The 61,654-nt window shown below is 30.4% G+C and overlaps 9 protein-coding genes across 10 annotated transcripts; 4 read left to right on the top strand and 5 right to left on the bottom strand.

The window, feature by feature from the left end:
• Nucleotides 1-3,172: 3,172 nt before the first annotated feature.
• LOC114187592 (G-type lectin S-receptor-like serine/threonine-protein kinase At1g11330) lies at nt 3,173-6,918 on the bottom strand. Of its 2 annotated transcripts, none has more exons than XM_028075870.1 (8): nt 6,841-6,918; nt 5,084-6,332; nt 4,864-4,971; nt 4,494-4,696; nt 4,210-4,420; nt 3,869-4,106; nt 3,630-3,780; nt 3,173-3,546 (listed from the first exon to the last, which is right to left on the bottom strand). In XM_028075870.1, exons 2-8 carry the CDS (start codon nt 6,327-6,329, stop codon nt 3,238-3,240), a joined length of 2,466 nt encoding a protein of 821 aa, XP_027931671.1. In that variant the 5' UTR covers nt 6,330-6,332; nt 6,841-6,918; the 3' UTR covers nt 3,173-3,237. The 2 variants fall into 2 exon arrangements, with proteins under 2 accessions (XP_027931671.1, XP_027931672.1); XM_028075871.1 differs by having other exon boundaries at nt 4,494-4,693.
• A 585-nt stretch (nt 6,919-7,503) lies between these two features.
• LOC114188749 (NDR1/HIN1-like protein 10) lies at nt 7,504-8,617 on the bottom strand. Its single transcript, XM_028077380.1, has one exon. It carries the CDS (start codon nt 8,443-8,445, stop codon nt 7,840-7,842), a length of 606 nt encoding a protein of 201 aa, XP_027933181.1. The 5' UTR covers nt 8,446-8,617; the 3' UTR covers nt 7,504-7,839.
• Nucleotides 8,618-10,778: 2,161 nt separating this feature from the next.
• LOC114188748 (G-type lectin S-receptor-like serine/threonine-protein kinase At1g11330) lies at nt 10,779-14,160 on the bottom strand. Its single transcript, XM_028077379.1, has 7 exons — nt 12,819-14,160; nt 12,546-12,695; nt 12,187-12,335; nt 11,898-12,108; nt 11,555-11,789; nt 11,320-11,470; nt 10,779-11,235 (listed from the first exon to the last, which is right to left on the bottom strand). Exons 1-7 carry the CDS (start codon nt 14,101-14,103, stop codon nt 10,927-10,929), a joined length of 2,490 nt encoding a protein of 829 aa, XP_027933180.1. The 5' UTR covers nt 14,104-14,160; the 3' UTR covers nt 10,779-10,926.
• A 1,986-nt stretch (nt 14,161-16,146) lies between these two features.
• On the bottom strand, nt 16,147-22,787 carry LOC114187457 (beta-amyrin synthase-like). Its single transcript, XM_028075718.1, has 16 exons — nt 22,507-22,787; nt 20,429-20,614; nt 20,172-20,261; nt 19,901-20,089; nt 19,719-19,803; nt 19,459-19,625; nt 19,141-19,332; nt 18,934-19,047; nt 18,680-18,799; nt 18,328-18,450; nt 18,109-18,207; nt 17,956-18,012; nt 17,479-17,847; nt 17,314-17,394; nt 16,981-17,064; nt 16,147-16,556 (listed from the first exon to the last, which is right to left on the bottom strand). Exons 1-16 carry the CDS (start codon nt 22,774-22,776, stop codon nt 16,419-16,421), a joined length of 2,364 nt encoding a protein of 787 aa, XP_027931519.1. The 5' UTR covers nt 22,777-22,787; the 3' UTR covers nt 16,147-16,418.
• Nucleotides 22,788-34,457: 11,670 nt separating this feature from the next.
• LOC114188969 (calcium-binding protein KRP1-like) lies at nt 34,458-35,501 on the top strand. The gene has a single exon (XM_028077656.1). It carries the CDS (start codon nt 34,772-34,774, stop codon nt 35,114-35,116), a length of 345 nt encoding a protein of 114 aa, XP_027933457.1. The 5' UTR covers nt 34,458-34,771; the 3' UTR covers nt 35,117-35,501.
• A 1,275-nt stretch (nt 35,502-36,776) lies between these two features.
• LOC114188968 (ubiquitin thioesterase otubain-like) lies at nt 36,777-40,915 on the bottom strand. Its single transcript, XM_028077655.1, has 10 exons — nt 40,746-40,915; nt 40,610-40,653; nt 40,103-40,352; nt 39,744-39,809; nt 39,566-39,649; nt 39,306-39,428; nt 37,798-37,850; nt 37,583-37,632; nt 37,407-37,507; nt 36,777-37,272 (listed from the first exon to the last, which is right to left on the bottom strand). Exons 3-10 carry the CDS (start codon nt 40,268-40,270, stop codon nt 37,009-37,011), a joined length of 909 nt encoding a protein of 302 aa, XP_027933456.1. The 5' UTR covers nt 40,271-40,352; nt 40,610-40,653; nt 40,746-40,915; the 3' UTR covers nt 36,777-37,008.
• A 6,198-nt stretch (nt 40,916-47,113) lies between these two features.
• On the top strand, nt 47,114-48,049 carry LOC114188834 (B-box domain protein 31-like). The gene has a single exon (XM_028077489.1). It carries the CDS (start codon nt 47,339-47,341, stop codon nt 47,810-47,812), a length of 474 nt encoding a protein of 157 aa, XP_027933290.1. The 5' UTR covers nt 47,114-47,338; the 3' UTR covers nt 47,813-48,049.
• A 3,844-nt stretch (nt 48,050-51,893) lies between these two features.
• On the top strand, nt 51,894-55,091 carry LOC114188263 (E3 ubiquitin-protein ligase CSU1). The gene is made up of 2 exons (XM_028076847.1): nt 51,894-52,299; nt 54,070-55,091. Exons 1-2 carry the CDS (start codon nt 52,061-52,063, stop codon nt 54,743-54,745), a joined length of 915 nt encoding a protein of 304 aa, XP_027932648.1. The 5' UTR covers nt 51,894-52,060; the 3' UTR covers nt 54,746-55,091.
• Nucleotides 55,092-57,579: 2,488 nt separating this feature from the next.
• Nucleotides 57,580-59,989, top strand: LOC114186690. Its single transcript, XM_028074666.1, has 5 exons — nt 57,580-58,118; nt 58,800-58,863; nt 59,035-59,199; nt 59,317-59,382; nt 59,472-59,989. The coding sequence occupies exons 1-5, from the start codon at nt 57,859-57,861 to the stop codon at nt 59,664-59,666; spliced, it is 750 nt and encodes a 249-aa protein (XP_027930467.1). The 5' UTR covers nt 57,580-57,858; the 3' UTR covers nt 59,667-59,989.
• Nucleotides 59,990-61,654: the final 1,665 nt, after the last annotated feature.

Here is a 61,654-nt window from a genome sequence, read left to right as displayed (position 1 = left end):
TACCCATCTGTTGGAATACAAGCTAATTGATCAAATATACTGAATTTAGAAAATAATGGTAAAGTTCATTACAAAAATTGTGTGGTAAGACAATAACAGACAAGTAGTAAAGTATGTAACCAATATCTTTATCATATTAGAATATAGAATATTTATTAATGACTAATATCACTATAAACAAGTTTTGATAATGGCTTGAGAATCTTTCCATTCAACTAGGTTTCTTCATAATCTGAAATTCAATAACTTATTTAAACAAACTAAGACTATATTTACTGGCACCAATAAATTATTGCCTGCTCAAAATTGGTGCTGCAACTTGCTTATTTCACAATTCACACATTTTATAATCACTTTCTTATTTTCTTCGTAGATGAGTGATAAAAAAGTTTGACATCCAAGGTTGAATTGTCACGGGTATGGTTCGAGTTCTGTCCATGACAGAAGTATTTATTTGGAAAATATTTAATTGTCTTTAATAAACCTTGAGTTTCGTGTGTATCATGTTTATGGATAAAATATATATATATATATATATATATATATGTAAGCTCCATTTTTTTTATTTCTAAAATGTTTTGGGTCTCGCCTTTTCGTGGACCTAAGGTCAGTTTTGAGGATTCCAATATTCCTTTTTAGTCCTCTAATTCTCATTTTATGTCTCATTTCTATATACAACTCTCTTTTTTCCTCTACTTCCTTAAGCAAGAGTTCTGCAAGGTTTCACTCACGTTCCTCTATGAGCTAGCCAAACTCATTTTACTTTCAAGTAAGTTGAGTCTTTAAACTCCCTTTTCGTTTCTTATCCTTTTTACCGTTTGGGGTACGTTGGTTCGGGTTAGGGTTCATCCTCATGCCCTGTATTTGTTTTTGTATCACGTCTGTGTTTGATTTCTGGAGCTGCGGTGTTTCTCTGTTAAGTGTTTTCTATCATTTTCGAGCATTATCCAGGTAAGGGAAGCTAGAGTTTCACGTTATTTCTATTTTATGTGATTAATGTTTTGTGAAATATGAGACAAGATTGGAGAAAACATTAATTTTTGGTGTATTTCCAAGTTAGGGGTTCAAATATTCATGAAACTGTGATATTTGACGTTACTTTTCGTATTCTGAAGTGTCGGGTGGTCATTGAGCGAGTGTCCTAGGTCGCTGGGCAACTATGTCATTTTTCTGATATGCGCAGTTTTAGTAAAATTGACGTCTCGACTCATTAACTGTTGGATTGAGCTCAAATTTGGACATTTGGTTCATAACATGCTATTTTGTGGTTTGACCGGTTGGATCGTCGATTAGATGTCTTTAGCTTGAGCAATGAATCACGCATTACTGCACTGGTTTTGGTTTTGTAATAATAAATTTTCTTAAAAATTTTGGTGTAAGAATTATGATTGTGTGTTGTGCTTGATTGTATGGAATTACAAGTACTTAAATGTTGGCACTCACTTATTTAGGATAAATACTATTTTGTGATATATGTATGTCATGGTATACATTTATAAAGTATGAGATTAAATAAAATCTTGTTCTGTTGAGTATGAAATGGAAAACATGACTCGTTTGATTGGTGGTGGTTTGACATGAGAATTGAATGTTTGATATGGCATGTGGATTCTGTTGGTAAAAGAGTTTCAAGGGAAACTCTTGGTGATGGTGGTTAGTGTATAGATAGAGGAGATGTCTAGATAAAGGAAGGTATCTTGAACTCTAAAAATCATTCACGCTGACATAGAGTAGAATAATTTATGTGGTGAGAGTAGCAGGAGGTCCTAGTCTTTGGACATATTGGGCCCAAGGTATTAGAGGATTAACCCTGTGTGATTGGGTGATAACTCCTTGCATCTAGACTTTGTAGAGTTTAGAAACCAGCACATGTGCATACTTCCTCTTTAGAATTCTATATCAAGAGTATGATTCAGATATATAGTTAGATGGTCCTTTAATTGTTTGCTTTCACATGTTTTGGCTGCTTACTACTTTGCTTGCCTATAACCTGTTTTATAATCTACTTGCTCAATAACATGTTAAATATTTTACTCTAGCTTACCCTTTCTCTTTGTGTCTGTTCTCTTCTTTAGCTTTTTTCCTTTTGCGATGATCACCAAATCCTTGGTGAGAGCAGATGTGGAGACTCTTGGTGATCGTGATGTTGGTGGGGAGACTGCTATGTAGTTAGACTTCCTAGATCCTTTATTGCTCATTGTTGAACATTTCTTCTTATGTACTGTTATCTTGTAGTTTCTTGCTCTTTGAGCAAATTTCCAATTTAATCTAATATGTGTTTAAATTCTTTTCATGGCATTGTGTTGTGTCTTTGGACTTCCTTTCCAGTATAATTTATTATAACGGTAAAAGGTTAATTCTAATATACTTTATGTCAGTACTCTATTTTATACTATAAACATGAGACGTTCTATAGATTAGAATTATTCTACTAATTTGAGACGTTACATTTTATATATATATATATATATATATATATATATATATATATATATATATATATATATATATATATATATATATATATACCATGGCTAATTGCACTAAGTTTATTTTTGAATTAATTCCATTTATTTTTCACTTTCGTGGTTAGAATTATTTTTGGAAAAATTAAGTTTTTATTCTCTAAATTACTGAGGTTTTTTATTTTATTACAATAATTTATAAAAACTGAGAGATTTACATTTAGAATTTATAGTGAGAATCAATTTTGAAAAGAAAAAGGGATGAGTTGCGGTTGAAGAAAAAGGTGTCTGAGGAAGCATTGGGGATATATTTTTATGGCTTAAATCGAAAGACTTAAGATTGTACGATGTTTCTAAATACAAAAGGGAATGTGGATTCTACAAAAGGTGATTGGGATCCAACTAAACACCCACTTTTGGGTGAACAGTGACGTTATCCGTTATCTAATAATACCTATTACTAACGATTGTTCGATTCGACCTAAATAAATCAAGTTGTGTGTTCATACTCATGGCTTAATGAATTAGCATTCAGCATACATATATACAGTTCAATGACCACTTTGAACTTAATTAATCTTTTTTACAAACAATTCCTTTTCAACTAGCCTCTTTTTGATATGTAAATTAGATATCAATATTTTTTTAAAATTAAAAATAGCTTATATCAGCATCTGTGGAAAGATATAATTTATTATGAAGTTTAATTTTATAAAAAGAAGCATTCATCAATAAACTTATATACAAGGTGTTAACGTTGTTCAACCATCATCTATCTGCCTTGCAAGTTTGTGACAGTGACAGTGTTGATGGAATTTGATTCGTGACTCCGCTGAGACGATTCTCCTTTTAACTCGGTGTGTCTTTGGATGAACGCTGGTTGTTGCGGAGGAGGAAAATTAACAATCTCACTATTTAGCATTGACAACACAGTGGCCATAGCAGGCCTCTCCTTAGCTAGTTCTTGCACACAAAGAAGTCCAATGTGTATGCATCTCAATATGTGTTCAACATACTCTGGATTCAATATTTCTGGATCAATCAGAGATTCAATCTCATCTTCATTCCATACTTTCCATGCCTTAACAAACAAAAACACAAATAAATTCTACCATTGTTTTTTGTTCTAAATTGTACCCAAAGAAAGAACCAAACAAAGCTTACATATCCTAAGAGGCTCAGTGCCTCCTCTTGGTTTCCAAAACTTGAATTTTTTCTGCCACTGATGATCTCTAACAGCAAAACTCCAAAACTGAACACATCTGATTTCTCTGAAAATAGTCCTTGCATTGCATATTCAGGAGACATGTAGCCACTGTATTTTAATTTCAAAATGAAGTTAGCGGTTATTAATGGCCCTTAACGTGAAAATATGACTTTGTATGAAAAGAAGGAACACTCACTATGTTCCAACAACCCTTCTAGTATTGGCCTCATCTTCGCTGCCCCCAAAGATTTTTGCCATACCAAAATCTGATATTTTGGGATTCAGTGCTCCATCCAACAGGATATTACTTGGCTTCAGGTCTCTGTGTATTATCCTTAGTCTAGAATCTCTATGGAGATAAAGCAAACCTCTCGAGACTCCTTCAATTATATTAAATCTTTTCTGCCAATCTAAAACTGACTTTTTGGCTGGATCTGAAGAAACAATGGAAAGTGAGGTAATCTTCAGGAAGCAATATGAATATGAATTTTTTTCATATTTGTCCTCAGCATAGGTAAGAAATAAAGGTGGACTAACCAAACAGATAAAAGTCCAAACTCTTATTCGGCATGTACTCGAATATCAGCATTCTCTCCCCTCCTTCAATACAGCAACCTAGGAGTCTTACAAGATTACGGTGTTGAAGTTTTGAAATTACTGTCACTTCGTTCATAAATTCTTCTGTCCCCTGCCTAGATGCTTTTGAAAGTCTTTTTACTGCTACTTCTTGCCCATTTTTTAATTCTCCCTAGAACAAAATTTTAAGGAAAACTTCAGACTGCACATAGTATTGATAGAATCAAACTTCACATGACAGTTACCTTGTACACCGCACCAAAACCACCTTGGCCAAGCTTATTAGCTAAATTGAAGTGATTTGTTGAAGCTGCAATGTTTTCAAAATTAAATACTGGCACGTCCTGGATTTTAACTTGTTGCAGCTCTCCACTGAGACCTGCAATTTGGCTTTCTGGATGGGTTTCCCTTATGCTCAGCACCAATGATGGTGATCTTTCCGTTCCTGCTGATATCATGGACACGAACCAAAATCAACACAATGAATTGACGGAGAAAAAAGAAGGAGATTTAACTACATTAAGTTTGTCAGCTAAAAAACCGACAGTCTACAAAGTATTAGAACCAAGATTCTTAAAAGCATCAAAGGGATAATAACTGAACAAGCAAACATACCAGAACGCTTAGAAGTCCATCTCCATAAAAAATATGCACATATAGCGAAAAGAAGGGCTCCTACTATCACTGTAGCTACAATGATTGATGTCATGTTTCTCCCCCCATCTGTATTGTGTAGCGATTAACACATTCACAATAGAATCTGGACATTAGACTAAAGTATTTATGAAGTTCTGATTTTAAACAAATTAGAGAAACAAAAGTTGTATGTACTTACTGAGTTCTGAAGGAGGTTGGCGAATGTAAAGATCAAGTCCTCCACTTGAGAACCTTACTATGTCAATTAACTCGCCCCTCCAAGACATGCAGCCAATGCCAGCATCATATGCATATGCTGTACATGAGCATTTATTGAGGCACTCTGTTCTGCATGTATCAACAGAAACAGATGATTGGAGTGCAAAATCTGGCACCTTAGACATCTGCAATTTCTCAAACCCATCTCCTGTGCTGGCTTCACTACTCTCACACTTGAGTGCTTCCCTTCTCACACATCCACTTGTCCAGTTTTGCCTATCCCATTCCTCGCGGTTTTTCGGCTCAAAACCACTCAAACAGTTGCATATTGGCACCTTATTGGGATCACAACTTCCATAAGCACCGCAGAAGCCATAAATATCACAGTTACTGTAGTAAATCATTCGCTTCCCAACTTGATGTCTGTTCATCCAAGAGCTGTAAACTAGTCTGCCTTCTGAAGTCAAGGAAATGGTCCCAAAGAAAGAATGATTTGGCAAAGTATAGATTATACTGACAGTTCCGTCATCTTCCCTTGTAACACTGAATCCATTCAGATACGCAGAAGTATACATCCTTGGCAAACCAATAAAACCCTGACCATTCCATGGACCTGAGCGCCAATACGGTTGTGTTTGATTCCAGACAAACACTTCAGGAACACTTAGACGGTCGAGGCTGCCCGAGAAGATTCCAACGGCTGGATCAGAAGGGTTTTTCCATGAAGTCACTTTGTCTTTCTTCCCCGTCACTTGGTTGTTGCTAATTATCATATTTGGGAGGAATGCGTGTGAGGGTTGTCTGAAGCTCTCCCAAATTGTCTTGCCTGTGAGGCTATCCAGCAAGACAAGGTTTCCAGTATTTTGAAGTTGCACAGTGCAATTGGACTCAATGTTTGAGACATTTGATGACCAAACAACTTGCTTTTTCCCATTTAATACTACAAGGTTTCTGTCATTAGATATGGTGACAACCCCTGAAGAATCCTCTAGCGGTCGGTCTCTGTTGGCCACCCATATGACATTGGATTCAGTGAGATACCAAACCCCTACATACCGGTTTGTTGAGTTTGTAGGGCTGAAGAATCCTAGCTTGAATGCGCCGTCATTAGAGGTCACGGTTTCAGGGTCTGACACTGTAAGGGTGTCCATGGCGGCGCCAAAAATCATGTACAAGTTCGACAACAGAATGAGAAAAACAGGTAACATGTTTCTAATGAATCGCATAACCTGTACCAATTGCCAGTGTATCATGCACTCTTCATATTGATGTAGGTAGAACAGCATTTGTGAATAAATTTAGATAAGACTTAAACTTGTAAGATAATTAAAATTAACTGACTTTAAATATAGATAAGACTTAAACCTGTAAGACAATTAGAGTTAACTAACTTTTACATATACAATATTTTTCATTTATTTTATTTTTTTTATAAACTATTCAAAATAATTTTTCTTAAATAGAACTTGTGATGAAATTTAAGTCAAAATTTACATTTAAATTTATGGATCATTTCTCATTATATGTTCTTTAACTTTTTTATTTACAATTAATATGAAACTTAAATTCCATAAAATTCTTATGACAAGAGAATTTTTGTCAGAAAAGTAACCTATATACTTACAAAAGTTTTAATTGTAAATATTGTATTTAAAACGTAATTAAACTCTAAAAATTAACAATTATTTATATTTTTTAGGAAAAAAGTAAAAAGAAATTCACGTAGTTGGTGTTTACCTGGAATTTGGGTAATAGAAAGGCACTCCGAATGTGTATATGATTTTGGTGTGATGATTGATGGATCTAAATTGTTTTGAAGAAAAGTAAGTTTGGAGTTGGAATATATAGACGACGAAGTCGTCCCTCAACACTCTGACTCACTGCTTACATTTATTGCTTCACTCACACGCCTATCATCATCATACAGATTCAGACTCTCTCTCTGCGCATAAACATTGATATAATATTTGTGTGCGTATATTATAGTCTCATCTTAACTTACTTCATTCATTTGTAAGGTTGCATTCTTCTGTTTTACAACTTTATTCATAAGTTAAAAGAGATTAAAAAGAAAAATGAGTTAATAAGCTAATTAAAAATGAAAAGATACAAATATATTAAAAACTTGGATTAATTTACCAGTCAAACACTGTATTTGAATTTTTCCCCACGGAAAAGCAAACCTCACCATAGGAGGATCAATTTCTCCACTAAAGCTTAGTAACATATGCATTGACCTAAAGTTAATGGGAGCATTATCCCAAAGAAAAAGCAAACCTCGCCATAGGAGGATCTACTTCTCCACTAATCTTACTAACATAACCATTGACCAAAAGTTAATCTAATTTGGATTAAAAAAAAACAAAGAATGAAAATGAAAATCGAAATATAGACTTGACAAAAACAGAAATCCAATGTGGTCAAAGTCTCATTTGGCACTACGCCATTAATAATAGAATATAACTTTGAAGGACGACACAGCCAATGCTCACAAGTTACAACATTTGCATCCATTGGATGAATTACAGCCAATTTTCCCTTTTTTCGTGTATACACACAACCATTTCTTCAACATACAGGAAAACCAAAACCAATTAACAAGCCAATACAAAAAAAAAAAAAAAAATTAGAAAAACAACTGACAAAGAATCATAACATGAATTAGCGATGACAAAGTAAGAAGGACCGAAAAACTACAAAAACAAATAATAAATAGATTGAGAAGGGTTTGGTTGTTTAGAGCTCTACTTCACAAGGGACCCTTTGGAAACTCTTGGCTTTAGAGAAATGCACCAAGACAGGGGAACAAAATATCCTCAAAACCCGATGCTTCGATTTCCACGACCCAACCTTGAACCGTATCCTTGCCCTCACCAACACATCTAACTCGATATCCCCTGAGGATTTCTCAAGCTTAAGGTCCTTTGGCACGGACTCATACAGGGCCACGGTTTGGGCCGTGAGGCCCACGTGAAGCCTGGTCACATTTTTATGTGCCTGAAAGAATGGCTGAACAGCATTGGTGGCAAGAGTTTGGTCCTCGTAACGCACTGACACCTCAACAGTGTCGTAGTATATGGAGACTCTAGAATTTGGATTGTATGATCTTATAGTGAAATCGAAGTTTGCATAGAGGTGGTTTGCGTCCGTCAAGTTGAAGTTGTGGATTGCAGCATTCTCCACACTGTACTCCAACGTTTTAGGCTTCACAACCAACCAAACTATGATCACAGCTATACCCACGACAATGATCAACGCCAGTATTACCATCGCAAGGTAACGGAGAAGGTTTGAACCTTTTCGCTTGCTTCCTTCTCCGGTCTGTGAGGTAGGATGAGCCATTTCGAAAACTCTTCGATGAAGGTATGGTGTTTGATGAAAGAAGCCTATGAAATGGTGCGGCTTATATATTGCTGTCAACTAACGAAGGATAACATTGGACCTACCTATTTCTGAAACTTTTATTTAATCTCTACTTTTATCACTTTCAGAATTTCGTGCATGAAACTCAAGACATCTATGGATTCTTCGTCCAATGATTTTGTTCCTTTCTTGAGATTCAAGTGTCGAGTTACAAATAGTAACATACAATCGCAAGTAATGTAGCTGTCGGTATAAAGTGTCGCTTATACAAAATTTTACATTAAAACATCGTTCACAATGCTTTATTTAAAGAAAGGCATTATTCAACACGAAAAATTATGTTCAGGAATAAATTTTTTTAGTCATCGAATACATTTAATTTGTGTGCTTGAAAAATACATTTAATTACCACCTAAAAAACACACAATTATGCATAGGAGTTAATTCTAAATCCTTAATAAATATAGTTTATAAATAAAGAGAAAAAATTTCACCAGACAATCCATTGTCTATTCTACTACACTGATGAGAATTTGTGAAATAGGTCCTTAAACTGTTTTATTGGTTCTTAATCTTGCTGACAAATTTGGAATTACCAACGCTTTGTACGAACAACCGGCTTAGAGCAGCTGGGCCAGTAAACACGCCAGTGTCCATATAATACCAGGCCAATTCGAGTATCCTGATTTTATTTGGGCCTTTTCAATTGGACCATATGCAAATAGTACTAGGCCTTTACTTTCAACTCGCATCTTAACTTTTATGTATGCAAATTCTAATATTCATTTGTTTCTAAATAAATTTGTGATATATTCTTTTTAACTTGTTTCGTTAACTTCTGAAAACATTAAAAATGTCTGTATAAAATATTAAAAAACGAATAATAATAATAATAATATTTGTGAACATATATTTTAATTTATAAACATCAAACAAACAAAAAATGAAAATGTTACCCTAATGAGAGAGGATTCCTTGACTTAAATTGTGGTCTTTATTCTGTATTGTGAATATGTCCGTTGTAAAGGTTTCTTATGGTTCAGCTTAGCCACCACGGTATAATGGATGCTTTCCTTCTTTACCTTGCTTTCCTTTGCTTACGCGGCTAAGCACCAACATCTATTATTTTAATAATAATAATATTATTATTATATTATTATTACTGCATTGTAAATAGTACAAATATACAATCTCATTATATGGTTGTCATGAATGAATAGAGTTATCAAAACGAGTAATTCAACCCGACCCAACTTGATTTACCACGGGTTGATGATTTACTGAGCCAATTCAAACCGGTTCACTTTTTAGCGAATAAAAAAAATTTGAATTCAACCCGGTCCATCACAGGTTGACGGGTTAAATGGGTTGGCTCACGAGTTCACTTAATTAAAAAAAAAATATTATTTTTTCATTTTTTTCAGTCAAAACTAAATTGTAATTCTAATTAAAATCTAAATAAACTTTAATACAATCCAAATACAAAAAAAATAAAAAAAAATACAAATTATTTATGTGTCGGATAAAAAAACAATTTAACATGACACAAATATAAAGTCCAACTTAATAAAAAATAAATAAAAATACTTATGTGACCCTTTGATAGCTCGTAGGTTCCAACCCATTTTGACAACTCTAATCATGAGTCTATATTAGTGATCATATATATATATATATATATATATATATATATATATATATATATATATATATATATATATATATATATATATAAAGGAAAAAGCTACATGTTTAAATAAAGATTTTTTGCTTTAATATCATTGCAGCATGCTAGCACTAAACAATAGATGCAACTTGCTATTCTCTAATCCAATTCATGTTTTATCATCCCAATCTCTATCCATTCTCTAGATACACTTGTGAAGGCTCTTAACAATTTTGTAGCTCTAATATTAAAGGCATAATTTAGACAACAAGCCTTATAATGGGCAAAGAGAGAGAAAAAATGACTCGGAAGGCAACAAGCAGCATAAAGAAAAGAGAAAACAGCATAAAAGAATATGATTACTAGTCCTGTTAAGATTGTAAAGCAATAGACTCAATCAATTATTCAGGTGAAAAAGGGAATGTTTTCAGTCAAGGTTGGAAATATGTTAAAAATTTAGCAGTTTTGGTTTCTGACTTTTCATCTTATATTGAACCGCAAATATTGATTACTTACTTTATTTTCCATAATTTCAGGTCTGATTCATTGTCATTTATCCTTTCCAAAGGCTTCTATTATAAAATGATTTTTATTCTAGACTTTTCATCACCCCTTTCATCCGTAATTAAGCACCAGTGCCAGATAGTTTATCAAAGGCCATCATTAAAGGATTACTGTTATATTGAATGTTTCTGATTATCTAGAAAATAAGACTGCTAGTGGATAAACATAACTGAATAATCATCAGCATATAGCATGGCAGCAATTTTCACAGCGAAAATGATTCTATATTGTTATCTTCCTTGGATATCAGTAAGAGTTACATGGTTGTTGGAGTTACAATTATTTTCTTGAGAAGAAGACTCTAAACTTGATGAACTTTGCTTCTGAACAAATGCAACTTGCCTAGGAGGAGGTAGATGGGAAATCTCACTGTTAAGCATTGAGAGCACAGTAGTCATTGTTGGTCTAGTTTTTGCAACTTCTTGCACACAAAGAAATGCTATGTGGATGCACCTCAAAATATGATTCTCAGATCCTGAAGCTGATATCTCTGGATCAACCAAAAAGCTAATGTTGTCTTCGTTCCATAGATTCCACGCCTAAGTAAAAATGAATTGAAATATTAGCAAGCATACAAAGGCTACATGCAAATAAGAAGGCTTTGAGGTGGGGAAGAGACTTACATATCCTATAAGGCTGAGAGACTGGTCATCATTTCGAAAACTAGTGTTTCTTTTTCCACTGATAATCTCTAATAGCAAAACTCCAAAGCTATACACATCTGATTTCTCAGAAAACAATCCTTCCATAGCATATTCAGGGGACATGTAGCCACTGTTTATTTATTCACATCACACAAAAGTTAATTCTCAAAGCAAATTTTCTGTTAATAATACAAGTACAGTAAAGCATACTTACTATGTTCCAACAACCCTCTTAGTATTAACTTCATCCTCGCCTTTGTATATTCTAGCCAAACCAAAGTCTGATATTTTGGGATTCAGATCTGCATCTAGTAAGATATTGCTTGCCTTCAGATCTCTATGTATAATTTTTAATCTAGAATCCCTATGGAGATAGAGTAAGCCCCGAGCAACTCCTTCAACTATAGTAAAACGTTTTGTCCAGTCTAGAAGTTTCCGCCGGAGTGGATCTGAAAATGAAAAAGAAATTTAGCCAAAGTAGGTTAGCAGGAACTGAATAAATTGTCCATATTTCACTTGAGCTGAATGTTTGGAAGGTGAAGTATATATGAACTAACCAAAGATGAATGCATCCAAACTTTTATTTGGCATGAATTCATAGATGAGCATCTTTTCGTCTCCTTCAATGCAGCAGCCAAGAAGTTTTACAAGATTGCGATGTTGAAGTTTAGAAATCACCATCACTTCATTCATAAATTCTTCTACACCTTGCCCAGATGCTCTTGAGAGTCTTTTCACTGCAATTTCCTGACCATCTGGCAGTAGTCCCTATTAGGAGAAATTGACCAAAATTAAAATGGAAGTTTTAGAAATAAGTGATATGAATGTCACTAGTCAAAATATTACCTTGTACACTGGACCAAAACCACCCTTTCCAAGCGTATTAGCTAAGTGAAAACTGTTTGTAGCATTTGCAACGACTTCAAATTCAAATAACGGTAGCTCATCCAGTTTTGCTGGTTTCTGGACCGCAGTCAATTTGTGACTCTCACTTCCTGTACATGTTCCAAATGTATTAGATTTTGTACATGTTCAAGAATCTACAATCTTGGAGCTTCCGAATTCAGAGCTATGGTAAATTGTTTTGTATCAAATGGTTGACAGCACAGATAGAAGCATATATAACAAAAGGAAGTACAACTTATTCTTCTTCAATGTTAGTTTTCCTAGTTCTATTTAGTTGTTTGTGTTTAAGGCTTGATTACCCGAATCTTCGGCAGTTCCCTTAAGCGACTGAAATCTGCGAATGGCTAGATAAGCACAGATGGCAAAGATGATTGTTCCAGCAGTTGCCGCTGTAACTCCGATGATTAATTCCTTGCCTCTTCTTTTATTAGCATGCTCTTGTGCATTACCTACAGAAGTTTAAAGAAAACACATTCAGAATCAGACAGACATGAACAATAAATTGGAATAATAGATTCTATGACTTGTTAAGACTAAACATGAATAAACAAAGAACAATAAAAATATCATACTGGATTGAAATTCTGAATGGGCGAGACGAATGTAGAGATCAATGCCTGCAGTTTGGAATTTTTGCAAGTCAATTAAGTCTCTAGTCCAATACAAGCATCCAATGCCAGCATCATACGCATACGCCAAACAAGAGCAATTCTTCAAGCACTGTGTTCCACACTGACCTTCCTCCACATCTAATCTCTCAGCAAAATCTGGTACTTTCATTGTTTCAAGTTTCAAAAATCTATCTTCTTGCACAGCTTCACTCCCATTGTCCAACCTCTCACACTGGAGTGGCACCTTTCTGACACACCCACTAGTCCAATTTTTCCTTATCCACTCCTCTTGATTCCTGGCCTCAAATCCACTCAAACAGCTACATATTGGTGAACTCTGCCCATTACAGCTTCCGAATGCCCCACATGTGCCATAAACGTCGCAATCAGAAATTCCCAGATCCAAAGTCAACCCTTTCTTATTGTTATAATACCTTACCAATTTAATCTTTCCTTCTGGAGAAAGGGTAAGGATTCCAAAGGAAGATGGGTCAGCAAAACTGTAAGTCAGATAAACAATATCATTTCCTTCATATCCTACACTCCATCCATAAAGATACCCAGTTGACATCAATGGTGTCCCAATGAAGATTCTACCATTCCATGGGCCAGTCCTCCAATAAGGCCGAGTCCCATTAATCCATAGAAACACCTCTGGAGCATGCAAACGCTCAAGGGAAGCAGAGAAATAGCCAGTAGAAGGATCGGAAGCACTTTTCCTTGACACAAACTGTATTTTCTCACCCGTGACTTTGTTAGCACTTATCTTCATGGTTGGCACTGCTGCATCACAAGGATGCTCGAAACTCTCCCATACGGTCTGTCCCGTGGAGTCATCTTTCAGCACTAGTTTCCCGTAACGGGAAATTTGAGCAGTGCAGTACCTTGTTGCAGTGTTTGACACATTGGACGACCAAATAACATGGTTTTTTCCATCAACTAGAACCAGGTTACCATCTTTGGAGATTTTCAAAACCCCAGAAGAATCAAGGAGCGGTTGGTCTCTATTAGCTATCCATATGACGTTGGCATCAGAGAGGTACCAGATTCCTACATAGCGGTGCGTTGAATTCTGAGGGCTGAAGAAACCAAGTACGAAGACACTGTCGTTCGAGGTTACTATCTCTGAATCTCTTATGGATTGAGAATGTGTAAGGGTGTTCCTGGCAGAGGCCAAACCCAGGAAAATGATGCAAAAGGCTATGAACAAAGCATTTAGCAAACAAGTGTGACTTGGGAAAACCATAATATCAGTGCTCAATAATTGGTATGCACAACTGTGAATTTAATGAATTTAATGCTTGTACAATCCTTTGATGTTTCGTTAAACCGTGGTACTGTGCAGTTAACAAGGTTTAAGCCCACTCCGTGATTCAATAGAAAATGCTGTTTGACTTTGTATTTCGGTGAGTTGTCTTTTCAAAAGAGGACTGAATTAGTGAGGTAACCATATGATATTACAATTACCATCATGACTTGGAATTTTGATTCATAAGGAGTCAAAATATTTTTGCACCTTTTGTTAACATAAAAATGAAAACTATACCACAAATCATAATAGTATATATCAATCTATATGGAGTTGTTTCATATTAACTAATAATATGGAGTTGAAGTCTTCATTAAGTAGTGGGGTTAAACGGTCCAAGGAGAAGTGTCTCCAATTCTATAATGAGCCTTGTATAAGTATTATTATTATATTTGTTTGTCGAGTTATGATATGTTAACAAAGTATTTTTAACAAAGTTTTGACAAACTTTCCTATTTAGGTAAAAAACTATTATTTTATTATTTTTAAAAAATAAAAAATTAATCAACTTTAATTCTATTTTTAGAAACTTTGTTAACTTTGTCAAAAAATAATTTCCCTGGTTTGTCATACTCAGCATTTAGTTGACTCACAGTGCTCCATTCAGCTGATGAAATGCTACTTCCCTTTTTCTATTAATTTTGTCGAGGAGTTGCCCCAGCTCTTGAAACGGTGGAAAGTGATGTCACATCAATACGTTTTAATGAAAATATTTTATGATACTTAGATTCAAACTTATGATCTTAAGTATAGTTTTTGAAATAAAAATGTGTTAAAGTTTTTCTGAGATTCTATTCAGTAAATAATCACATAAAAAGATGATAACATGATCTTTTTCTTGATCTTTGTTGATTGTGTTTTCTTTTCGTGGACCGCACATGAATTGGTGGTACTATATCATTTCAGGGTCTAAACAGATTAATGATTTACTGGTAATGAGAGACAGTTTTAATCTAGAATACCGTTTTTCAAAAAAAAACAACAAAACGCGTCCTGCGAGTAGAATATCAAATTTTAGAGAAGCCGCAGTTGTTGACTGAGGTTAGAATCAAACCGCACTGTTCACCATTGAATGTTTGTATAGCAAATTTCAGGAACCTAAAGGTGAAGTAACATGATACACCTTGAGTATACCATTTTATTCCTTTGTTTTATAATTTTATATCAGTAATAATGTGTTCAAGAAAAGCCGATGGTGATTGTTGAAATAAAACCTTATTTAAGATATTATAATCAAATCTTGTTCAAAATAAAGCAATAATAATATGGGCCGAGATTGATGCAGGTTTGAAATGATAATTTTTTTTAAGGGTAATATTTTAAGAATATGATTTAAAATAAAAGGGATAAATATATCTTTTGTTCCTCAATTTTCATTGAAAATTGGGATTAATTATTTTTTAAAATTTTGATCTAATTTAGTCTCCAAATTTTAGAACTTCATGAATTTAATATTTTAACCCAATTTTGTTAAGTGTATTTAACATTCAAATGCATCTCATGATAGCATTTGAGGTGTTTATATTGTTTGACACACTTTTATTTCAATGTTAGCTAAAAAACTATCATGAAACGCATCTGAAACATAAAATAAACTTAATAAAAAAATTTAAAGGACTAAAATTGGATAATTTTAAAATTACATGACTAAATTGGACCAAAATTTTAAAATTTAATTTCAATTTTCACATAAAAAGACAAAAACATATTTAACGTTAAAGTATATCATTTCGCTTGCAAACATTAATAATTAACAATGTTGATTAATATATATATATATATATATAATGAATGGTTATTGTTTAATAATTTATTACTTATTTTTACAGTGTAAATCTACATATGATAATTTAATATTTTGTTTACTATGATTTTGTATCAGTTTGTTAATTAATATTTTATATTAAAAATTGTCTTTAATTATTTCAAATTTATTATTGTTTAACTATGCTTTGTTCCAGACGAACACTGTGTAAACCATTAAAACAACCCACAAAGAACTTTTATTGGTCTTAAACAAATGACATCTCAGCAAAGAGTAATGGAGGGCAGACAACTTCTTTCACCTTCACAATTTCATCTGGATCCCCATAAATTTTTGTATTTTAGTGTAATTCAAAATATAAATTTTACATTCATATAATTTGAAATGTATTTTTTATTTTGCATTTCAGATTATATAACTTTAGAAAATAAAAATAATTTATTTTAAGTTATAGATTTGAAAATAAAAAAAGTTATAGAGAATGAAATTATGATGATGAAGGAAGAAGCTGGCCAGAAGGTAATAGAACATTTGTACGATATTCAGCCAAAGCCCACATTGGGAAAACATTTCTATAAAAAGGGTAATGAACCAAGCAATTCCTCAAGTATACTCCAAGGGTTTCCTGCCATAAAAATCACAACCAAATATTAAAAATTAAACATCATCCTCATTTATCGATTTCAAAACAAATACAAAACTGGACAATGTTATTTCCATGCAATTTTTCTTTTAAATCATTATTCTTTTTCTTTATTTATTTTCACTCACCACCACCTAAAATATTAATCCAAGTAAAATACACCTCTTTCAAGTTTGATTTTTCTTAATTGTTAAATATATATTTTTTGTTTCCAAATTATTAAAAAAAATTATGATAGTAAAATATTTTATCTAATAAAAAACAAGCAGAGGTTATATTATATAGTTTAATATGGAATTCCATTTGACACATGAAAAATACTTTATACTAATAATTCTTATCACTATTGCCTAAGCATATATATCGATACTATATGAAATTGAAAGAATTGAGATTTGAAATATACTTGTTGGGGCCAATCACCATCTTCTAACTGAGAATTGATTAGTAACTTTGCTGCACGATGAAGCGGAGTTGGGTCTCTTTCAGCCTACATATACAAAATTTTGAAAATGAAAATGAAAAAACGGGCATTATTTAATATAGAGAAGGGGAGAACAAACATCAATGACATCAATAAATGACCTGAATCTAACCACATAAGATATTGATACTACTCTCAACCCAAAACCTTAACACAATAAATTTATGGATCTTTATTTTTATATATTACTCTACTTTCTCATTTCTAACCAATGTGAGACTTAGACTCACACTTGAATTTCTAAAGATCCCATACCTGGTGAGAAAGAATTAGAGCCATGAGAGCCCAAGATGTTTGCACAAGATTTGATCGACCTCCTTCAAGAGGTACATACTCCTTAATCATATATAAACATTGTTAGAAACTTAATTAGTAGCATTATTTATAATTATGATAAATGATGATTCAATCAACACAAACCTTCCTTGGGCAAGAAAGGTAACTCTCTCCCCATCCACCATCTTCATTTTGTATTCTAAGCAGAAACTCCACACCTTTACGAATAGCAACACAGTCTTTGTAACTTTTTCCAGCAGCAACTAAACCTCCCAGTGCAAACCAGGAACAGTAAGTGAAGCAAACTGCCCAATTCCCATACCAAGAACCATCCTCTAATTGTGATTTTTCAATGAATGCTGCTGCTTTACCAATGAAACTCTCAATCTCTTCCTTCCTATGCTCTGGATAAAGCTTTTTGAACAACACCAGAACTTCAATTGATGATGCAGTGCATTCAACATACTCATGCTCAACTACTATGTCAGCAAAGAACTCCGTCGGATTCAGCAGCTGGTAAGTAATCACAAACTTACTAATTAATCCATTATTAAAAATGATTAACAAAACTTTTTTTTTGTTAATATTGAATTTATAGACATTAATTAATATAACACTTACTTCTAACCATTCCTGAGCTCTTGCTGGCTCCCATGCAGCCATACCTCCATTCGCACTCTATATAGTAATTAAAGTAATAAAATGAATACAAAAACAAAATATTACATATTTTAAAGTTATAGAGAAAAATATGTATAATTGAATAATACTCACCTGCAGTGACAGTATAAGACTGACTGAATCATATAACTTTTGAGGTTCCATTTTTTCCCCCACAATCTCTTCTGGCAACACTGATAAAAGTAGACAACACTGAAACATAGGATAATTAATGAATTCGTTACGTTAATATGTGTGCTTGTTTTGTACACGAAACTTTTTAACAAAACAAAACTAAAAATTATGTGACCTTAAATAAGTACTATTAATTACCTTTAAACATTCTGCAGTAGTATCAGAAACTTGCCATGCTTGGTCTCTATCTGCCAGGGCCCATGACCCCTTACAGATATAACGATACATACTCTTAAAATCTCCCGAAGGATTTTCCGTTACCTATAAAATTAGAATGTTTTGAAATTAACTACAATTTTTTATTAGTTATATATAATATATAATTGCTTGCACCAAGAAATTATTTTCGTTATTTAATTTCCCAGTCATGATTTCAATTAAACCTATGGGTCTAAAATAATTTGTTATTAGGTGAATTGTACATTAATTCTAGATGAAGTTATGAGCGTTTTCTTCCTCAACTTATATTGTGATATACGTAATTTGTAACCTGAGATTTCTTGATGAAATCGTGTGCTTTTGCAAGTGTGGGACCTAAATCATCTACTAGGTTAGTGGCTAGTAGAGCTTGAACAATGAAACCAGCGTCCCATGACTGGGTTCCAATACCCTGCATTATATAATATAAACAAATGGATTAATTACTATATCATACATTTTTTTTTACCATTAGCAACTATAGTATTTTTATTCAAATTAATGTGACAACACCTTTACTAATAAAATTGGTAATCCAATATTTACCTGCATGGTCATTCCATCTTCTGAAATCCATAAACAATCTGGGATCCTTGCAAGATGCTTTTTGAAAGCATCTCCATTTGGAACTTCTACCCAACAAGCAAGCATGCACAAAACCTAGAAAATACAAAGCATGACTGTTTTAATGAATTCCAGAGAAAAACTAAAAACTTTATTTATACCAGCATATCGAAAATGATGCTGTTTTACCTTTTCAACACATCCAATAGCAATATATCGACTATTTTCATCTTCATAGTGGATATGCTTCATTGTTACTTCAAGTGCTTTTTCTCTTACCAACTTGTTCAAAGGCCATCGATTTAGAAGGGGTTCGGTGAATACATATAAACTATCCCATATTAGATCTTGTATCCAATGATGAGGATAGTAAAGATCTTCCTGTAATTCATAAAAATTTGTCCATGTGTATTAAATTAGAGTTCATTCCTTAATTAATAAATAGTTTTGTTTTTATTTTCCTAAATATAAAATTATCTACACAATAAATAATTGAGTATCTCTTACTTTTGCACATTTATGACGTGCTTTCCTCCAGGTATTTTCATCGTACGGTTCAACAAAAAGCTCTTCTCTCAACTTTGCTGTCAATGGCGTAATTGGAGCCATGAATTTCTTCCCATATAAATACGACATGGGCATGTATACCAATCGACAGTAACACCACATTTTACCTGTATTAATGAGATAAAATTTAACAATGGGATATTTTATATATATTCCAAAAAAAAAATAGTTAGAAATAAAAATGGATTAATTAATTTAACCCGGATGCATAGGAAGAAAAGAAGGAAGGATCCAAAATTCTGGAGGCATTGGGTTGCTTCCACCCCAGTCAACTACACCAAGTACCTATATATAAGTATCAGATTTTTGTTTAACATTCATGCATTTTTGCATATATATATATTTACGTATTAATTTAAATGTGAGAGAAAAATATTCGTACTGAAAGCCAGAATTTGCCCCATGAAGGTATATGCGTTACACCACCATGATCCCGAATCCACTTTCTTGCTGTAACACAAGCATTGTTATTGGGTCCTTCTCCGAGAATTCGCAAACATATATAATTGAGCGCAGTGCAAAACATGGTGCTGTGACTTTCTATGTGCAGTCCCCAACCTCCATCTTCGTTCTTCAAATGTTTGCCAGTTAATTTTCAGAAAAATAACCTTTTAGTCCTTAAATTACTCCACAATTTTAAATTAAACATATACCTGGTGACAATATGTGTAGCGGAGAATTTCTTTACGATGTTCTTCTGAAAATACAGAATCAAGATGTCCTGTAATGTATAAACAAATCACCTGCAATATTGTTATACAGAGAAACTTGTAAGGACCCAATTTCACAGAATAGTTCTTTGAATAATTTCAATTGATTAATTTTATGATTACACATATATATGTTTTGATATAGAAAGTGATTTGAAATAAAAAAATTAAATAGAAAAATTAGAATAAGTTGAACTTACCAATGCAGGAGTAAAGAAGAGGGAACCTGCGAGGTGAGCAGGCCAATGGCCATCACTGGTTTGTAGTGCGGAAAGGTAAGAAGCAGCCCTCTTCACTGTGCTTGTAGTTTTCTCCAAACTTACTTTTTCACCATCTTCAATCTTCACTTTCGCTATCCTTTCTTTGAACTTATTCTCTCTCAAAATCTGTAACAACATATTTTTCTCTTCTCATTAACCAACCTATTCAAAAACAAAACCTTAAGTTTCTTTACATTTTTTTTTAATTATTTTTACCTTTTATCTCCCCTCATAGTCAACCACTCCTAGAATTAATTCACACCTTTATATATATATATATATATATATATATATATATATATATATATATATATTGATAAATTTCATCCTCCAATCTACTTTTGAAAAATGATATTATTACTCCTATTTTTTTATTCTCATCCTTTATTTCTAACGTGATTTAGTATGAATCATTGATTAATGTATCATTATGTACTATACCCAAGCAAATTCAGACAACCACCCTATCTAAACCGCCTACGTATAGTCCTATTATAAAAATAGTAGACGGATAGTCAACCAAACAAGATAGCACACATGACGGCTCAGGCCACCTACTATAAAAGATACAGTATAATGAAGAGATGCTAACTCCAAAACTTAGGGAATTACATGTGAGGCCCCTCACAAAGACTCGAGACTTGGGCTTAGTCCAGACCCATCTAGAATCTGAATATTGGCCCAAAGTGGCTAAAGGGTGCCCAACCCACAAGAAGGGGCGGACACAATTAATGACTTTATAAATACATATGGACCCCAACAATTAAGAGCTACGCTTTCATTGATTCACTAATTTGAGATTTGATTTTTTGAGAGTCCTCGTTGACTTGATCGTAGAAGTCCTTTCCGCAGGTAGTCCTCAAGGGTCCAGACCGTCAACATTAGGAGAAGACGCATTCAAGTCAAGGAAAAATCATTCCAAGAAGTCAATGATTGGGGTTCTGCTCCCTAGCATTCTATTATTGTTTCCGCAAGAACACATTGTCTTCTCTTTTAAAAAAATCAATAATTTACACTAACTCACGTCAGATGATAATAAATGAAAGTCGACAAAATGGAAATCATAGTATATTTTCCTTTACTTTTTTAAGAGTTTTTTTTTTTTCCAAGTTACCTTTTTATTTTTCATTTTTAATATTTATTTATTTTTAATTTATTTTTCTTTTTTTCTGAAATAGCAGACGATCGAGAATATTGATTTAACTACTTCCTTACTGATAACGTCACTCCTTAAAATTGCAAATAAAATTTAGCAATCGTAAACGAATACCGTAATGATAAATTTTAAATGATTTCAACAGTTTAAGATCATCACATGATTAAGAATCAATTAGTTATTAACTTCGTATCTAAAATTATAGTGATCGGTTAGATTGATTTTTAAAATTAATAAAACTGTAAAATAATTTCTAGAGTCTTAAACAATCAATCAATTCAATCCTTAAAATTGAATTAAACTATTTTTCAAAATTGAAATAAATAATAATAATAATAATAATAATAATAATCTTTGAAATTAAAAATTATTGATCATTAATCCATTTACGTTATTCGCTGGTGTTTTGGTATGATAAACATAATTGTCATGTCAAAAGCCACTGTTAACTATAGTAAGTTATTTTTCTTTCTTCCATTAGTTTTGTATTAATTTTATCCGTTTTATTATATAGAGTAGAATGAACAAACCAATCGACCTTTAATGAGATAGAGATATTTGAACTAGTACAAAAGCAACGATAACTACTTCTCATCTAAGGATTGTTGTGAATGTAATGACTCCGAGGACAAAAATCAATTTTGTTTTATCTACAGGTTCTGAATTAAAGACTCTTAATCTACTAAAATTAAATTTTGAAAAGAAAAAAAATGATGTTTAGATCCAACATTCGTGGGAGTTTTGGCATTAAAGTGATTCAACAAGATGATCTAATTCAAAGAAACCATTAATTGTGACCTTAGTAAAACTCGAAGCACAATACATTACAATAAAAAATGAGTGTTTGGTTAATTAATGTTACCTGAAAACGCCAAAGTCGATCAGCACAAGCCTTGGTGTGGAAACGATTTTGATAGAAGTTTTGACGAGCAAGCTGAACTTGGTTTGTCTCCTCAGCAGTGGCTGCTTCGGAATCAAACTCCCATGTTTGTCTTCCCACAAAATTATTTGTGCTAAACAGATATGGATCATTTCCTCCATCTCCTATCTTCAACCTCCACATTTTCTTTTCTTTTCTTTTTTCTGTGCACAACTCAAACAACCACTCTTCTTTATAGATTTCCTCTCTCATTTTCTACTTCCTTTATTCCTTAGGGCTGCATGTGGCTTTCTTAATGTGGTAGAATTAAATGTCATCAATATGTGTGTCCAAATTAATATCACTGAGACACGTGTTTTTATTAGAATCTCACCGTACACAAAATAAAATTGTGGCACTGAAAATGAAAGCATATATAAAATATGATTGTATAGAGTAAAATAATAAAAAATAAATAAAAACCTTCTGATGATGTTGAAAGTTGAAAGTTGAAAGTCCAAATATGCAGAAAGGAAGGTATTATTATTGCAACCAACCTTCTGGTTTTTTAAGATTGAAAACTATGTTGTTCTGATAAGACTGGGTCCTATATTTATGTGGTGAAATGAGTGCGGGTATGGAAGGCATTCCATGTGATTCACCCTTTCCTCACTGTAACTGTCCAGACAATTGCCTACCACATTTCTTTAACCAATGGAACTATCATCATTTTTCTCTTTTTCTTCAACTCCAACTCCCATATATTTTAGTACAAAAATATTTTTTTAATAATTTTGTTGTGTTATTTTTTAAATGATTTTTTATTTTTTATTTTAAAATTAGAAGATGTGATCTTAAATTGTGAAAATAATTTTTTAAAATTTAATTGTCTTTTTTAATATTTTCTGTAATCTCATATTTGTACGGCATTTTATTCTCTTATAAGTTTATGATGATTTCTTTTAGGAGATAGTTTATTTTACATTTTTATTACTATTTGACAACTTTTTATAAAAGAGTAAAATTATTTTAGAAAATTTAAATTTTTGTATTTAAAAAAAACTAGAAAAATAATAATAAATAGTAGTGTTATATGAAAGTAAAAAATTCATGTGTCAAAGTACCACCGTTTTCGTTTTTTCTTTCATCAATGCTTGATGTTCACAAAAGCAGGTTTTGTTTCTATTGCCAAATTCTATTCCAAGTCTAAGTATCATATTATTATTAAATAAAAACTAACTTTAATCCATAAATGCGTTATATATTAGGCGTTTAAAAATTGAATGACTTATTGAATATTTTATTAATAGATTGATTAATTCAAACAAAAAATAATAAAATTTAGAAAGTAATTAAACCCTTATATATATAATAAAAAAATTTATTTAATATATTTTAATTTAATTTTGGAACATTATTTTATCATAATAGTACAGTCCATCATTTAATTTTATTTATTCTTGAAAAAATTATCTTAAGAAAATAAATAAATATTTTAATGAATTAATTTTTTATAGAAAATTTCTTATACATTTGTTCTCTTTCATTCTATTTATTCCTTTCACATTTATAAAGGCATTAATTATATAATTCTACAAATAGAAAATTAAAATTATAAAAAACATTAAGGGAGAGGACCTGTTTTGTTGTACTATTAAATGTATCAAATCCTCAACCATATATCTGCTGGCCGATTCAGGGAAAACACACAGACGTGTAACACTTTTCAATGGTCATAAAATTTGCTGTTTGTTTGCATTTTTTATTTATAATATTTTATAAGATTTTCTTTTAAAATTATATTATAAGATAAATATACTATAACTACTCTACATTTTAACAATTCCTCCCAAATCAAAGAATTTTTTAATATAAGATTGGTAAAATGATTACATAAGTTAGTTAAAAAAATTTCTTCTATCTATTATTAAATATGAATGACAATATATTAGTAGATAATAATAGTTTTATATTATTAAGTTAATATATAAAATAAATTTATATTTTTTACAAATAAAGTGAAATTAATAGAAAAATTAATTATTGATGAATAAAAAAAATATTATAGAAAATAGGTAAAAATAATCGTTAATTTTAAAAAAATTAATAAATAATTATATTATAAAGGGTAGAATTGGTATTATGAAATATGAACACAAAGTAGGGAATTCCCTTTATATATTGTTATAGATTATTCAAAATGATACAATTTTTAAACAAAAAATATTACAAAATAATAAACATTATAAATAACTAATAAGTTTTTCTATTAAAATATATAAGGCTTCTATTCTAGTAATCTCATAATTATTAGATTGTTTTTATTTTATAGTGTCCCAAAGTGATGTTCTAATGAATTTAACTCAATTTATTAAATTCAATAAATATAATTTTCAATTTATACTCACCACAAATTAAAGTTCACATCAATATGTTTGTATTTTTTATGTAATTAATTTATTTTTGTTAACAATTTGACTGTGGAATTGTCACAAAAACATTATAGTCTTGCTTGAATTGTACTTCTTCAATAATTTTTCTCAACCTGACGTGGCAAGTATATTTTTAGTTACAACAAATTCAACTACACTATTAAATAAAATAACAATGGGTTACTCTTTAACCCCATGAAATATCATATATTTTAAACACGAAAACAAAATTATAGGTTCATTTTCTATTGTTTAGATCATATGCTTATGTAAATCAAATCAAATCACCCATTTACCTTCTTGTAATATATATTTCAATGTTATGAGTTCTTGGTAAATAACAAAGAATTCTTTCAACAGTCAACAGATAATTGGATTTTTTTTATGTATATGTGATGTCTACTTTAGTTGCATTAAGATGCATTAAGTTGTCATGTGATTTTTAAGTTTACTTAAATTTTATAAAATCAACTTATAAAGACAAATTTTGCACCTAAATTTATATTATTTTTAGTTTATGTGAAATTCCAAACACAATAAAATCACATTACTTGATTAACGAAAAAAAAAATTATAGAAATTCAATTAAAAGATATTAAATTTCTAAATGTCCAATAGACAAAAAAAATTAATAGAAACTTAATTAAAAATACAAAAATTATTAAAGAATTAAAACTTAAGCCAATTATATATATATATATATATATATAATTAAGATTTATTTTTCACTTAATTGGTTATGAACCCATAATTTGTGACTTCTAATAAATGAATTTAGATTAGTCTCAAATATTTATTAAAAATAATATTAAATTAAGATTATAATGATAAAAAATCATAAAATAAATGGAATAGGTATTTTTTTTCTTGTCTTGCTAGTATTAAATGTTATTAACTCCTCCCCCATCTCCCAACTTCCTGGACAAAACACACACCAACATTTCATTGTACACTTATTAATGCTCATAAAGTTTGGAGCATGTAGTTGGTTTGCACTTTTCTATTTGTAATATTTTATTATATTTTCTTTTAAAAGTATATTATAAGACAAATATACTAAAATCAATTTCAACTATTAGTCGGTCAGTCGTGTGTATATACATATATATAATTTCTTTGTTTTTAGTAATTTTTTCTCAATTGTTTACCTTATTCTATATTCATAAATTTAATCAGATTTTTAAGTTATTTTTTCTTTTATCATAATTTTAATTACACATTGTTTTCTTTGTGTATAATTATGTTTAAAATAAATGGTTTTAATTTCATTAAATCAAATAATTTTTGAATCACATAATTGATCATCTCTATTCTTTTTAAATTTTTATTTATTATTTATTTTTGTTACAATGTTTGACTCAACGTTAATTATTCAAGTGTATATTTTTTTATTGATTGAGTGATATAAAAAATTTATCATTTTTTTTCTTTAATCCTTAGTTGTTTTTTTTTTGTTTTTTTTTTTTTCATTTGAAGAATCTTTGTCTTGTTAAACAATATTCATTATGTTTTAATAGCTTCGACAAGTCTTTTCAGATTTTCAATTATTTTTCCTTTTAAAATACATTTAATTACATTTAAATTAATGTAAATTTATGTATTTTTTATTTTTATTTTAGTTTATTCAAAATAGTATTTTTTTAATTAAATTATTTTTATTTGGTAAAATTTAATTGTAATTATAATTTTATAATACTTTATTTTAATTTAAATTTGTTTTAATTCTAATTTAATTCAAAAACACCCATATTTAGATAATTTACGGCAATTGCAAAAATATTCTCCCAAATGTTAATTAAATTATTGTTATTAATTAATTTAGATCCAAATTGTTTTATATTTTAAAATTAAGATATTATTTATTAATATTGGATAAGTGTTAAGTAAAAAATTGAGTGTTTATATATGGGTCACCCTAATATGAAATTCCACATATAGGCTGAAGTTAAAGAGGTTGAAGTTAAAATAACAATCACATCAAGATTGAATACAACTTTGTGTGCATTTCTAAATTCTAATTAATTATAAATGCACATCTTAAAGTGGCAAAGTTGGTCATAGTTGGTGTTGGCGTATCAAGGACGGAACAACCTACTTGTTTAGTTTTTCTATAAAAGTTTAAATATGTATTTAAATTTTAATGAAAATAAAAAATAGTCGAATTTTATGTAGTATATAAATTACTTATATCGATAGTTATTTTACTGAGAAATATGTTTAAAATGTGAAATAATTTTAATAAAATTTAATTAAAATTATTAAATTTACTTAATATTTAAATATATGAGATTACATTGATTTAAAATTTTGAAAAATGATTAATTTTAATTTTCATTAAAAGTTAAAAAATAAAATATATTTAACTCTTTTTAAATTAAAAATTAAAAAAATAATTTTTTTATGGTACATTTCTTCAATGATACAGATATATAATATTATAATTAACCGTTTCTATTTAAATTTTAGTTATCAATTACAATAAAATAATTTAATATCTAAATATAGTAATTATTTTAATTTATTTAATTAAAAATATTAATTAATTATTAAAAATATTTATATATAATTAAACATGCTTTTAATATAGTCCATTTTATTACGGGCTAAAATGAGTCGGATTATCCATTTTACCATGTTATTCACATCCTCCTTCAACACATGCCTTTCTTTTAAGACAATTTCTTTATGAACTTCAAATTTTCTTCTTGCACTCCACACGTTTTTCTAAAAGTTCCATTATACCCTATCGAAACTATAGTTTCGAATTGTAGATATTTCAGATAACTTAATAATCTGGAATTCAAAATTCTTAATTTTATATACTTTGGATTACACAATCCTTTTTTTAATGCCTTTGGGATTTTAGGTTCCATAATTCTACAATCCTTTCACATTAAAACTTGTCGCTATGTGATAGCACCCTTTGACCTACACCAATATATGTTTGTCATACAAGTATATGCACTATTGAGTTAAAATAGCCTTCGATAATCAATCACCACAATGAAAATAGATTCTGAGAAGTGATTCTCAATAATAGATTTTCCTATTTGGTGTTTAAGTGTTTCCTGAACTTGTGAGCAGTAGTTTAGTGTTTCATGTAGCGGTTAGGGTTTAGATTAGGATTTTTATTATTTTTTAATTAAGAGTAATTTGGTCACTTTAATATGAGTATGGGGTGGAGGAAGAAATTATGGGGATGCAAGAAAAAATGGCTTTCTTTTAATGCAACTCTCCAACTTAAAAAATTAGCCCGTTAAGAAAGCAACCCTATTTGCTATCTGCACTCCCACTTTTTTCTGTTCTGGAACTAAACTACTCAATCATTCATTACAGGTTGATTCACTTTTTTTTTAATATACATTTGATTCCTATTTTTGTTATTTTTATTCAATTTGGTCTTTATTTTCTTTTTGTGTTTAATTAGATCCTTATTTTTGTCAAATTGTGATTAATTTGGTCATTTTCACTAATGGTGTTTAAATAGTTAATGTTTTTGAACTATACATGTTACGTGTCAGCTTCTGGTTTTTTTGATTTTTTTTTAATTTTTTTAATTTTTTTTATTTCAAAAAATTTGTCCACATATCAAGTCATGCCACGTGTCAGTTTGTAATAGTATTATTTTTTTTGTTCAATTTAGTTTCTATATTCGTTATTTTTATTCAATTTAGTCCAAATTTTTGTTAAAACAAATCAATTCTATCCTTTTTAAATTGACACTAAATTTAATATCTTTTATATAAATTATATTAATATTTTTCAAAATTGACATTTGAATTTATTATTTTTTAAATTCAATTATAAATTATTAAATTTAATTATAAATCGAATAAATTTTTATATTTAATTGCTAAATAGAATATAATTATTTAAAATATTATAAGAATATAGTTATTAATTTTTTTTTTCTAATATTTATATTCTAAAATACTTTTAAAATTGATATATAAAAATATTTTAAATATTCAAATATTTTAGAAAAGTAAACTAATATTTATAAAATTAACATTTGAATATAAAATATTTTAGATTTTAATATCTAAAATGCAATAAAAATATTAAATATTTTTAATTTAAATCTGAATTTTACAAATGTTAATATATATCTTTTAAATTTTAATAATTATATTTTAATAATATTTAAATAATTATATTCTATTTAACAATTGAATCTAAGAATTATATTCAATTTATAATTAAATATTATAATTTATAATTGAATTTAAAAAATAACTAATAGTAATGTCAAATTTAAAAATTAAATAGTTTTATTGTAACAAAATTTGGGACTAAATTTAAAAGAAAATAACGAATATAGAGATTGAATTGAACAAAAATAACAAATATCGGGACTAACTTGAATAAAAAAAATACAATTATAAACTAACACGTGGCACTAGCATTGACATGTGGCACAATTGTGACTTGACATGTGGACATATTTTTTGAAATAAAAAAAAATAAAAAAACCAAGATCTGACACGTGGATGTACTGTTCAAAAACGTTATATATGTTGTCTAGAGGCCTCATAAGTCTCAATAGACTTATGACACGTGGAAAAAGGACCACATTAACCACAATTTGAAGAAAATTAGGACCTAATTAAACACAAAATAAAAATATGGACCAAATTGAATAAAAACAACAAAAATAGGAACCAAATGTATATTTAAATTTTTTTCTTTTTTATACTTAAACAAGCTTACCGTGAACATGCTACGCATAAAATAATTTCATCAAAATATTATCATTATTTACATAAATGCATTGCTCAGATACATTGCAAATACAAAATTAATATAACTTATTTAAAGTAAATAATAACTAATAACTAATAACAAATAACAATAATATAATTTATTTTCGGTCCGAAAAAAAAATTAATACTGAAAAGGTCAATCAATTTTTTAAAAAATGGCTAAATATGCAATTAAATTTCGAATGAAATATCCGATAAAATAATAACATCAATGTGATGGTGCCAATACGCAGACAATCTAATTAATAAAGATTAAATTATAACTTTACAAGCTCAATTTTCCTTTGTATCTAAGGTATTTTAGTAATAAATTATTTATAAACAGTTTTTAACATTAATATGTTTCGATGTTACTGGAATTTTATGTCTAAAAGTGAGTAATAATGGTAGCAGCTACCAAGGACTACCAAGGACTATAAAATAGAACCCGATGACTCATGCTGACCTATGTGCTTACGTGGCAACACATAAAAATATGACAAAAGAAGGATATGTTAGAGAATATTTGTTTTTTTTTTTCAATTCTCCTGTATAATATTTTCCGATTATAATGATAACATTATATGATTTTTTTCCCTCTCTTATAAATTTATTTTAAGTACAAAGTAGAACAAAATAACAAATAAAGACAATTATTTCTGGTAGAAGTAAGTGAGAGACTATTTGAAGTCTCATTTACATTTTTCCATTTTTTTCCTCTCCCTTTTATTCTATATATTTGGTTGTTCTGTTAATTTTTGTGTATATCAATAATATTTTTTTTTTTACTTTACTTCTATGTTTTCTCCATTTATTTTACTTTTTCTAGTTCTTTGTGATTAAATAACTCTTTTTACATATGATTTTATGTGATATAGTACAAAACTCCATAATAACCTGCAACTATTGGTTATCATCATCTGCCAAAAAAAATCTATTTTAACTTAGCTTTGCATTTCAAGTTTATTATCAAATATTTGCTTGAAAATGAAAGTACAATGTAATGATTGCTCAATTTCTTTTCAAGTTAATATTGGCCGCACACTGGGACTAGCTTATTCACTACAGAATTCCATTTTTCTCAATTCTTCTATAGGAATTAATTAGTCCATTAACGTACTCTTATTTAAATAAACATTTTTCTTCTCTAATATTAAGGAAAATATGTATCAGGTATTTAATTTATACTTACCAGCAATGAAACACGGTTCGCTAAAATTAATAATAAATATATAATTTTTAAAATAGTTATTAAATATAAAATTAAAAAAATTATATATAAAAAAATTAAATAATAATTTAAGACAACAGAAAATTTTAGAAAAATAATTTAAAATAAATTATTTATAAAATAATTAATTTATAAAATAATTAAAAATAAAATAAATATTACGAAATGTGAAAAAAAAATCCTCTTTATTGTTATATATTAAATATTTAATTATAATGACATTAAAAACATTAGTTTCATCAGCATTTTACTTTTTATTAATTAATCAAAATAAAAAATTAATCATGAATGATCTCACATCGTTTTAAATAATTTGTAATGATCTCTTTTATAATTTTAGAGAGGGAAAGTTAAACAAAAATAAAATATTTTATTATTTAAAAAAGGCTAAATATGATTTTGATCCTTCAAGTTTTAGCGAAATTTAAAATTAGTCTCTCATCAAAAATTTTGACCAATTTAGTCATTCATCTTTCAAAATGCATGAATCTAGTACTTTTAACCAAATTTTGTTAAGTTTATCTGACGTTTTAAACGCATTTCATGATAGTATTTAAATTATTTACATTGTTTGACACATTTTTGCTTCAATGTTAACTTAAATACTATCATGAAATGTGCTTGAAACGTCAGATAAACTTAAAAAAATCTGGTTAAAAGGACTAAATTCACGCATTTTGAAAGATGAAGGACTAAATTGGTATAAAGTTTTGATGAGGGACTAATTCCAAAATTCACTGAAACTCAAGGGATCAAAAACATATTTAACCCTTTAAAAAATTATACATAATATAAAATAAATTCATTCTTCCTTTATCTATAATATTAAATTTTCAAATTATAAAATGTCTTATTTTTTCAAAATTTTAAAGTTATTTTAAATTATTTATATAATAAAAAGTACTAACTTCTATCATATTTTTTGGTTTCCTTATGCAAAGTTTAATGGATTATATGTGTGCTCTGAATATAGAAGATGTATGTTTATTAGTTTAAGTTTATAGTGATATAAGTTTATGAATAAAGATTTTTTTTCCAAAACAAGTTAGTACTATGAGTGAGCATAATGCATGAATTTAACGAATTAAATTTTAAAAATGGTTGAGAAAACTAAACTAAATTGTATAATTTATTTTTATTAATATATTAAGAAATAAAAATATGACTATTTTTTTGTATAATATTCATACCTAAAAGAGGATTAACTTAACTAACATTTTTTAATTTATGGTCAATTTTTTCAATTTGTCTCTTTAAAAAATGCCACCTGTTTATTTATTAATGTTTTTTTTATTAGGTTCTATTTATTTTGTTCACCTGTTTATTTTTTATTTATTTCTATTTTACTACTTAAATGTTTGATTGAGAGGGAAAAAATATAAAAAGGAATAACTAAGTACGTGTAAGGATGTTATTCAGAGCATGTAGAGTATGGATAGAAGTTCTTTCGTACTATACATATATTAGTTTTATATCTGTCTCCATATTCGTGTGAGTATCTCTAATGTGGGTATTCATATAATTTTTTAAGGATAATGATGCTTTAACCCACTTTTTTTGACCCATTTTTAACTCACCACTCTCATCACCCTTAGATCATCAAATCACATCACTACAAAAAATTAAAATAGATAATCTAAAGGTGATGAGAGTAGTGGGTTAAAAGTGAATTAAAATATCATTTTCTATTTTTTAATATCAACGGTACCGTGGATATTTAGAAAAAAAAATTTAAATATTCAACAACATGCTTTAACCATAAATTCAAATAAATACCATATATAACATTCATAATTTTCAAACAATGTACAAATAATACATTTATATAGTGTTGAATGACAGTTTACAAAAAATGAATATTTTTAAGACCAATTGATAAAAAAATAATGCATTCAAACTCAATGTGTTAATATTTTAATTATATTTTATTAATTTTTTAATTTAAATTAGAATATAGCGGTATGAGTATCCACTAATACAAATATTATGATACTCATACATGTAACATGTGAGTATACGGTTACCTGTGAATATCCATTTACAATCTTCATTCTCTATATTTTTTATCCACATATTTCCGCAACAACACATTTCTTTTTACATCCTTATACACACTTGTAAAAGAAAAAGGATAGAGTAAAAATAAATGTTATTTGAATAAAAGCTAAACGTATCAGACTGTTTAAATTATTGTAATCGTTAATATTATTAAGTAAAAAAAAAAAAGAGAATAGAGAATAGAAACTTTGGACAAATTGAGACAAGTGATTAATAATTTTCGTGCCAATCCACTCTCGTTCTCCTCTTCAAACTATAAATATTTATTTTTATTTCTTTTCAAGTCTTCCCTGTTTCTTCGTCTACACTTCTATACAACCATCACTTATTTATTTTTATTTAACCTTTTCAAATTTCCATTCAGTGATTCAGAAAGTGATCCAAAAAGGCGAATTTATTTCGATTGTCCATGAAACAGAAGCTTTTCCGAAAATTTTGGACACATAGGCATCATCAATGATTTGACTGATAGTAATTTTGGGAACATTAATTTATTTTATAGGATACCATTGTGTTTGACATGATAATAACCTTAGTGGAGAAGCCATTATTGGTGTCTCATAGAAGCCGGATAATGCATACTCTTTCATAGAAGCCACGTAACTCTACACAACAAACCCACTCAGACACACATTGTGACCAAACACAGACTTAAGTCCAAACCTTCGAAAACTACATGAAATTTCTATGATTTGACTTCTTTGTTTCTTCTCTTTATAGCAATTCGGCACCTTCCCTACGTGCTTTTCTTCCTTTGCCTTATATAGCCATAAATAAATTAAAAAGGAGGACTTGTCAGAACCCTTATTCTTTTCCAAATCCACCATGCCTTATTCCATCACGGCATCAAAGTTTTCAGAGTTAAGTTAAAAACTTAACCTCGGTTACCAATTCAAGACACTATTTCAAATCTGTAATATAACGTATGCTAAGACAAAAAAATGTAATTATTGGTTATTATTTATGATCCTGTAAAGAAAATGTTTGCATGATCCAAATTAGAGTACAACTATCGCTGTTAAACACCTAATACAAGATGAGTCTCTGACATTAATTATGTGTGGGTCAACTCTTGTGGACAATATAGGTACCTCACGGCATCTTCTTGCTTTCGTTGTTTCTTACCTTTTCGTGTTTGGATTTGGCAAGGATGGTCCAAAACCTAAGAAAGTACCAAATTTTTATGTCTCTTGAAAGAGAGGAAAATGCTAATTCCTTGAGTCATTGTTAAGACCATCTTGTACCTTCGTTTGTCACACACCAGAGGTTCCCACGCACCTTCCACGAAAGAGTAACTCCCTCCAATTTCAGCAACAAAAAATTAGTTTCTTTCATCTTACACCCTTTATTATTAATTCAATTTTATTCAAAACTACAAAAGCCATAGTGACAGAAAAAGAGAACGTTAAATGAATATATCACTAATACTTTTTTGAAGTTACTTATTTTTTATATTCTTGGGTTACAATCATATACATTATTTATCACACCTATCAATTTCTCTTTCATTCTTTTTTGTTCTACTCATCGACATGAGATGTCGATTTCAAATTTTCCTTTACAAAACCCTCGAGTATACTTGAATTGTCAACTTCTGATAACACCACCATCACTCTTTCCTCCAACACTTTCTTCCATTCTTCGTCTCTCTATATAAATGCACATGCCCACATTAACAACCTCCCCACAACAAAAGTTTTCCACATTGTTCTCACTACACAACACAAACCCCATTAATTTGTTTCTTTTTTTTGTCGCAAGCGTAGTGTTGCATTGAGGAAGTGAAAAAAGTAGCGAAAGCAGCAATGGGATCGAGGAAGAACCCGGTTGTTTTTGAGGACTACTTCCCTGCAATGATGGAGAAACTGGGAACTGAGGGGTTCATGAAGGAGCTGACGAACGGTTTTCAGTTGTTGATGGACAGAGAGAAGAAGGTGATAACGTTTGAGAGCTTGAAGAGAAACTCTGCATTGCTTGGGTTGGAAGGGATGAACGATGATGAGATAAGGTGCATGCTAAGAGAAGGTGATCTTGATGGTGATGGAGCACTGGATGAGATGGAGTTCTGCACTCTAATGTTCAGGTTGAGCCCTGCTTTGATGAACAATTCCAAGGAACTTTTGGAGGAAGCCATTTTCCCTTCTCATTAGTTTCTTTCTTCTTCTCTCACACAGCTCCTTCTTTTCTTCTAAACTGCTTTTCTTTTTTTCTTCTTTTCTTCTTCTTTTTTCCTTCTTTTTTTCTTCTTCTTATGGAGCTGTTTGTGGTTTGTAATTGTGATTTGTGGTTAAGTAGTTGGATGAACTTTGCTTATTCAACAATGCCACCACTTGATCTATATTCATCGATAATCATCATAATCATCAACAAATCAATCTTAAGCGTTGAAACCTGAATGCTCTGAATCATCTTATATATTGTGAGTTGTTGTATATTTAAAGGGATTGTGAAAACATGACAAAAACAGACAAAGTTATGTGCTGGAAGATTGAAGACATGGAGAAAAGCAATCTAAATTTCCTCATATACTGCAGTCAATTACTGTTATATAGAAATGCTGAAATTTAACAAGTAATCCAGGCACATTGCAAAGAAAGAGCTTAAACAGAGCATGTCAAATTCCTTTTCACTTGTTATTTCCCAAATCTGAATTTTTATGGACTTTTTCATAACTACTTTATTCCATAATTAACTTTGACGTACCAATAAAAAAAATCACTTTTCCAAGTCTTTCTTATTGACATATTTAACAGTTAAAAAAAAATAAAGACATTAGAAGAATAGAAGGGTCCGTGAAACTCCTTTTTCCTTGATAGACTATAGTATTTTTTTTTCTTGTATTCATTCATTTTTTTCATCCATTCACATCTCACAACTCTTTCGATATATTTTGGTATTATTCTTTAAGAAATAATTCAATTTACTACAGTACAGAGTTACAATTTTATAATAAACAATTTATATGGAAGTTGTAATTTATGATATAAATTGTGTTGTATAATAACTTCAAATAACACATATAAACCATGCGTATTTCATGAACTAAAAAAATTGTGTACATATCACATAGATAAACCTCATAAGTGCAATAATTAAACCTAGAAAGGAAATTAAATCTTTTTCTTTTCCGAAGTCACACGGTTGTGAACTAGTCTAAGTTTTTTAATAAAAAAAATTATATTATTTTTACATACGAACAAGTAAATGGATTTATTGTTTTTTAATTATTATTATATAAATGAAAAGGAGGAAGATTTTGGCGAAAACCTCTTTCCTCAATACACAAACCTTGTGTCATTGCGTCGTGACTGTTTTAAATGAAAGAAAGTTAAATGCAACCTTTTTCCACATTATTTTTTGTGTCGGGAATGGCTGGGCAAAACTATTTTCCTTATCCAAAAACTTAAAGCAGGGAAGAAGGTCCTACCCCTCCCCTTCCCCTTTAAACATTTTTCTTTTCACCACTCTATTCTTCCTCCAAGACTTGGGTGTCAATCTCATGGGCCCTAGTGAAATATATACTGGGTTAGGCGGCCCAACTAACGGTCCCAACCACAATCAAAATGGTTTTTTTTTTTAACTCTAGCTAGCTATACAAGTCCCTATATATGCAATAGTTCCACACATCAATGACAAAAATGGTTATTTATGCCATATTATTGCAACAACTGCGCACACGTGCAAAGCAGAAAGCGCATAGTGAGAGATGGCGCAGGTGCTTCATTTTACGAAGCTACACGGAGCAGCGGTATCACGGTAGTCTATAATCCCCATGCAGAGATATTGAGAAAAGGAAAAGCAAGGGCAACATACAAGGCAGAAAGTATGGAGCTGAGTTTTACTTCTCAGTGCGTTAATGTTGACGTACTTTGTTGATCAATCTCTTCTAAACAGATAACATTCAAGAAAATTTACCATTCAACATTAACAAGGTACAGACCACACGTGTCCTTTAGCAACCGAATAGAACGCAGAGCTCTTTCGGCTCCACGCACCAGCAAAAAAGTAACAAAGGGTCTTTTTACCCAAAATGTCATCATCATCACTTTGGATAGAGGATATCATAGTGACCAGGGCGATATAGCAATGTGATGAAAGGAGAGTTCTTTACGGAGCTACAACTAGCATTTGGGAGATCACCAGCCGCTGGCATGAAATCATGATGATTTACACTGACACCACCAGTATCACATGAGCTGCGGTCAAGGTACACAACACGGATTGGAACGCCCAATGCATCTGAAAGAGCAGTGATGTGCACATGGTCGCTCTCTTCACCCATCGGTTCAACAGATAGTTTGCAAAACTAAACCACAAAAAATAACATAAATTATGTTTTAAAACCACAGAACTAAGGGTTATATTGTTTCTCTTTTGCCAGATATTAACTTTACAAACAACTTTTCAAAGAATTACAAAAATTTCAACATTCAACCAAACCTGGTCGACTGTTGTATTGGTTAAGCCCAGTATGAACGGTTCAAAAAATTCAGTGCGCATTTGTATTTCAGCAGAGGTAACAAACCTGAAGAACATAACGACTAACAAAGCACATTTGTCAAGACATCTGGAAGAAATGAGATCAAGGCACTTGGGATAGCTTTTAAGTCACTCACCATAATCGGATATTGACTGATCTCGGCTTCTAATAACGAGCTCTTCATGACTGCGATCACATTAACAAAAAGTTCAGTGAAAAAAAACAGCAGAAATAGGAAAAGAATAAGAAAATTGCACAAACAGAAAATTGCTGAACTTAAATATTATAGGAGAATATCATGCTTCGGGTTCATGATTGTAAACAATTCGTGGTGAAGGAGAAAGTTAACACCTTATGGACGTCTCTTTCCCTTGAATAACACATTCCAGCTGCTCAAGGAATAACTGAAATTTTTTTACAAACAATAGTATTAATCAAAAGTAAGTTCACTTATATCCTAAGAAGATGAAATTAATTGCATGAGCTGGCTAACATATGCAAATGACTCTACAGATTAAGAATAAATATAACCTGCAAGGGTCCAGTCCTCCACTTCCAACCATTTTCTTATAAACAGTAAACATGTATTTCAAGCATTGACTGAACTTCCACCATGACGAATAGAAGAACAACGTAAAATAATTTCCAAAAGCTCTCCGTATTAGAAAATTTCCTATATATTAAAACGACCTATATTTGTTCTATTGTATGATTTCCATATTTATTTTAATTACCAGAAGTTTTTATTTCCCTTCTGGTGAAATATTTTCATTTGAAAAATTAAAACTTAGAAGAAAAGCAATAAGTTGTGAATGCCTTCCGGTTCAAAAAGACAACTCAGACCACAGCTCCTGTATGTGTAAAGGCACTTTGCCAGGTTCATAGGCGTAACAAAACTCTTTTTTGTGCAAGATTTCATAAGATATCAAGCTCAGGGTGATTTGAAAGCGAACGTGAAGAATAAGAAAAGGCAGCAATGATATTGAACTTGGTAACTATCAATCACATGATAACCAAGGCAATCTACATCATTTTATTTAAATTTTTGGAAGAAAAGAAAAAGAGTTCAAATTTATCCCCACACAAAGTTAGACATGGATTATTCTCACATGACAAAACTGTTAAGGAATTAAACAAGATAAATGAAAAAAAAAATTAAACATTTCCCGTTGTTTAAGGGCTTAAATTTGGGTATAAAAAAGTATAGATTGAGACTTTCAACCATGACAAAGTTTAGGAGAGATTAGAGCATCCATAATGCATGGTTTCTTAAATGGATTACTTAACATAATTTTGTGGACCTCGTAATGCCACATAGATTTTAGCACTATTTAATGAAATTGACTCCAATGGAAATATTGCTAAAGTGGTTACTTATTCTAAATTTATGGATCCTTCAATCAATTTTCCTTTTTTGTGATTTTTTCAGGAACTCAATTGTATTGATTGAGTCTCATTATCAGCAAAAAAAAAATTTAGTTTTGATTGTCCTTTTAGTTTTATAATTTCTCTCCTCTGTAACTTATTTTTTGTGCAAAATTTGTAAACAGCGGTGCTTGAATAATTTGTAGACAAAAATTAGTACACCCAATGCTAGCTCATACGCTGTAAGGCCAGAAAAAGTTAAGAAATAATGCTTAGCATTAATCGACTCTCTTAAGCACTCCCATTGAAGATAGTCTTAGTACCACCCAGTGCAATATACCTTTTTCGATTAATAGCAACCAAAATTTTGGACATTTTTCAAACTTCAGTTGGGTGTAGGCAATTTAGACAAGAGAATATTAAGATATTATTATAAAATAAGTAAGCAGACATGTTTATCCCACAAAGATAAGGAATTGTAGTACATAACTTACCGCAAAAAAATCTTCAAAAGTCAAGTCTGCATAACCCAAGGTCTGCAATGCTTTTCTACTTTTTTCAACATTTGGTTGGATACGATCGACTTCTGCTTGGTCTTGACATTCCATAATATGCTCCTGGGAAAAAAATTGATGAGAATTCAATCATTGGCCGAAATTATTGGAATATTTAATTCCATGCTCCATACACCCGAAAATAGCCCTCCAATTTAAAGTAATGGATATGCTTTTGAGGTAGATAAACTAAGACATACAAGATAAGAAAACATAAAGCTTCGAAAGAAGCAGTTTCCATCTCCCCGAGTGCGACGAATGGCAGCATATTGCTCATCAAGAACCTGCATTAAGGGTAGTATAAAAAGCTCAAGAAACATGAAAAGATGAAAGGAGAACATAAAGCACAGATGAAGCTGAGCTAAAAGGTTAACAAACCTTTATTTTCTCTAGCAAGATAGGACTGCCAGATTTATATTCAGCGGCTAAGCTACTCAGCGGTTCCTGCCAATTTGTCACGTGAAATCATTGTCCATACACAGATACCCTCATTCTTAAACTTATATTCCACCCCTTCCATCCAGAAAAGAAGTAGCCGAGAATAAAAAAATGATAATGGATACAAATGTAAAACAATATGTACGTGATAACTTGTAGGATTTTCCTGAAGCTCAAATGGGTCAAATTCAGAGTTTCAAGGAAAGTTATTACCACGATAAATTATAAACCAATTAAACCTAAAGCACTGGATAAGAAATGAAATAAGATTGACAGAGTTATTATTCACTTAGCCTTGCCTTGTCACCCACGAATGGAATTTTCTTAGCTTCGTCAGCCTGAATTGTATACTGTTGCTGCATTATGTCATCGTCCCCAAAATTGTTCCACTCGTCAAATTCAGAGTCTGCAGCAGTCACAGACGACGTTATTTCCCCATCCTCCACTACTGCGTCTTTACTCTGCATTTTCCACCCAAAGCAGTTCGGTCTTCTTCAATATCCACTACTTTCTAGGAGAACAAACAATCTATTCAAGAACTGAACAACCCTGCCACAAGTAACATCCGTTCATATCAGTCTCCAAAATACGGCTAATATTCCACTTATGAAATTCAATTAAACTCATAACTAGGAGACAACCACAATTTTACAATAAAAAACTATAGCGACAAAGCTAAAAAAAAAAATTAATATATTGGCAATCAAGATATTGCAATATTTTCTTGGTGTCACATCACAGAACAGATATATCGACGCACACGGCAACATTAGAATACAAACTATGAAAACTGCATAGAAACCTACCGGCAATTTCATTAGCGGTGCAAGGAAAACCCTCGGAGCTGCAACTGCAAAACAAATACATCACGTTGAAGTCTATTTCAATTCGCATTGAGAAATGAAAACAAAAGTACAAGAAATGAGAAAGGTTTAACGGAACCTGCGCGCTTTAAGATGAGAAGAGAAACCCCATAATCACTGCGATAGTGAGGTGCAAGACTGAGATCAGTAAACGGAAATCCCTAAATTCCCAACAGAAATGAAACGCATCGCCGTTATCGTTTTATAATGCACGGCGCTGACGGTTCAATTTATTAGAATATTTTTACTTTCAAGATTGAAGATTTTTATAATTTATAATTAATCGTACATAAATATTTGTTTTTTATCAGCGATCTTGATTTCATATTGAAACTGTGTTTTTATTCAAGTTGAAATAATTTCGTTAATTTTTAACTCTTTAAACCTTGTGACGTGTAAAATTATGCCCTGAAAATTTGTTTAAAGCTAAACAAGTAGTCTTCAATTTATTTTATGAGACTCGTAATACGTTTTTAGAACAGTGAATTAAAAAAAAAGGTAAAGAAATAGATATTTTCCTAACAATTTTTTTTTTTTACTCTAACCATTCATTCTAATATAACGGTTGAGAAATATTTACTAGGACAAATTAGGTAAATTCACCGCTAATAAACTATAAATTATTTATATAAGAAACCTGAGATTACTTATAATATACAACTTCAAGATTTATTATGTATTTATTTCTAAAAATTTATTAATTAAAGTAAATAACGAAGCATGATTTGAGGATGACACTCATATTCACATAGTAGTATAGTAGTATTTGAAGGAGAGGATGAGAAAAATCGAGAGAATGACTTATATTTTTATTTTTCTCAAATATGAGGATTTGAGAGAGATTAACAGTAAAAGACACATGTAACTTCAATTCATTTTTACTTCTACAATTACACTTACAAAAATAATTAATTTCCAGAATTTTAAAGTGTTTACCAATTTTTATTTTTAATATGTAAATGTATTATATTTTTATTATTTTTTTATAAAAAAATTTGTTTCCAATTTGTTTATTTAAATATTTTTTATAAAATAAATCTAACTCATGTAAATATAATTTTAAATTACTTTTAACATCTAGGACAATCTTATAATTTTATTTTATTTATAGTTAAACTTAATTTTTAATTTGTTACATCAATTAAATCATTCAAAAATTACTTCTAAATTCATTCATTCCCACTTTCAAATTTTTAATAAGAAAAACACAAACATTTTCACACACTCATATGTTGTAATCACTTGAAAAAAATTTACTCTTAAGAATGCAAACATGATTTGAAAATAAGTTTCGTGTTCACTTGCTGGGTTATATATATTTTTTCATATAATTTGGTTATAGTCATTGAGATTGAGAGATTGTGGTTCTATATGTTTATATGACATTAGTCTTACACATATAAACATTTGACACTACTTTTACTCCAAAACCTTAAAGCACTTTAAGTGTATGAGTGACCCCTTTTTGGTTATGATTATGCAGTCAGTCACTCAAGTTCAGTGACCCCCTTTTTTTGTGTTTTGATTATGGTTATATGGTCAATCACTCCGAACCATCGGCTCTGATACCAGAGATAGGTTATATTTTTATGTTATTGAGATCGAGAGATTGTGGTTTCATACGTTTATATGACATTAGTCTTACACATAAAATATTTGACACTACTTTTACCCCAAAACCTTAAGTCAATGGTGTTATGAGCCTTTATTCTTATATAGTGTTTAATTTTATCTATTTTATCCAATGTAGAACTTTTGACTCATACTTGAACTATTTTCAACATCAGTTATACGAATCAAGGAAAGGGAGGAACAAGGGAATTCTATTATTTTCTCATCTCTCCCCATGTAAAACGATTTGAGTAAGATTACCATTATGTCATTCATTCATTTCTCATTTTCTTAATTCACTACTATGATGTTGGATAAGTTTGACAATGATGTAAAAATATGATTTTTAAAAATACATGTACAATAATAATTAATATCCAAATTTTTTCAATTGTTTATAAAAAAAATTGAAGAAGTAAATATATTATATTATTATTATTTTTTATTAAAAATATGTTTTTTTTTAATTTTTATCATTTAAATATTTTTTATAAAATAAATTTAACACATCTAAATATAATTTTAAATTATTTTCAAACTACAATTTAATAGTTTTTTTTTCTGGTAAACTTAATTTTTAATTATTTCATCAATCAAATTATTTACTAACTTTATTTCTAAATTTACTCGCATCATTATCTAAATCCTTTAAAAAAATAGCAATACAAATTTAATATTCATGATTATTTTCTTTGAACAAGTCATCCAGCTTTCTCGTTTATAATCAATGCAAAATCTTCAAGGTATACTTAGATTAGTATCATGATATAACATGTAATATAACACGATGTAAACTTGTGTGATCATTTATTGAGAAGAGTTTTATATTTATAAAAATGATAAGAAAATAATATACAAAGAAAATTATCTACTGCAAAACTTCATGTTATAGTTTATGAGTTAGTTTTTGTTAGATTAAATAAGATTTAGAATTATTTTTTTATGATGATATTAAAATCATCTAAAATTTATTATAATAAAATTTATTTGTTAAAGATAAAATTAATTTTACAAACCTCGTTTTACATACATTTTAGTAAGGCTAACTTAAATTTGAATATATAAATATGGGTTAAATATGTATTTGGTTCCTTAACTTTCAGTAAATTTTAAAATTAGTTTATCTTGAAAATTTAGATCAGTTTAGTCATTCATCTTTCGAAATATATGGATTTAGTCATTTTAATCAAATTTTATTAAGTTTATTTGATATTTCAAGCGCGTTTCATATTAGTATTTGACTTAACATTAAAGCATAACTGTGTCAAACAGTATAAACAATTAAAATATAACTCTGAAATGCGTACGAAACATCAAATAAACCTAACAAAATTTGATTAAAAAAATTAAATTTACGTATTTTAAAAGAGGAAAGACTAAATTGGTCCAAAATTTCGAAATAAATTAATTTAAAATGAAGGAAAAAAACATATTTAACTTTATAAATATAGGTTAAAATACTCATTTGGTCCATGTTTTTGTTGAAAAATCTCAAATAGGTACTAAGATTTTTTTTAGTCTCAATTAGGTCCATATTTTTGAAAATGTGTAACAATTAGGCCCATTCCGTTAGTATAGAGTTAACGGTATTAAAAATGTGCCACGTGTCAGCTCCATATTTTTTTGAATTTTTTTGAATTTTTTTTTTGAAAATTATTCATGCCACGTGTCACGTCAGTATTGTGCCACGTGTCAAGTCAGTAAGGTGACACGTGTCAAGTCAGTAAGGTGACACGTGTCAAATCATTGTCTGAATCTCAATTTGGTCCATATATTTGTTATTTTTATTACATTTTAGTCCATTTTTTTAAAATTTTTTAAATATATTTATTTTAACTTTTTACAAAATTATTTTAAAATTTTATATTTAAATTTATAAAATTGTTAATTTTAAACCAACTCTAACATTTGTATATAAATTATTTAAAACAATTTTGTAACAAGTTAAAATAAATATTTTAAAATTTTAAAACAAAATATAAAATAAACTTAATATTATTAAAATGTTTAATAAAAATATCATTATAAAATTTATATAAAAGTTAAATTTGATCTCAATTTGGAAATGATAAAATTGAAAATAAAAAAAAAAATGGACTGAAATAGAATTAAAATAACAAATATATGGACCAAATTGAGATTCAAACAATGATTTGACACGTGTCACCTTACTGACTTGACACGTGGCACAATATTAATGTGACACGTGACATGAATAATTTTCAAAAAAAAAAATAAAAAAAAATTTAAAAAAAATTTAAAAAAAATTAAAAGAAAATTAAAAATTCAAAAAAATGAGAAGCTGACACGTAGCATATCCTTAACACCGTTAACTCTATACTAACAGAATGGGCCTAATTGTTACACATTTTCAAAAATATGGACCTAATTGAGACTAAAAAAAATCTTAGGACCTATTTGAGATTTTTCAACAAAAACATGGATGAAGGGAGTATTTTTTAAAAAAAAAAAGTATACATTTTATCCAGAAAAGAAAAACGAACAGAATAATATGTGAACAATCGAGAGATGGCGATGAGTATTATGCCTTTAAAGCAAAGAGTCGTACCTCAAGACTACTGCTCTAATTGCAGTTACTTTTGCTCTAATTATGCAGTTACTTTTGACTTATTTGAATTAAGAACACTGTCACAATGTTTTACACTATCATTTAACATTATTTATTATTATTATTTTTATTTTTTTAAATACAAAAATTAATTTTTGTTAAAATTATTTTATTTTTATAAAAGTCGTCAAATGATATTTTTTTTTTTAAAATTAATGAATCCCAAATGTGTTACCCTCACTGGTTCCGATAATTAATAAATAATTATAAGAAGTCTAACTTGGTTTCCTTGTTCTGTATTTCTGCCTCTGGTTCATGATTTTGGTTATTTATTCAGGTTTGCAGACTTTGCTTCCCTTATTTTGGTGATCTTTTTTAAAATCCTAAATCAGTTTTTTCTGATGCTGGTTACAGGATTCTGATTTTAAATCCTGCTTTGTTTTTCTGATTCAGAAATTACTTGTATCTAGGTTTATTGTTGTGATTCGAAATTGAATTCATTTTTTAATTTTCAATATTTTAAAAATAAAAAATGAAAAATTATTTAAAAAACAACATTTTATATTATAAGATAAATTTGTTAAAAGATTATTTTTTTATTACAAAATTATAAGGCTTAAATACTTTTTTGGTCCTCATTTTGTTGCGGATGGTCCTCATTTTGACATGATATTTAAAATTGTCCTCAGTTTTATTGAATGTTTAAAATAGGTCCTCATTTTCGCAATTCGTGTTTTTTTTTTTGTCATTCCTGTAACGCCGTTTAAATCATTAAGGGAGCACTGTACAAGTGACACAATTTGTATTAGGGTGTGTTACGTGTACTGTACAGGTGTGGTAAGGAATGTTTGGGCAGTTGGTGAGTTTTGACAATCTTGTTCCTCCATTCACAATTGGTGTTGCTGCAATCTTATTCTTCCCGCAATCCCATTATATAGGTATGTTACGGTCTCAGTCTTTTTCCTTTACCTCTCTGGTTGTAATCGTTGGAGGCAACCGTGTTGTATCACTTCGTGCATTGAGACCGTAACATACCTATATAATGTGATTGCAGGAAGAAGAAAATTGCAGCAACACATATGGGAATGGAGGAACAAGATTGTCAAAACTCACCAACTGCCCAAACATCCCTTACCAAAATCCTAGCTCACTTATTTACCCAAATATCTAATTACCACACTTGTACAATACACGTAACATACCCTAATACAAACCGTATCACCTATACAATGTTCCATTAATGATTTAAACGGTGCAGAAAATGACCAAATAAAATACGAACTGCGAAAATGAAGATCATTTTAAACATTCGGTAAAAATGACGACCATTTTAGACATTCTGTCAAAATGAGGACCATCCGCAATAAACACTTCAAAAATAGGACTAAAAAGGTATTTAAACCAAATTATAAATATAAATAATTTATTGTCTGGTTTGAAAGTAACTTTGAATTGTTCCGCAGCAAAAACTCTCTGTGGAAGAGTATTTATGGCCTCTAAATTGGTCCAAAACCAGACAGAGGGCAACCTCTGTACCAAAACCACCTATTCCAAGAGAAAATCGAGGCAAACCTCACACGAAGCCCACAGATTCATTCATCACTGTATTGCCACGTGTCATCTTCAGAAGTTCCTTCCGAATAAAAATCAAAGCTAATGCTGTATTTGGCGAATCGGTGTATTTGTGATTCAGAGAGACAGAATTAAGTGCATCCGTACAGTCATCAACCAACCAAGAAAGACTGACATCTAACTAAAACAAAATATTAGTGCAATCTGATGTGCCAATATCTTATCTACCTCAAATTTCTCCGTCATATATTACAACCTCAAATTTTTTTATTTAGTCTTAAGTACTGTAATGCTTCAAATTTGTCTTAATGGCTTCACCCTATTTTTCTTCACCAAATTCAGACACGGATGCAGACATGACTAAAACTGGTAGCATGAATCATCAATGTGTTGAAAGTCATAAACAACTATAGTTTTGCCTTTTCTTTTTCTCGAGTAAATAATTAAATTAACTCCTAAAACTACAACGTGATTATATTACTCTTCAATTATATTTAAGGTCCCCAATGTTTATTCAACCAGTAAATCATGAGTCTTCGAAGTGTGGCAATATTCCTGAAGATCGAATGACAGAAGGAGGACTAATTTGACTTTATACAGAGACACAAACTTAGTTGCCATCATGCAAGATTCTTTAATTTCCGATCATTCAGGGTCTAACACTTTTTTTATTTTTAAAATGACTAATATCAGCGTTCACACTACACCGTTTTTGTTTATTTTTCTTTTCTCTCTCTGCAATTTTTTCCACCGTAGAGCGAGAAAGCATAATCTGTGGAAAGAAAAACAAGAGAGGATTGTTACATCAACAGCTTGCCAGAACACCATAGTTTATTTTTGTTCACAGATCAATTTATGATATCTGGTCTTTGGTGTGGCCATAACAACAGAGGGAGAAAACAATATAGTTTAAGGTTGAGATGAGGAAGTGTGATCTCTGTAACAGTCCTGCGAAGTTGTCGTGTGAATCGGATCAAGCCAGCCTCTGTTGGGAATGCGATGCTAAGGTTCACAGTGCAAACTTCCTCGTCACCAAACATCCCAGGATTCTTCTCTGCCATGTTTGTCAGTCGCTGACGGCTTGGCACGGAACCGGACCCAAGTTTGTACCCACCATCTCCGTTTGCAACACTTGTGTTAACAACAACAGTGAGAGCGGCAGCCGACAGAATCATGATGATGATGACGACGACGACGATGATGATGATGCGGATGAGATGGAGGATCATGTAGAGAACGATGAGGGTAGCGCGGAAGAAGATGATGAAGAAAATCAAGTGGTTCCATGGACATCTACACCACCACCACCACCACCACCAGCTTCCACTTCTTCAAATAGTGTTGCAACTAGTTCTACCAGGTCCTCTAACGTTGAAGAGGGGGTCTCAGATTAACGCTTCCGACATCTTGATGTACAAAATTTAGTTACAGTTGTTAAGTGCTGTTTATGCTCTTTTTGGATCAGAATTAGAGTTTCTATATAAACTTCAATGTAACTTTTATAACATCAATTAATAAGATAAAACTCTAATTTTGAGGAAATGACAGTACTAACATCTTAAAAAATTGTACCCATCCTGTTCATTCTTGTTTCTTTTTCCCTTTATCAAAGATTTTCACGAGTAACAAACAAAGTCAATTGCTAGTTTGTGTAATCTCATGCATCCACTCTCTTCGTAGTGAACGCTGCAATTATGCTTCAGTTTTGTGAACGCGAACAGACACTAATATTGATTTCGATGTTCTTGTTTTGAAAATAGTGAAGGGTGGGTCACCATCATAGAGCATATACAGCTTGATGATCTAATCAGAGATTACCCACTTGCATTAATTATTAGAATTTGTTACTGTAGTACTAATTAACTATAGGAGTTTAGTTACATTTCATGCACTCAACAACTGTTTGATGTGATAACATAGCTCTACTCCCAACACGAAATGTGAAGAAAATTGATTCTAAAAAGTCATTTTCCCTGGCCGAAGATTTGTCTGATCTGGGATAATTATAATTGCCTATATTGTATCTGAACCTGAGAATATGGAATACAGAAAATGGCCATGTCTTCTTAGATTAAAATAGAAAGTTAAGAAAACGAAAAAAAAATCAATCCATATATTTATGTCTTATGTGATTCAGCTTGAAAGAGGATTATTATTAAGTTTTGAACCTGAGAGAATAAGAAGTGGGACCAAGCAAGTCCAACATCTTCACGTGCCTTCCATGCATAGATAAATTATAGTTTAAGTACCAAATTGAAGATGGGGAGTAGAATCCAAAAGAATGTTAAACTAAATTAAAGTCTAAGTTTTTAAACAATATTTGAAGGAATAAAAAAAGGGAATGTGATGGGTTAGGAATTATATATGCAATGTGCGTATGAAAATGGTTGCGTTGCAAGAAGAGAAACCCCTGTGTGGCTGTAAGTGGAAGCTTTTGATTTGGCAAAATTTACCACCAAATATGGGAGATACTTTTTGGTTTATGAACTATGTGCTTATTCCTTGGATTCTTTCTCCTCCAAAGCCGTTGGTTTGTATGATTTGTCTCTGATTGTGGGATGTGTATGTATGAACCACGAGTGCCAAATATTCTGTATCATGGATATATCCTTTACCTTCAAATTATAGCCACCACTCTCCTTCGGCATCCCACACATGTCAAGTGTCTTTTCTGAATAAACTTCATCTTATTAGGGTCAAATCTACTTTATAAATACTAAAATATATTTAATTTCAGATCATTATTAAAATAGAAGTGTTTAATGTTAATAATCTAGTTTAAAGAAGGTAGGTGATAGAAGTGTTTAATGATTTGCGCTGTATAGCAAACGTAAATTCATTTGGTGAACAAGATAATTTAAAACAACTAGCTTAGGCAATAAGAAATATATATATAAATTACGATTTGAATTAAAAGATGTAAAACTAATACAAGTTATAAACTAATTGAGTATAATTTATTGTCCTCTTATACAATATATCTCCGCATGTGTAAGAGCTATAATATAACACGCCTCAATGCATTAACTTTTTCACGATCATGTTCCTGGATTTAAACAATAGATTCTATGAACGTGAAGATTCTTTTATTATTTCAACATAGAATCATGTAACAACTAAATAATAAAAATAATTAAAGTGAGTACTTCTTACATGTTTCTAACATATACTAATCTTTATTGCGATCCTTGTTAAAAGATTATTGGCTTAAATACCTTTTTCGTCCTCATTTTAGTAGTATTTGTTGTGGATGGTTCTCATTTTGACAAAATGTTTAAAATGGTTGTCATTTTGACAGAATGTTTAAAATAATCCTCATTTTCGCAATTCGTGTTTTATGTGGTCCTTTTCTGTGATGCCGTTTAAATCAGTTGCAGCAACACCAATTGGGAATGAAAGAACAAGATTGTCAAAACTCATTAACTGTCCAAACATTCCTTACAAAAATCTTAGCTCACCTATTTATCCCCAAATATCTAATGACCACACTTGTACAGTACACGAAAAACACCCTAATACAATCAGTGCTACTTGTATAGTGCTTCGTTACTGATTTAAACGTCACAGAAAATAACCAAATAAAACACGAATTGCGAAAATGAGAACCATTTTAACCATTCGGTAAAAATGATGACCATTTTAAACATTATATCAAAATGAGGACAATCTACAACAAACACTACAAAAATGAGGACGAAAAAGGTATTTAAACCAAGATTATTAATAATCTTGTTCCTTTTTATAATAATTCATATATGAATACTCTTGACACTCGTAGATATAGAAAAATTGTGGTGCATTTCAAACCAATCTCCATACGTGTGATATGGATGATTAAAACACAAATTTAATGCTAATCTTTTTACCTAACAATAATATTTAAAATGCCTAGGTTTATGATTTTAAATTTTAACTAAAAAGGTTAACGTTTATCTGTTTAAAAACATTAGATTAGAAAAGAGAATTATAGTGATATCACCGTCAAGTTTGACATGGAAGCTGGAAAATTTTACATATTTTGATGCGGATATTATTTCATGGAAAGATAATTATAAATACTAAAGTAAACAAAACACAATAACAAGTATATACATTATTTAAATACTAAAGTAAACATTATTTAAATACTAGCGTAAACACAGGCGTTATTGCGTCTGTGTATACATTTTTTTAATATGTATGATATTATAATGTTATTAAGTTAATAAACAAAATAAAATTATATTTATCAAAAATAAAGTAAAATGTATGGTGAAAATATGAGAAAATAATCGTTGATGAATAGGAGAATAAAGAAGAATGAGATAAGTAAATAATTTTATAAAAATTTATAAAAGTAACCCTTAAGTTTTAAAAATTTAACAAATAATTATATTGTAAGGAGTAAAGTTGGAATTATGAAATGTGAACACAAAAGAGGAAATTCTCTTTATATATAGTTATAGATGTATAATATTATATTAATAATATTATAATATTAATACAGAAAATAAAATTATATTTATTAAAATAAAGTAAAATATATCAGAAAAGATGAGAGAATAACAGTTGATAAATAGAATAAAAGAGAAGAAACATAGATAGACAATTTTATAAAAAACTTATAAAAATAATGGTCAATTTTAAAATTTTAATAAATAATTATATTTTAAAAAGTAAAATTAAAATTTTGAAATGTGAAGACAAAAGAGGAAATTTCTTTATATATTGTTATAGATAGAGGTGAAAAGACATAAAAGTATTATAGATATACCAAATTCATAAAAATCAAGGTATTAAATATTTTACGAAAAGATATATGATTTTGAATGTTTTTTTTCTTTAGTTTTATTTTATCTAAAAATATTATTTGAATTTTGCTATATTTTGTCACAATTTAATAAAAACGATAGTCTTTACTGAATACGGCACAAATCTTTCTAATATTTAAAAATCTTGAATACCATGCCGCATTTTTATTAAGAAAATTGTTTTGAAGTCTTTTCAAATATTAATTCAATACACTCTCACAATAAATAAGATTATATATTTTAATATTCAATCATTGATCAAATAAATCGATATCTTCATCGGTTCGGTCACTAATTTCCTATTTAGAACATTGTTTTATTGCAATAATTTATAAACTAAATTAATTTATTCCTTTATTTTATTTATATATTATAATTTAATATTTTAGTTTAAAATATTAACATGATTTTAAATAGTTATCTTAAAATAAGAATGGTAGGTTATTTAAAATAAAGTATTAACATGATATTTTTTAAAGGTGAGTGATGAAACTAAATTTTAAAAATACAAAGGATCAGCCTCAATCTTCTGTATAAAATTATAATTTATCTTAGTTGTATTATATCTCATTTTTTAAAGATATTTTAAGATAAATTTCTTCGAAGATATATTGGTTTTAGAAAAAAGAGAAGATAAAATTAGGAAAATGTTTACAAATTTGAAAAGGCCATTAAAACTGCGAGGCTCAGCCCATTAACAGGTCCAGTTCAATTCTCGTTGCTTCTTGCGGTTTCCTTGAGGCGAAACAAGTCAAAGTCTAAGTTGAAGATCTGAAACCCTATCGATCCATCGTTGGTGTGTGATAAAGGGATCGTGGTTGTGTAAGTTGAGAATTGTGATTGGGAGAAAAGATGCCTCAGAGACACTCGAAGAACAACAACGATCTCGCGTTCTTCACGTACGACGAGAAGCGAAAACTAGGATATGGGACTCAGAAAGAGAGGTTGGGGAAAGACTCCATCAAGCCCTTCGACGCGTGTTGCCTCTGTCTCAAATCCCTAATCGATCCCATGAGCTGCCAGAAGGGTCATCTCTTTTGCAAAGAGTGCATTCTCCAGTGTCTCTTATCTCAGAAGAAAGACATTCAAAGGTATTCATTCGTTGCCCTTTTTTATTCTCTGCCTGCAATTGTAGAGTCTATGATTGAACTCCAAGTATACGCGTCGTTCAAATTCGTGCTGACGAATGGCGTAGAAATTGGGGATACGTAATTATTAATTGAATTGTATTGGTCGTTCTGTAGTTATCTATGTTAAGGGTGGTAGGGATGGCTTCATATGAAGTTTTTGGGATATACTTTCATAGTCACTGCCTATGGAATTGTTTATTTTATCGAAGCTGTGCGATCGTATTGGCATTTGAATTTGACACATTTTGTGAACAAAGAATATGCGTTGTTCTGCTAGAATTCATGGGTGGAGCTTTCTTCAAGGATAGTTTTTGTTCTTTGATATGTTCAATACCCTCCACTATTTTTTTTTTAATGTTTTGATATTTGGATAGTTGAGCTGTGTTGTTTAAGGCATCCTTTTTGAGTGTTCTATGATTAGTTTTTTGGTGAGTTTGGTTGGAATTTTATATGCTGCGACTGTATAATGGTACAGCAGGCTCGCAAAGGTGATGTCCTGCCCGTGCCTATTGGTTTGTTTCATGCCTCTGTCTCGACAGTCCTTTATGCAACCTGCAGATTGACGATTTTCGCTTGTGATGTCCTCTTTGAGATATGCGAGTTAAGATTTGAATTGGGAGATATCTTGAGAAAAAATTGGATGTTAAGAATATTCTTTATGGCTTTGCAATTAGGTTATGGAATCTGGTTTCCTAATGGACACAATAGCTCCACTTTTTAAGTTATATGCCGCATTTTAAAAGTATGCTACATAAAATGGATATATTCGTGTTTGTATGCTATCTGATGACTAAATATGAAGAATGAGAACTGATGACACTAACACATAAAAAGTTTGAAGAGCTATTTCTTTTAAAATTTTGAGCTGGGCATCCTTGTTCAAACAAAATTTTGGAATTTAGGATAATGGAAACCGTTATCTTTTTGTTTAGTAGTTTTAGTTTTTCCATAGGATTTGTTTTTTTAACTTCCTCACTCTTAATATGGATTTAATTGGGTTCTTCTGAACGAAAACTAAAGGATTGGGGGTACATCCCATTTACTCTCGCCCCTCCCCCCTCTTGTTGTATAGTATTATTTTTCTTTTACTGAAGAAAAATAATGAAATCCACTATTTTAGATGGTATTTTTCTGCTTATTTTTGTTTATGAAATGAAGATTGGGGGGATTCCTCAGTAGTTAAGGAAATTAACTAGTAAGATGATAGGTATCACTTTTTGTCATAAGTCATAACAATATCATTTACCGTGGGTTATCAACTATTTGATAAATTTCATTCATGATTTACCATTTCTGTGTGGCACTGAAGTTCAATACTTTATTACATTACCTTTGTTTTTTCTTGTGATATGGTTTCTGTTGACCATCATTAGCCCTTATATCAATGATCTTTTTCCATTGCCTTGTTTAATTTAACTTTCCTTTGTCATCAATATTTATAATGCTTCACTTCTACCTACTAGATCCCATCTCTACTTTAGATATTGCATGGGCTACCATTTAAAATTATTTATTCTATCAACCATTGCTTAACGTTTCTAACTTCATTTATAATAAAGGAAATGATTTCACCATATCTATCTAGAAGGATTTGCTGTTCTCTGTGATTGCCCAACTTTTAAATCTATATCGTCTTTTTGTTTACTATTTTTTACTCGGTGTGGATCCAATGGCTGTTATGTTGTGAACCTTAACAATGTGATTGCGATATTGATATTTATAATAAAACAGGAAGCTTGCAGCCCATACTGCTCAGCAGAAGCAAGAAAAAGAGGAGGAAGAAGAGAAGTTAATGTTGCAAAAGGCCAAAGAGCTTGATGCATTTGATCAACAGAATCATGGTGCTGTACCACAATACAGTGACAGAAATTATAGCCGTGATAAGAATGGTTTCCATGGGGCAAACAGTGTGAAGGTCACTTCCTACGAGGAAGAAGCCCTTCGGACAATGAAGGCATTTTGGCTGCCTTCGGCTACGCCCGAAGCTTCTGTTAAGGTAGAGGCACCTTCTACCAGTACTATCTGTCCTGAAGGCAATGAGAAACTGAAGTTGAAGACACTTTTCCCTGTCCAGTTTACCGAGGATACGAGTGAGCAGAAAAAATCCAAGGCACTTGACAAGACCTACATTTGCCCAAGCTGCAAAGTTACTCTCACCAACACAATGTCGCTTGTGGCCCTCAGTTCATGTGGGCATGTCTTTTGCAAGAAGTGTGCTGACAGATTTATGGCCGTTGATAAAGTCTGTCTTGTTTGCAACAAGGCTTGTAAAGAGAGAAATTTGGTGACTTTGGAGAAGGGAGGAACAGGTTTTGCTGCTCATGGGGATCATCTTCAAGCCACAGACTTCAAGCATTTGGGAAGTGGTACTGGATTGGGGCTGGTTAGACCTGCAATGAAAACTTGACGCCTTATTTATTGATTTGGGTCGTTAGGTGTATGATACTCTATTCAGGGAAGAAAATTGTGTTTTAACTTCTCTTAATGATGTTGTTACCTTGTTATCATGGTAATCATTATCTGTGTTATCTATGGTTTTCTACTTTGTTTACTGTATTTTAGTTTTTGTTCACCCGAGATAAACCTTGATAACGTGAAAAATCGGCTTGATGGGCGAGAGGTTATCTACCTTGTAAAAATGGATTCATTCTTAGCTGTCAGAACTGTAGGTTGGTGGGCGAGAAATCATCTACCATGTTGATGGGGTTTGCTAATATAAAATTATTAATAGACAGCTATAAACATTTGATTGAGAGTTGTTTACCAACTTCGTTGGGATATTTATGTTTTTGAATACTAATACTTATTTTGATTACTGCATGAATTTGCAATTTTGGTGTGAACATGATTAGGACTCGCAATAGTCAGTAACGATGTGGAGAAATTTGACTCAGCACAAGTTATCTAACACGGTAGTAGATGTAACAATTAACCCTTAATTTCTTGGATAAATTAAATATATCCGAGAAACTATTCTGAATTGCAATTAATTTTTTTAAAAGTTATTTATAATTTTTTAGTTTATTGAAAGTGATAGTGATTTTAATCAAGGTATAATAATTTCATGTTATAGCGCTAATTGTTTTAGTTTCGAATATTTTTAATTTGGTTACATTTAAAAAAAAAAACGAACGAATTTATTGTCTTGCTAGATTATGCTTTGATCAACAATTTGAAAAAGTAAGACAAAAATATACCCCTGTTAAAATATATGAATTAAAATTGATAATATTTTTTGAGGATATTTTGAGGAATAAGAATATATTTGATCTTGGTGTCTTTATGTGTATATGGTTTTTGCCATACATAGCAGAAGATGAGGTGTTTGTGTGGGAATAAGTGGTTGAGGGAAGACACCAGAAATTATTTTACGCTCTTAAAACCAACGAGGCAATCCTTGAAAACCAAAACATGAAATAAAAGCGTGTGTACTTGTTTCGCTTTCAACCCACTACATGCTTCGTTACTTTGCCTAACATCTTAAATTCTAACATTATTAGCCTCAAACTACACACACAAACAGAGAAAACTTGAAAACTTTCGTTTTCAACCCAAGCTCCTAAATTCTGCTACTCTTCTATAGTGGCATCAATATACTCAAACTTTTACAAGTATTAGAATATACACCAAAGAAAATTATTATTTTTACATAAATAATTTAATTTTTTTTACACGTTCTACTTTTTGGAAAACACTATATTTCCAAGGCACAAAATAAAGGCGAAGGTGGCTTGGCAATGACATGTTGTTTATCCTCATCTACAATTCACCACTTTTCTTGCCCCACTTATATTCGCCATTTTTTTATATACATGTTATGTCCCTACCTCTTTCTTTACATAAAGATAACATTCATACGACATGGAAGACAAGTTCCCAACCTTTTAAGTTTTAACTTAACCTAGCAAACTTGCACCTTTTTTTTTATATAGATAATATATCATGGAAGCTTTAGATATTTCTAAACAAGAAAAAGTATCCTTGTTAACCAGTTTTCCTCTTTCACCAATTTCTTTATTTTTAAATTTTGAGTATAAGTAACCATCTCATCTTATACAAAGATAGATAAATTGAATAATATATAAGAAGTTGGTGTCATATTCTTCTACATTATTTAAATTTTGTCCACACAATGTCCGAACTTTAAAAATAATCCAATTAAACATTTCAAACAAACTGAAACATGTAAAATAATTAATCTCATCAAAACGACAACATTTTTTTCTTAATCGAAAATACAATTTTGTAAAGATTTGACTAAGAAACACACTTTATAAATTATGAATTAATTACTGAATTCAAATAGCAAAATATTTTTCTAGGCGTCAAAACAAAAAGAAAGTGGTACCTTTACATTTCTTAAATCAACGATAATATGAATGTGTAATTTCAACTGTTTTCTTCTACGTCCACAGTGGTTCAAGTGAGCTGCACTAGAACTAAAGTAAATTCCAAAAAAGTGAACTATTAGAACTTAGGAACCACTTAAAATAGAAAAACCACTTGTTCGTGCTATAATTACATAAAAAGACCAAACAACATTTCATAGAATGCTACTACTTCAATCAACATGTATTATAATCATCCTTACATTATAATATAGCAAGATTTGAACTTTTTTCTTTAAAATCTCTTTTATTTATTTTTTATTCCAAACATCTCTGTTATGATTACTATATTCGGGGAACTAATTAAAGCTTATGAAAATCCACGTTATAGAAGATGCAACTTGTCACTATGATAGTGAAATCTGCTTCACATCCAACCAATTAAATCTTTTGAAACATTGAAATGTATTCTCATAATCCATTTGCAAAAGACTTGTCCTTAATCTTTTGAAACATTGAAATGTATTCTCATAATCCATTTGCAAAAGACTTGTCCTTTTTCTCCAATCTCAACATTTGACACTAAGAGAATCAGGATGCAAGTAATTTTTGGCATGCCCCTTTGATATCCTTCAAGATTTATTTATTATCTATCCGATCTTATGAATAAGGAGAAATGGATGATGTTTATTATTAGCAAAATTACCCAAATTAAGAAGAACCAATATCAAAATTAGTAGACCTTAAACTAAAACTAGTAATTTATGGAAAAATAAAATCCTACCTATATTCACGTGACAATGTGTAGCTGCACGGCCATCCAAATTGACTCACTTTTAGGGTTTGTGGGTCCACACACCATTATTACCCGCCAACCGAGGGATCATCGGTTTAGTATTCTTATCTTATTTTTTTTATTTATTATCGCCGGAAAAACATTGTTCCACTTGCTTTCGTTACATGACCTACTCAAGCCACCACGACACAACCAACAACAGAACAATCCTTTTCCTCAATTCCCATTCTCACTGTCCTTTTTTTTATCTGAAAAAGAAATATTCTTCCTTCTCTTTTCTGAAACTCCTTAAAGCGAAATCGCAAAGGGTGTATTGGAAAGAGAGGGTTTGATTGAAAAGCAAAGATCTTTAAGGAAAGAGAAGAGAAAGGGCTACGCTTTTTGTTTTCGGGGGCAATGGGGGATTTGGAAAAGCAACAGAGGGTGGGGGAAGGACGGGAAGAAAATGGAGATGGTGAAAAGGAGAGTCTTCTGGAGAGTACGGCGGTTGTGGATTTTGACTTGCTTTGTTCCTCGGTGGCGTTGCGTAGTTCGCATGGAAGTTGGGGGAAGCTCGGTGGTAGGGATGATGAACAGCAAGGTGGGGTTTTGAGGATGTGGGAGGGTGAACTCCTCGATTGCTTTGACGATCGTCGCATCGCTTTTGAATCTGCGTGGTGAGGTTTAATGTTACTTGCTTTTTATTTGAGAAGAAATTACTAATATTGTGGTTTTACATGTTCTTTTGTACTTTTCTCAATGGTACGAAATTGTGTGTTTCGAACTATACATCTGTTTTGGACGAGGACAATACACGTGTTTTGTCTGAAGCTATGCTGATTTTGGAAAGAACGAAGGGGAATTATTAGGTTATTGTAATTATTAATTCTTCATTTCCTGGTAGATAAGTCCGTATTCTAATTTTTGTCCTGTAAGATATCCTATTTCGTCGTTAATCTTTAGGTACCTGTTTAGTGTGCATCTGGGTGCTATGGATTTCCGTTCATAGATTTATGGTTTCACGGTTTAAATGATATAACTCAAGAAGGACTCTGATTTTGTTATTTTCTCAATGGTGGGGTGAGGGATTTGTGACATTGATATTTATTATTTCGGAGTCCCTGATATATTTGGTTGGGTTTTGCCGGATTAAGTTAAAATCATTTTAATTTGATTGTTCAATTACATGTTTATGCCTTCTTCTTTACAATGTATTTATGTTCATGCTTCTGTGGCCAATGAAAGACTAAAATGCAAAATGACATGCAGAAACCGATAATGTGCTGTGGTTTTGTGGTGATTTTACAAGGTCTTGTGATATGTCATGTTTTTGAATGGTAGAACTTTTCGTTTTGCAGTTGTCCTTGCTACCGATTTGGGAAGAATATGAAGCTAGCTGGTTTTGGTTCTTGCTATCTCCAGGTATAATTAAATCTCTTGGAAATTAAAAGTGCATATGTTGGTTGGATTGGCCAAGTTACAACTGCAACCAATGGGAAACACTTTTAGAATTGGCAATTTCTTTGTGAATTTTTCTTTTACTTTTGGCAATGTAGGTCTCTGAAGTTTGAATTTCCGTGTTTTGGATCGCAGGCTATAGTTTATCTTGTCCTCGTTCTTGGTGCCCTGGTTACTTTCATTGCCTATACTATCTGGAGGATTCATTACTTCGTATACCTAGCGGTTGCATTCACCATTGCTGTTGGAGTATACTTAGGATTCTACCGAACTCGTATGCGGAAAAAGTTCAACATCAAGGTGATTTTTTCTTCCTATACTGTAATTGTTTATGATGACTTAGTTATTCATAGAGATGTAATGGAATGCATGGTGTAGATTTGTCTGTTTGAGAATACCAAACGATGATGTTTTCAGGGTAGTGATAGTTCGTTGGACGATTGCGCTTACCATTTTGTCTGTCCTTGTTGCACATTATGCCAGGTCATCTCAAAATCCTTTACTTTTTGTGACTTAAATTGACTGTGATTGGAGTTATCCATTGTGTCGAATATCTGTAACATGTATTGCAGGAATCAAGAACACTTGAGATGAACAATGTTCAAAATGGCACATGGCACGGTCGTGGTGACACACTATGCATAGGTGGGTTTAGAGATGAAAGTAAACCTCTGTTCGAGATACGTCCTCCTTCTGTTGTGTTCATGGAGCCTACTGATGAACATCGCACGAAAAAGAGCACAGATGCTGCTACCAATGGTTCTTGAACAATTGGTTCTTCATCTGAATTCATTGGTAGGGATGAATGTAATGGCGGCTTCAAGACAGGTTCATAGGAGGTGGACAAAAACTGGTGTACGATGATTCATTCCCTCTAAGAATCGGGAATGGTTAACTAAGTTGTTGTTAGAATCATTGGAGGGGGACATCTTAGTTTTCAAAATGTCACCGTAATTGTGTATGTCATGTTATGTCATTCTCATGTAGTGGGGTCTTATTTTTACCAAACCCTGCTGTAGTATAGTTTGATTAGTGTTGGAAAAATGTCACCGTAATTGTGTATTATATAGTGAACCTTTGAACTTTGGTCCATTTTTACCATCTCGCGATGCCACACGAAAAAAAAAAAAAAAACTCTAAAGTAAGACTTGTACGTAGGGATGGCAACGGGGCGGGTACGGGTATCATAATCCCATCCCCATCCCCATAATAAAAATTCATCCCCATCCCCAAACCCAACGGGTATACAACTTTTGACTCATCCCCATCCCCACCGGGTAACGGGTATTTTCTTATACCCATACCCATTTTTTTATTGTTCCATATATTAATTAAATATTTTTTATAAAAAAAATTTAAAAATCACACCAACGGAATCATGATACTATCAAAATATTCAATATTAAAATAACATACTCTTTTTGATTTTCATGATGTCAAATATTAAGAAAAATATTATAATAGTATAAATCTCAAATTAAAGTATCAAATAACAACTAAATAAAATTCAAATAATTATATAAAAGCTAAAAAATTACACATTACTAAAATTTTATAATAACCAAAATATTTATTAATTTTACAAATGATCAGTGGTTTCATTTGCATTCGATCCACCTACACAGAAAAAAATATGAAAAATTAGATATGATATAATAATTGAAATTGAAAATTTTAATTACTAGAATATAATGTACCTTCTTCATCAGATTCATTTTCACTCATGAGAACATCTTTTCCTTTTAATTTTTTAACACCTACAAACACCAAATGTAGAATATTAGATGAGAATTCACAAAAAATACTAACAAAAAATATTAATAAATTTGAGTAACTTACCTAGATGGTTTGAGTTCCATATCCAACTTCTTGTACACATCAAAGCCTCTATAGTAAATAATTAAACATTATCATGAAACAAAAAATAAATAATAAATAAAATTATCATAAAGGAGTAAAGATAATTAAATGTGTGACCCAAATTTGAGAATATCCATTTGAACATAACATAACGGAAAAAAAATGTATAATTAAGATTATGATAAAAGGAAAAGTACCTTGAAGATCTGCTTAAACCTTAAAGAACAAGCCAAACAATTAAAAGAGAGTAAAAAAGTGTATAAGCAAAGTAACAAAAAGAAGAGCTACAAAATAAGAGTCAAACATTTTCATGAAAATAAATAAATAAATAAAGATAATCAAATGTGTAACCTAAAAATTATTTCATATAATGAAATTGAGGAACACCTATTTGAACATAACCATGTACAGAGAGTAAAAATTATGTAATAAGAAGAAGAAAAATTACCTTCAAAATTAAATCTTGAAAAACAAACCAGACAATTGAGAGAGTAAACAAAGTGTATAACAAAAAACAAAGAGAATGAGAAATATGTTATATATATATATATATATATATATATATATATATATATATTATATTATATATTATATTACTATGTATATATATATTATATGTGGGGATATGTTATGTTTATATATATGTATAATTATTTATATATATTATATTATATATTATATTATTATTACTATGTATATATATTATATGTGTGGATATCTTATGTTTATATATATATATATATATATATATATATATTTATAGATATATATTTATTTTAAGTATATATTATATTATATTATATAATAATATAAATATAATAATATATATTATATTATTATGTATATATATTATATGTATATGCGTAGATATTTTATGCTTTTATATATATATATA

Source organism: Vigna unguiculata, chromosome 6, assembly GCF_004118075.2.
Source record: "Vigna unguiculata cultivar IT97K-499-35 chromosome 6, ASM411807v1, whole genome shotgun sequence".
NCBI lineage: Eukaryota > Viridiplantae > Streptophyta > Magnoliopsida > Fabales > Fabaceae > Vigna > Vigna unguiculata.
The sequence above is the reverse complement of the archived record's forward strand: the minus strand, read 5'-3'. Positions and strand labels throughout refer to the sequence as shown.

Bases quoted from the DNA above. Each gene is read 5' to 3' on its own strand.
- LOC114187457 (XM_028075718.1), bottom strand. From the start codon at position 22,776: ATGAGAGAGGAAATCTATAAAGAAGAGTGGTTGTTTGAGTTGTGCACA. The intron at 18,800-18,933 runs GTAAATATTGGA...TATATAATGCAG, and splicing joins AAGATGGAATGACCATGCAG to GGTATTGGAACCCAGTCATG. The intron at 18,451-18,679 runs GTTACAAATTAC...CTAATTTTATAG, and splicing joins ATTTCATCAAGAAATCTCAG to GTAACGGAAAATCCTTCGGG.
- LOC114188263 (XM_028076847.1), top strand. From the start codon at position 52,061: ATGCCTCAGAGACACTCGAAGAACAACAACGATCTCGCGTTCTTCACG. The intron at 52,300-54,069 runs GTATTCATTCGT...ATAATAAAACAG, and splicing joins CAGAAGAAAGACATTCAAAG to GAAGCTTGCAGCCCATACTG.
- LOC114188969 (XM_028077656.1), top strand. From the start codon at position 34,772: ATGGGATCGAGGAAGAACCCGGTTGTTTTTGAGGACTACTTCCCTGCA.
- LOC114188968 (XM_028077655.1), bottom strand. From the start codon at position 40,270: ATGCAGAGTAAAGACGCAGTAGTGGAGGATGGGGAAATAACGTCGTCT. The intron at 39,650-39,743 runs GTTTGTTAACCT...CCCTTAATGCAG, and splicing joins TCTTGCTAGAGAAAATAAAG to GTTCTTGATGAGCAATATGC. The intron at 37,508-37,582 runs GTGAGTGACTTA...GTGCTTTGTTAG, and splicing joins TCAGTCAATATCCGATTATG to TCGTTATGTTCTTCAGGTTT.
- LOC114188748 (XM_028077379.1), bottom strand. From the start codon at position 14,103: ATGGTTTTCCCAAGTCACACTTGTTTGCTAAATGCTTTGTTCATAGCC. The intron at 12,336-12,545 runs GTAATCAAGCCT...GAACATGTACAG, and splicing joins GGGAACTGCCGAAGATTCGG to GAAGTGAGAGTCACAAATTG. The intron at 11,790-11,897 runs GTTAGTTCATAT...TTTCATTTTCAG, and splicing joins TTTGGATGCATTCATCTTTG to ATCCACTCCGGCGGAAACTT.
- LOC114188834 (XM_028077489.1), top strand. From the start codon at position 47,339: ATGAGGAAGTGTGATCTCTGTAACAGTCCTGCGAAGTTGTCGTGTGAA.
- LOC114187592 (XM_028075870.1), bottom strand. From the start codon at position 6,329: ATGCGATTCATTAGAAACATGTTACCTGTTTTTCTCATTCTGTTGTCG. The intron at 4,972-5,083 runs GTAAGTACATAC...TACACAATACAG, and splicing joins CCAACCTCCTTCAGAACTCA to ATGGGGGGAGAAACATGACA. The intron at 4,107-4,209 runs GTTAGTCCACCT...TTGTTTCTTCAG, and splicing joins TTTGGACTTTTATCTGTTTG to ATCCAGCCAAAAAGTCAGTT.
- LOC114188749 (XM_028077380.1), bottom strand. From the start codon at position 8,445: ATGGCTCATCCTACCTCACAGACCGGAGAAGGAAGCAAGCGAAAAGGT.
- LOC114186690 (XM_028074666.1), top strand. From the start codon at position 57,859: ATGGGGGATTTGGAAAAGCAACAGAGGGTGGGGGAAGGACGGGAAGAA. The intron at 58,119-58,799 runs GTGAGGTTTAAT...TTCGTTTTGCAG, and splicing joins ATCGCTTTTGAATCTGCGTG to TTGTCCTTGCTACCGATTTG. The intron at 59,383-59,471 runs GTCATCTCAAAA...CATGTATTGCAG, and splicing joins CTTGTTGCACATTATGCCAG to GAATCAAGAACACTTGAGAT.